The following is a 53,752-nucleotide window of genomic DNA, read 5'->3' as shown; positions in this document are numbered from 1 at the left end:
CCATGATGGACCCGCTGTGCCTTCAACTGTGAGTCGGAAGAAACCATTCTGCTTCTTCACTCTTTGGTCACACAATGAAAAAAGTAATCTGGAGCTTTGTGTAAGCACCTCTCACCTCCTGGGTACATCTAGCTGCCACGTTGGATGACCCTGGGCTGAGAAGGAAGCTGCCATTGGGTTAAGTCTGGCTAAGGACACAAGAGCTCCTGATAGAGGACTGCGCACAGAGACTGTGTGTTCCTCAGGCCCTTTACCATCTCATCTGGACAGCTGGACACACGGTGGCAGGGTGACACACACAGCCAATTGTGAGCTCCTAGAGTCGAATTACTCATTGTTTCCAGGCCAGAACCAGAGGTGGGGTTTTGTGCCCCTAAAGTCCTTCCCCAAAACAAAATCCACCAAGATTGTGCAGTAATCACGTAGAAAAATAAAAATCTTCCTGGCTGGACCAGGGGAATAGAAGTGCACATTTGTACACCAAATGAGAGGGCCGTTTTCTTTTTTTTTTTTTTTTTTTTTTAATTTGGATATTTTCTTTATTTACATTTCAAATGTTATCCCCTTTCCAGGTCTCCCCTTCTCCTTGCCTCTATGAGGGTGTGCCCCCATCCACCTACTCCCACTGTCCCACCCTGGAATTCCCCTACACTGGGACATTGAACATCCCCCTAGGACCAAGAGCCACTTAGAGGAGCATTTTCAATGATCTGATAGTGGAGCAGTTAAGAGCCATGCCCCTTTCTATGAATCTTCATTTGACTTTTAAGTTTCACAATCTCTATTCTGCACATGGAGAAATGGAGACACACTGTGCACTGTCCAAAGAAACTCGGGTAGGAGAAGATCCCGGACAGACCAACTACAGAGCAAATGCTCTCTTTCTGCACCGTTGCATGGAATCTGCTTCTAAACACAACAGAGGACAGAAGGGAGACAGGCTCAAGGTCCAAGCTAGCGCCAGGGTTCACGGAAGGAGCTATGTGAGCCAATGTCAGTCTCTGTTACTGAGATTTATCACCATCATCTCAAGGCAGAACCCGGCTTGTTCAGAACCCCAAAGCTGCAGGCTGAGTGGGACTCAAGGGGCTCCCATGTTATGCTTGTCTCTGCCATTCCAGTCAGTAACCTCAAGGTATTGTGTGTAGCTTTGGCTGTGTCACTGTAAGCCAAGGAGGTGATTTCTACAAGGAGTAGAGATTTCAGAATGCAACTAAAAGTTAAAAAGATTGTATCTCCAGTCACAGTGAACTGTCAAAGTTGAGGTCAAAGAGAAGAGAAGAGGAGAGGAGGGGAGGGGAGGGGAAGGGGAGGGAAGAGGGAAGAGGGAAGAGGGAAGAGGGAAGAGGGAAGAGGGAAGAGGGAAGAGGGAAGAGGGAAGAGGGAAGAGGGAAGAGGGAAGAGGGAAGAGGGAAGAGGGAAGAGGGAAGAGGGAAGAGGGAAGAGGGAAGAGGGAAGAGGGAAGAGGGAAGAGGGAAGAGGGAAGAGGGAAGAGGGAAGAAGAGGGAAGAGGGAAGAAGAGGGAAGAGGGAAGAGGGAAGAAGAGGGAAGAGGGAAGAAGAGGGAAGAGGGAAGAAGAGGGAAGAGGGAAGAAGAGGGAAGAGGGAAGAGGGAAGAGGGAAGAAGAGGGAAGAGGGAAGAGGGAAGAAGAGGGAAGAGGGAAGAAGAGGGAAGAGGGAAGAGGGAAGAAGAGGGAAGAGGGAAGAGGGAAGAAGAGGGAAGAGGGAAGAGGGAAGAAGAGGGAAGAGGGAAGAGGGAAGAGGGAAGAGGGAAGAGGGAAGAGGGAAGAGGGAAGAAGAGGGAAGAGGGAAGAAGAGGGAAGAGGGAAGAGGGAAGAAGAGGGAAGAGGGAAGAAGAGGGAAGAGGGAAGAAGAGGGAAGAGGGAAGAGGGAAGAAGAGGGAAGAGGGAAGAGGGAAGAGGGAAGAAGAGGGAAGAGGGAAGAGGGAGGAAGAGGGAAGAGGGAAGAGGGAGGAAGAGGGAAGAGGGAAGAGGGAAGAAGAGGGAAGAGGGAAGAAGAGGGAAGAGGGAAGAGGGAAGAAGAGGGAAGAGGGAAGAGGGAAGAAGAGGGAAGAGGGAAGAGGGAAGAAGAGGGAAGAGGGAAGAAGAGGGAAGAGGGAAGAGGGAAGAAGAGGGAAGAAGAGGGAAGAGGGAAGAGGGAAGAGGGAAGAGGGAAGAGGGAAGAGGGAAGAAGAGGGAAGAGGGAAGAAGAGGGAAGAGGGAAGAAGACGGGAGAGGGAAGAAGAGGGAAGAGGGAAGAGGGAGGAAGAGGGAAGAGGGAAGAAGAGGGAAGAGGGAAGAAGAGGGAAGAGGGAAGAAGAGGGAAGAGGGAAGAAGAGGGAAGAGGGAAGAGGGAAGAAGAGGGAAGAGGGAAGAGGGAAGAGGGAAGAGGGAAGAGGGAAGAGGGAAGAGGGAAGAGGGAAGAGGGAAGAGGGAAGAGGGAAGAGGGAAGAGGGAAGAGGGAAGAGGGAAGAGGGAAGAGGGAAGAGGGAAGAGGGAAGAGGGAAGAAGAGGGAAGAGGGAAGAGGGAAGAGGGAAGAGGGAAGAGGGAAGAGGGAAGAGGGAAGAGGGAAGAGGGAAGAGGGAAGAGGGAAGAGGGAAGGGAAGGGAAGGGAAGGGAAGGGAAGAGAAGAGAAGAGAAGAGAAGAGAAGAGAAGAGAAGAGAAGAGAAGAGAAGAGAAGAGAAAAGAGGGTTTGTCCCAGACCTGTCCATCAGCAGTTACCCTACTACACCTTCAGTAATACCAGAAAGAGTTGTCCCAGACCTGTCCATCAGCAGTTACCCTACTACACCTTCAGTAATACCGGAAAGAGAACGGTGAGAAAAGCTGCCATTGTTCAAAATGACTAAGAGAAAAGAAACAATGTTTCCACAGTAACCCTGAAAAATATTTTTCTTCCTGAAAGTATTTGAGCCAACTAGAACAAAAGGAAATGAAAGGAAACACAAAAGCTGATTTTAAAAAGTAGCTAAGAACCAGTGATACTATTATTTTCTACTCAAATGGCAGCCAAAGCTGCAGACTGCAAATCTATTCTGTTCAGAGCCAGCCAAGCTAGCGATAGCTTAACCTTATACCTGATCTGGAACCAGAGAAAGAAGCCTGGAACCTCAGTCTGATGATCTTTAGTTTTAAATCTAAGCCCTGTGACTCTTGAAATATTTTTTTTGTAAAAAGAAAAATGAACTAAAGTGATATTTTAAACTAAGCATTCTATATGTAGGCATGAGTCTTTTTCCTTTAAAAGAAAATGAAGATTGATTTCTATTTCATGTATGAATGTTTCACTTGCATGGATGCATTCATACCATGCTGCAGATGTCACAAAAAAGCATGTGCTTCCTGGAACTGGAATTACAGGGTCTTGTGAGCCACAGTGTGGGTGCTGGGAACAAAACTCAGAATCAGACAGCAGGTCTTGGGACAGAGACAGAGGCAGAGGAGGGCAGGAGTTGCTCTGAGATGCTAACTCAAATCTCACCCTGCACCAGTAGACCTCCTATGCCCTGATAGCTCAGCTATGACGTAACAATCTTAATCTGTCATCAGCACAAATCTGTATTAAATAGCTTCTATGGACTAACCCTCACAGCTCCTTCGCCACTTGTTTAAAAAACGACAGATCTCTCATGTAGACAAAGTATTCAAGAGGGATGGTGTGATATGAAACTCTCACTCAGTGGCTGTCAAGAGACATCCCATTTTAACACAATAATTGTACATCGCAGCATCATGAAAATAAATTTATTTAAGGCACATTTCCTTCCATGACAACGGCAAATCCCCACCACAGTGGAAGTGACTCATGAATAATAGGTGGTCACTCCCAGCTTAGGGCAACTCACTCATCATGTGTACAGTCCAGGGAAAGCTCACCTGAGGGGACAGCCAGATGCTCTTTCATCCCGCTGACTGTGCTAACAGACACTGTGTGTCATGCTTGCTGAAGAAGCAAGGTCACAGTACAGCCCGCTAGGATCTGAGTTCTTCTAGACATCTCTCTGTTAATGTTTGAGTGTGAGCCTTACATGGCTTATCAGTTCTCCAGATTCAAGTCTTAATTTGGTATTGAAGCCAAGTTTATTTCTGTGCAGACCAGGAGTTAACCAACGTCTTCAAATCCGAGGCTCACAATTTGAAACAAATCTTTTTCTGGCAATAAGCATACATTTTTACCTGGTTTTAAATAATGCTTACACACTCTGAAATGGGAATACATTTTTTTACAGCTCAACGCTATGATGTCACAAATGACCAGACTTCTGATTAATATTGTTGTCACACTGGCTTCATGTTAACTCCCAGGAGAGGCTTGCTCTTCACACTCCATGTCTATAAAAAGTAACTTGGGAATGTCATTTCCGGTCAGCAGCTCATGGACACACCTCCTTCTGGTTCCACCACTCAGTAGGACAATCTTTGAGTGAACTGCTGCTGCCTCTGGGATCTCTCTGTAGGGCCACAGCCTGAAAGGGTCTGGACTTGACCGGCATTAGCCAAGGGTTTTAATCAATGAGAATCAAGTGGTCATTGCTTCTTCTCCTGTAATAGAAAAGGGGATGAAGGAGAAAGTGAACATCAATTTAAGAATTTTTGTTTGGATAGTCTTATGTTGTTGATGCTGTTATTGCTGTTGTTTTAGACAGGATCTCATGTAGCTCAGGCTAGCTTCAATCTATGTAGCTGAGGATGACCTCGAATTCCTGATCCTTCTGCTTCCCCTCACAGAATACGTGCATCACTACACCTGAAATTTACAGCTCTTATTTTTTATTTTATTATTCAGATAGTGATGTTAGGGACCAAACTGAGGTCTTTCCCAGTCTAGACAACTGTTCTACTGCTGAGCTATATCCCACCTGGACTCCCCAAAATCCTTACAAAAAGACTAGAATGCTCTCTATTCTAGACACACCTAGCTTATGTGGGAAAAATGTGAGAAAGGAAGAAAACTGAGGACAGGAAATGTATGTACTTTTAGGCTTGGATCGAAGCTCTGGAAACAACCCATGAGCAGCCATTGTCTCTCAGGACCCTGCTCTAGCAGAGCTGATCAGTGGCTGCAAGGACCAGACACCATCCTTCATAGCAGAGAACGTTTGACAACTCTTGTCTGCCCAGCCAAGCCTTTCTCTGCAAAGAGCCCCATTCTGTCAGGCTGGGAAGAGGAATCAGGCCGGCAGGCTCACCCTGTGGGCATCAAGTGGTTTAGGAGAGGCATAGACTGCCTGGGTACACAGCTGAGGGTGTTTCTAGAGAGGTTTAACTGAGAAGGAAGCACTCCGGAAGGTGGGCAGCCCTGACTTGGCGTGAATGAACGCTGAACATCAGCCTTCATCAGCTTCTGCTTCTTCTCTGTGCCCAACACTACCAGCTGTCACACGCTCTGGCCACTGTGCGTTGCTTGCTCAGACCCTTCGTTACCGGAAACCCTTCGTTCCTTAAGCTGTTCATCATCAGGTATTTGTCACAACGGTCAGAAAAGCCATTAATATAATAACTACAGGATACCACAGCGGCCCTGAGAGACCTGTGATACTCTTCCCATGGCTTAGGAGGCAGTTGCCAATTAAGAAAATTAATTTCCCTTTACCCTGGCATCCATGGCAATAGTTCAATGCTCCGAGAGAATGAAATGCAATTCTGAAAACATCTCAGAAGACCTCATCTCGTGTTCACCAGACACGTGCCCACTCATCTCATTGCAAATCTCAAGATGTGGTGTGAAATGACAGACAGAAAGCTCGTCATGAGAACGAGCTTAAGCAGCTATGCTCTCCCATCTTCCTTTAGGAATCCGATTGGTGGGACCCTCAGAAAACATGGGCAAGGAAAACTTGGAAAATTCCCACCCCTGACGCAAGTGAAAACAAATCCGGGGACATTTGAGAAAACCATGCTGGTCCCAACACAGCCATGTAGCAGACTCTGGTCACTGAGAATCAAGTCATTTCTGTCAGAGTCCAAACAGCTAGCAATGAAGAACTATGTGATCTTGCTTTCAACCAAGACCCACTGTGGTGGTTTGAATGAGAATGGTCCCTGAAGGCTTATACATTTGAATACTTAGTCCCCAGCTGGTGGGACTATTTGGGAAGGATTAGGGGGTGTGGCTTGTTGGAGGTGTTTTCACTTGGAGTGGGCTTTGGGGTTTCAAAAGCATGTACATATTCCCAGTTAGCTGTCTCTCTGCCTTAGACTAGTGGATCAGAATGTAAGCACTCAGCTACTGCTCCAGTGTCATGTCTGCCTGCTGCCATGCTCCCTGCCATGATGGTCATGGGCTCACTCTCTGGAAAACCTCAATAAATTCATTTTTTTTGGTTGCTTTTATCTTGGTGCTTTGTCACAGCAATAGGAAGGTAAGAGGGACAGACACCAAAGGCTTCCTCTCCATCATGTCCTATCTGTTCCAGGAGCTGATTTGCTTCACATGCTGTGAGGGGAGACAATGCTTTTGATGAGCCTGGAGGTTCACCTCCAGAACACGCACTCTGACCTCTTCCTTTGGACCCTTAAGATCCAGCCTCCTGCTTCTGTTCACGGTTTATCTCCTCCTGAGGGTCTCATGAGGTCTGTAACTTAGAGTTTCAGTGACGTCATGGAGCATTCTACACAAACCTTGTTGTATAGAACATTGTTTTACAAGAAACTATTTCTCAAACAAATCTGTGTGGGAGGAAAGGAACAAACTCAACCGTTTCCCACCACAGGAAGATTTCAGAGAGCAGAGTTCAGTTGGGATGACTTTCCTCCCACCGCAGACACCACACTGACCTCCTCAGACAGCAGAAACAGGACAGCAAGGCCGAGGGCTCCTTCTGGTACCCATCTTTGCTACTGCTCCCCTTCAGGAACTTCTGCAGATCCGTTTCGGGAAACCCATTCTGCTGGTATTTCTTTTGGAAAAGCACACAATGCTGTGATTACTGAGCAATGGTTCCCTTTGTCAACAGAGCAAACCCACCTCTGTGAAATGCAACTCCCTCCCAAGGTACTAATTCAGATCTGAGGAGTACTAGGAACAATGCAGAATCAGTCTGTCAGTCTCAGAACAATCTGTCCGTCCCAGAACAGCTGGGGGGGGGGGAGGGCAGGGGAACTGAGAACAATGGAAGGGAAAGTTCTAGAAAACAAGCCAGGGGAGAGGGAGGAGAAGTGTGTTGAAAATAATAGAAAGAAATCGTCCAAACCAGAAAGCTAGAGTGCTGATCATGAGACCAGCAGTTGTCACTCCACACACACTGCCCACCTAGAATCTTTCAGGGGCATAATCCACATTCTCTGCTTGCACAAAAGATGACCAGAGAGTGGGACAGGCGGTAGATTTTCCCTAACAGACAAAACACTCCTAGCATCCAGTCATGTTTAGTAAGTATCCATCCCAATGTTCAGGTTTGCCCCATACAAGGACATGACCATGTCAAAGACACAAATGTTCATGGCAAGAGCCTGCAATGCTGTCCCTACACAACTTGCTACAAGGGCCAACCCCCACTCACACCCTGACTCTGATCGTAACACACTGACCACTGACCAGCTTTCTTCTGAGTTTGTATGAGAAGGGCTGAGCAGAGAAGGCAGTACCCAAGGACACCACCATGGCACTTGTCCTGAAGTAGTTTTCCTAACACATCCATCTGCAGTGGAGATACCAAATCCCAAGACTGTGAGCATCCTTGGAGCTGTGAAACATCAACCACACAAGCCCAGTCTGGAAAGGCATGGGGTGTACTGTGGCTTAGGAAAGCTGTCCTTTTTACCACCTTAATGAAGTAGGCACTGTAAGTATATAAGATATCATAGTTATTCCTCAGTGGTGAGGATGGCAATCACCTCACATCACTAGAATTTACCCTGAAACACATGTCCCAGCCAGCCATTCAGGCAGGAGCATCCGTGGACTCTGAGAACAGCAGTCAGGTGGTTGACTTCAACAGAATCAGCTCTTCCCCTTTCTCTCTTTTCCCTGACCTACCTCCGACCCATCCCAGGGTAACAAGTAAAATGTTTAAAGTGCTGTGCTGGCCAGTTTTATGTCAATTCAATGTAAGGGGGAGTTATCTGAAAGGAGGGGACCTCAACTGACAAAATGACTCTGTAAGGTCTAGCTGAAAGGCATTTTCTCAATTATGGATGGACAGGGGATTCCTAACCCATCGTGGCTGGTGCCATCCCTGGGCTGGTGGTCCTCAGTTCTATAATAAAGCAAGCTGAGTAAGCCACGATGAGCCAGCCAATAAGCAGCATCCCTCCATTGCCTCTGCCTCCAGGCTCCAGCCCTGTTTGAGTTCCTGCCCCGCTTCCTTTGGTGATGTACTGTGGTGTAGAAGTATAAGCTGAATAAACCCTTTCCTCCACAAGTTGCTTTGGTCAGGGTGTTTCATCACAGTAATAGAGACCCTTACTAAAACAAGGGTGTATTTAAATTAGTCATCAGAACAAAACAGGGTTTATTTTCTAAACATTTTAAAAATAAAATTCTACTTCAATAAGATTACAGCCTTTTCTTTTTTTTCTTTTTTTTCTTTTTTTTTTTTTTTGGTTTTTCGAGACAGGGTTTCTCTGTATAGCCTTGGCTGTCCTGGAACTCACTCGGTAGACCAGGCTAGCCTCGAACTCAGAAATCCGCCTGCCTCTGCCTCCCAAGTGCTGGGATTAAAGGCGTGCGCCACTACCACCCGGCGATTACAGCCTTTTCTCTTGCTCCAGTCCACATAAAGTTTATGATGCCTTTTGGCAGCAAATGTTGACCGTGGCTTACCTTAATGGTGTGGTAAGAATCGGTGATCAGCGCAATGAAAAGACTGAGGACCATGTATATAAATAGGCTGATAAAGGAATACAGGTAGAGCCGGCTGAACAGCCACACCAGGATGCTCTTCTGCTGGATCTGAGCAAACGTGGCAAACATGTCATCACCGTTGACCAGAGAAAACAGGCATTCAGCAACTATGTTCAGGTTTTCAAACTGCAAGGGGAAATGTAAAGGAACCCCTGAGGTTGAGCACCATAGCTGGGAGCTACACGGGGCTGTGGGAAGCTTCAGGGGAAAGCAGAGAACTGTGAGGAGCTATGGGGGAGCTGCAGAAAACAGCAGGGGGCAGCAGGGGCAGCAGGGGCAGCAGGGGCAGCAGGGGCAGCAGGGGCAGCAGGGGCAGCAGGGGCAGCAGGGAGCTGTGAGGTGCTTTGGGAGCTACAGGGAGCTTCTTTGTCATTGTGATGTCTCTGTGACAGTACTGTGATGTCTGTCTATACTACAGTCAGCAACAGTTGGAAATGGTTGAGACTCAACACAATATAAAAGGATTTTCCTAAAGGGCTAGGACATAGAATTCCCAACCATATGATGAAGATATTTCCAGGAATTTCCCACCTCCAAAGACAGGCCACAGCTAAGACAGAGAGCAAGGCTTGTGACAGAACTTGGGGTAGAACATACAAGCTCAATGACACTCCAAACTAGTTCTCAACAAGGGAGGAAAGGTTTTACTCAGTGACTATGAGAAATTGTGTTTCTGAGACATAGCAATAGCTGACAAGAGACATTTGTGGTGAATTGCACAGCGCCTCATTGAGACTTGGGCATACATCAGGTTCAATCCAGCTCACAAGCACACTTGAGTGACATCTCAGCCATGGGAGCAATGCGATTTGACACATACTTCTTTAAAAACTAAAAGCATGTAGGAGATTTCCTAGAACAGGATAGCCCAAGGGCAGATGCCAGTCAGAGGTGACATCAGGGGTCCAAGTGAGGCAGAGAGTCCTAGCCAGAAATAAAGAGACGCTGGAGAAAGTATATCTGCATGAAGACTAGGAGGGGTCATGTGATGGTGAATCTTGATTGTTGACTTAAACTGATCCAGAACTACCTAGGATCCTGCCATGGCCCTGGCAAGTGTCTGAGCCTAAGAGCCTCCCATACCCCTGGCAGGTGTGGGAGGAATTTCTAGTTAAACTTAGGTGGAAAGATCCACCCTCTATGTAGGTGGCAACATTTCCTGGGCTTACTAAAGTCCCAGGCTTAATAAAAAGGAGACAGTGGGGTGAGCAGCAGCACCCATCTCTGTCTGCTGCCTGACTGTGGATGTCATGTGACCACCTACCTCATGGTCTCACCACTGTGGCTTGCCCAGCATGGTGGAATGTACCTTCAAACTGGAAGCCAAGGCGAACCCTTCCTTTAGTTTCTTTAGTTACTTTGTCGCAGCCATGGGAAAAATCACTATTCATAGACTATCAATAGACATTTTAGACACAGTGTATCTGAGGTACCAGGTGGGAATTGGGATGGTAGGTCGTTCAGCTGAAGGTATGCCCATGGAGCTTAAGCACTGATCCAAGGCTAACACAGACTACCCCTAGAATCCACAGCCAGTCATCCCAGCTCTGAGGAGTTATCAAACTGCCTCCAATCTCACTGAAATAAACTGTATGCCATTAATAAACATGTCTCTGGAGCCAGGGGTTCAAGCAGTAGATGGATATGAAAAACTGCCGGGGTAATAGTGACTTAATAAACCAGAGTGTATGGTTTTCGGAAATACATGAAAGGAGTTACTGTAGAGTTTTCAATCTGTTCTGGCATTAGGGGGTCGGGATTTCTCTGTTCATTAATTGAGCACAGCCTTGTGTACATCCAAGGGCTTGATAAGCATGGGGAGAAGGGACCTGCTGTCATGTTACAGGCAACAAAATGAACCTCCCATCAACTTATCAGAAAAAGAGGGCTCTCCTTCCAAATTCCTTGATTCCTGTAACTGATTCCAACCTCCACCCAAAAGAAATATCTGCACGAACATGATCAGGTGCATTCAAGTTTATACTGGCACAGTCACCCAACTCTTTGGTCCTCCAAAGCCCGTGTAATTTATGATGTGAGCCACCCTCCCTCTTCCTTTCTGATGTCATTACAGAAACTTCTAGGAAAGCTTTTGGCATGCTAGTCTCTTTACTCTGCCTGCAATTCAAACTGAAACAAGCAAACAAACCAACCTAAATCTCACAAAGATAGCTTTAAAGCCATTTCTCTTGTGTATGGCCATAAAACTGAAAACGTAAGAACAAAAGTTCCAATAAGTCCTTCTTCATGTCGCCTCATGGTTGCTTCTTGTTGATATTAATATCTGTGCCTAGCTCTATCCACTGCACATTCCCTGGTAGAATCTGATCTCTTCCTTTCATGTATTCTTCCTTTCCCTCTGCATCAAAGTCAACATTCAAGAGCTAAATGAGGGTGTACTTGGGGATAGGATGCTCTGTCAGCTGCAGCCTTTGCTCTGTCATCAGCAAGAACTCTAGAGAATGTGGTAGCACTGTCTTTTAACTGCCCTGAGATGCATTTCTATACCCCAGTTGCAGAGCAAACATGACATCTTACTTGTCTTATCACTAGATGGATTAGGGCAGGATACAGGTAGAAGAATACCCAAACAGTGATCACTCTCAAGCCCTGCAATGTCAACTCTGCAGAGCTGGACTAAAGTCACTCTCTTTGGAGTCTTGCAGGAAGCATCCAGTTGGGCAGATCTCTTAGCAGTAAGTATTTGGACTGTTTAACAGTAAGATAGGAAGTTCCTGGCATGATTCCTACTGTCACCAGCTTAAGACAATAAAGTTGGCTTCTCCGGATGTCAGCGAAACTCTAACTGCATCATGGAGCTCAACGTAACCTGGTCAATCTCTTTCTTTCATTTCAAGGCCTCTAACACTTTGTGCTTCCTGTTTCAGAACTTCAGATAGCTCATTGGTCAGTACCCATCAAATCTATGCCTTAGCTTACTATGAGAACACACCCAGTATAGACACAATACCCATCTCAACATTAATGTAATTAAAACCATTATACCTCTCCCTCCTGTGTACAAATAAGACCTATTCTAGCCCACCAGATTACAGCAAAGACCTAATAAAGTTAACTACTGAATGCTGGGTCATTTTTCTACTATAATAATAAACTATAACCAAAATTGTTTTACTGGCCACATTCCAACACATGAGCATAAAAGAGACCAATGGGCAGGTGCTAAATTGTCTTCAGTTGGATAGCACATTGGGCAGCTCTTAGGCCCAGCAAGACCCCATCTCTAGCTGATTTTCTTCTCATGATTTTGAACAATTACCTGGCAAGGAAGGAGGATTTATCTTCCTTATAGATTTGTTTTGGGAGTGGGGGTGAGGTCAGATATACAATTTATCATGTCAGGGAGGCAGGGCAGTGGGGGTGTACAACAGCCACTTGCTTGTATCTCAGTGGGACAAGACTCAGAGTCAGGGCTCTCTCCTGAGTCTTCCCCGCCCCCTTTTTATTCATTCCAGACTCTGAGCTCTTATATGGTGCCATTCACACTCAGGATGAGTCCTCCCCCTCTGTTAGAACTTTCTGGAAATGCCCAAGTGTTTATGCCTAGGGGTGTGTTTCCGAGGTGATGCTCAGTCTAGACAGGTTGACGGTGCAGATTTGCCATCACACCTTGGAAGGCAGGCCAACTGGCTTGTACCAGCAAGCTCGCTGAGCACTTGACATATTGCAGGCAGCAGGGTGGGTACCAAAAACGTGAAGAGGAATGAACCACAGTCTCTGCCTTCTAGGAACTCGGTCCTGACAGCACTGTGTGCACAGACACTGCTAATAAGTAGCCAGCGAGTGATTCCATTAAAAAGTCCTGGTGGTCGTATGAAATCACAGAAGGAGACAAAACATTTATGTCACAAATGATGCTGAGTGAGTCAAAAGACCTATCGTGTAAATGCAGATACAGCCTGCAATCGCTTCTGTCAGAATGACTAAAAGTATGGTTTGAAGGCAGGTAGCAAGAATCTCTTACAATAGGTAAAATGTTTTAGCTGGCTCATGATTATTATGAATAAGCGAAGTGTCTGGGCAAGACCAGAAGCTTTGGAAATTTCACAGTGTTGCCCGTGGCCTCAGCAAAGTGCAATGACTTATCAGTGCCTCGTTCTTCTTATTTGTAAAATGGAGATAATACAAAACTATTATTCATGCATCATAGTAAAAAAAAAAAAAAAAAAAAGTTCCCTGGAGACAGGAAATGTAAAAGCCACATTAGAGAGGTGCTTAATAATTCAGAATGCGGTGTGGAAGACAGTCAGCCGTCTTTAGCTCTCTGTGCCTAGGCGTTTTTAAGGAGCATGGTGCCAAAGTCCATTAGTGCTAGAAACGGGCACCGATGTGACAGTTGGGTTCCTGGGGCTGAACCGCTGAAATCAGACGTGTAACAGGAAGGCAGGAAGCTAAAGTGTCTGCTGCTTTGACTCCAGTCAGTTGCATCAAATAAGAACTTTCCTGACACCTTCCCTTTAGAGTCTTCTGTTTGCTTGTTTGTTTTAAATGGTGAATGGCTTTCACACACAAGGTTACTGGGATTCTAAAAGTGCTGATGAAAGTCGGTCTCAATGCTGGTCAGCTGTTCTTGATATCAAAGCGTGATAACTGAGGCTGGGCAGGCTGGTGCGGCGCTGTGATTTACTGTCTGGGTGACCACAGAAAATGCCTTGGTATATCAAGGTTCTTATTCTCCATAAAGGATGGTAGCATCTCACTGGGAAGAGAAGATGGGGTACGATAGCTCTGACCTCAAAATGACCCCAAAGGCACATGTGTTAAAGGCTTGGTCTCCAAATTGTAGCACCACTTGGAGACCTTAGGAGATAGCACCTAGTGGGACTGCTGGGATATGCTTTCTTGGAAACCCAACCCTTTCTGTTTCCCTCTTTCCTTTTTGCTACTGTACAGCAAACAGGCCTTCTCTGTCATGTCCTGCCATGATGCACTGCCTGGTCACAGGCCCTAAGGCAATTGGCACCAATGGACCCTGCACTGAAGCCATGAGCTAAAATAAACCTTTCTTCCTTAAGAGTTGGTCTGCCAGGCATTTTATCCCAGTGATAGAAGACTAATGAGAGGAGGAACCGCAAGGGAGATAAAGAACTTGGACACCAAACAAACTTTTGCTTTTGCCTAACAAAAAGCAAAGAACAACAGCCATTCAGTAAACTTCAAACGGTATTAACTTCGAACCTTTCAGAATAATGATTGGGGACAGAACTGCAAAGAGCGTGTGACAAATGACATAGGACCACTTGTCCAGCTGTCTTGGGACCAATGGATTGATGAAAGCCTCATTAGGCCCAGTATTTATTCCACACGGTGCAACAGTGCCCTCTAGTGACAGAGAGGTGAAGCTGCTCCAGGCGCAGGAGGCAAGCAAGAGAAAGAAAAATGCAAATTCTCCTGGACTTGGTAAGACAGTGAGCTCTCTGTGTTAGAGTTATCATATCAAAGAGCAATCTTTACCCATGAGTCACCTTCAAAGAAGTGATGTAAGACAAGGGGATCAATAGAATCGTCAGGAGTTGCTGCTATGCTGGAGGCTGCCTCTTTGCTCATTGTATTGTTTTTCTAGAAAAAAAATCAGGACTCTTTTTAGACACATTAAATTCGACAGACAGGGAACACTGGTGTTCCACACTGGGGTTTGATTGGATAGGGACAGCAGGGAGGGTCTGAGCCGTGTGTATCACTCACTCTGTGAAAAGCTTACAAACCATGCATTTTGGTTAATGTCAAGGTCAGAAATTACGGTTGAGCTATTATGTTCTGTGCCTCATTTCTCCTTACTGTGTGTTTGGGGAGTGTGATGGGATTGTGTGTGACATGAGAGAGACTCTGGAAGGTTCCACACAGGTCTCTACTCCACAGACAGTAACAGTGACTGCTGTCCTTTTTCTGTTGTTCCAAGGACCCAGAGACGGGGGAAAAATGCTTTGAGGTACAATGACCCTTTCCCCTGTTTGCTTGAAATACAGCCTCACTCATTTCTTCTTGTGATGTTCTACCAATCAATTATATCATCGTTTTGAGACAAAGTTTCCTGGTCCCAGGCTAGCCCAGAATATAGCATTTAGCCCAGGCTGGCCTTGAACTCACAGCGCTTCTTCCTCAAAGCTCTCGGGATTGACCATAGGTTGACCATAGGTTTGACCATAAGCTTGACAGTCCTGGACTTAGGATGGTAGGGAAAGGAAATGTAGTTAGAAACTCTGCTAAGACACAGACCTGAGACTGCCAAATCCACCCTCAAGGATATGCAAGCCTGTCAAGACAGATGAAGTGTTCACTCGAGGCAGGGCCGTTACTCTGCTCTGTTGCTCTCAGCCAATATGGATGTAGACCCTAACACTTCACGCTAGAGTGACACTATCATAATTCCCTTACTTTTTTTTTTTTTTAGCTTCCTAACAGTGATCCCACAGGTAAACACTGTTCACTGCCAATCAGCTGACTGAATGTGTCAGCTCCTCAGCCAGGTTCAGACTACGATGAGAGGTATTTTTGTTCCACTATCCTAAAGTCAGTTCAATATCCTGAAAAGGAGCAGGCAGAGAAATAGAAAAAAAGAAGCTCTCTGGGTACAGACATCAAGGGTGTTCGCTGGAGAAGAGTTGGGGGAGGTAAGTGCTAGAGACCTAAGGTGAAGCGTCCCATGTGCCTGGGCTGCAGAAAGAATTGGTGCTACACACCTTCTCATGGTACGGTCCTAGGACAATCCAGCCACAGAACGTGTACCCCAGGTAGATCATGCCAGCGCAAGCGCAGAACCGCAGGACTTTGGGCAGTGAGGCCTGCATGGTTAAGATGAGCACCTGGAAGGCAAAGGTATAGACAGCTCTGAGGATGAGAAACAGCTGGCAGAACCAGGAGGAGGAGCCAGTGTCAACCACAATGGCACTTCCGAGAGCTTACATTGTACGTCTGAAAGTAACCCAGATATCTGATGACTCCAACCCAGACAAAGAGTGTCGACGTCCCGAGCAAGATGCTGCACAGGTCGTAGTTCGTGAGGTTCTGAGGAGGAAAAAGAAAATACAGCTGAGTAGAACACCCCAGTCCCCTTGGCTTGCTTACCTGTCTTTATTGGATGAGAAGGACTGACTGTCTCCTACCTATGCCTGTCACCCCAGCACATGGGAGGCTGAGACTACAGGATGAACATGCATTTCCAAGGCTAGCCTAGGCTACATAGTAAGTTCTAGGCAAGCCTGGATTACAGAGTGAGACCCTGTTTCAAAACAAAAATGAAGGAGAAGAAGGAGAAAGAGAAGGAGGAGAAAGATTAAGAAGAGTCAGGAGAAGAAATAAAAGAAGAGAAGAAAGAAAAGAAGAAAAAGAGGAGAAGGAGAAGAGGAAGAGGGGGAGAGGAGAAGAAAGAGGAGGGAGGATGAGGAGGGGTGGGGAAGGAAGAAGAGGAAAGCTTCAAATATTTGGTTTTTATTTTATTTTAGTATTTTGAAATAGGACTTGGATTTGTCACTGACCTAGGCATGAAAGGACCTGGTGTTTGTCAAAGAACAAGCAATATAATCCAGCGACTTTCAGAAGCAAACTCCAATGTGATTTACAGACATAGTTTCTGCTCTCAAGAGATTCTAGGCTTCATTGAAGAGACAAGCAACCATTTAATACAATGTGCCAAATTTGATGAGAGATACACTGGCCACTTGTCATCGTGGCCCTCCCAGGGGTATGACTCAGAGCTAAGCTGGACACACAGCACAGGCTGGAGAGAAGTCTATAGGCAGACAGACAGAATCTGAACACATCCCCAAGGCTAAGAGGTCTGGTGTGTGGAGTGGCAGCATTAGAGCCAGGATGGAAGCCAGAGATGAATAAGGGGGGTCCAGAGGCCATGATGAGATGGGGGTCACTTCATCCTAAGTAGATCCTGGAAGGCAGAAAGGATTGTAATAGCATGATGGGTACATACCACTGTATGGCTGGATCTGTGGGATATAAGGATAAAGTCAGAAACACAAACAAGAAGGCTGCTGAGGCGACCAGGCCAAAGAGGAAGTCAGCCGGAGGGAAGCCAAAGGTAGCTGGAATAGAGACAGGGAGACACTGTAGCCATGATGAGGGCAGCTTTGTAACACTGAGGTGGAACAGAGAAACGGTTGAGAGAGTCAGTTCATCTGCGAGAGCAAACCAATCAACATATGCAACTGGTCAGAACATGTAGACACTCAAGAACTGGAAATCCCTCGGCCACAGGGGCCCCACAGCATCTGAGATGCCGCCACACCTGCCAGCAGCTCCTCAGGTGTGTTTAGGAGAAATGTCTGCTCTGTGTACCAGCTGCTTCCTGTGCCTCTTGCACAAGTAAATAGATACATCAAAAAATAAATTAAATACAAAGCCCATCTTTCAGTCTTCACAAACTTAATTACTGTTCAAATGACAACGCCATAAATTCTTGGAGGAAGGCCACAGTGTGTCACCTTCCACAGCGCATTCTTCCTGGGGAAGAATGTGAAGCGGCCGCATGCAGTGGGTGAGAGAAAAGAGAAAACATGAGAAGCAGGTAAGTAGTCCCAGCAAGATTCCCTGTCTTACAGCACCTGAGGTCATCCGGGAGAATGTAAGACTCTAGATGTCACTCACCTTGGCTTTGATCTCCATCTTCAGTATGGATCCTATTATTGTCATGAGGTCGCTGATGGTGACCAGGACATACCATCCGTTGATGAACTCCCACTGGTCAGCATCACATACATGTTGCTTGTACTTCTCCAGGAAGAAGTTTAGAAATCTCTACCGTAAACATTTTTAAAAAGCATGTCTTACAAATCACACTGCTCTCCAGAGGCAGAAGACAAGAGCAAACAGTTTCAAGATGGCAGATCTACCTCACAGGGAGACACAGTGCTGCACACTGAGTCACGTTGTCTACTCCTGTGTAAGCCAGCATCTGAACATCTGCTAAATTAACCCAAACTCTAAGCACATATGCTGTCCCTCCAACAGCGCTAACCCAGAGTGTGTTCCAGATACTGCACATTATGCCCTTGTTTAAGCTGATCTACAGCAACCCCTTGAAGTAGGATCCTCTTGTGGTCCAGATGAGGGCACTGTATCCATGATGCTGCCCCTGAACTTGGCAGAGGGACCTCAACATTGGATTCAGAATATCCAGAGGGTTGGAAGGCAGATATGAAGTAGATGTTTACGAAGTGAAAGTCAAGGGTGTGGAGAGATGTCCGTTTAAGAGCACTGGTTGTTCTTCCAGACAACCTGGGTTCAATTCCCAGCACTCACAAGGCAGCTCACAACTGTCTGTCAGTTTCTAGAGATCTGATGCCCTCTCCTGGCCTCTGGGGGCACCGGATGCACATGGTGCACAGACACACATGCGTGAAAAACACTTATATACATAAAATGAAAATAAATAAATCTCAAAAAAATAATTTGAAACCAAAGTAGAAGTAGAGATCAAAGGAAATAGATCGTGGGCTCTGATCATATTTCAGTGTCTTCCTGTTTCCCCTCACCCCAGTGGCCACACAGTAATCTGAAGTCAATACATACTCCTGAGAAAACTCGCTTAAAGAGGCAAAAAGTTACAATGTAACTATTTTAAAAAATCAAACCTAATTATGTGAGTTTCATTATAACCCGTTTGCCTCCTCCTCAAAGTGAATTCTGACTTGAAGACAAAAGATGGGACCCATGCATGCTCTTAGGTTCATCCCTGAAATAAAATTTTTATTCTGGAAACTTCTAAACGCTTGAGAGATCACCACAAATATCTGTACTTGTTAGCTCAGTTTTAAGTAGAATGATTATCTGATTCTTGTGAAATGACTAAAACCTTCTCCTTTTTAAAAATAGGATTTGTGTATATATATGTATGTATGTGCACATACATGTGGAGGCCAGATGCAGAAGCCAGGTGTCGTCTTCAACCATTCTCCACCTTTGTCTGTCTGTTTGTTTGTTTGTTTTTAAACAATGTCTCTCACAGTGACGGTTTGTATATGCTCGGTCCAGTGAGTGGCACTATTAGAGAGTATGGCCCTGTTGGAGTAGGCGTGGCCCTGTGGGTGTGGACTATAAGACACTCATCCTAGCTACCTGGAAGTCAGTATTCTGCTAGCAGCCTCAAGATGAAGATGTAGAACTCTCAGCTCCTCCTGAACCATTCCTGCCTGGATGCTGCCATGTTCCTGCCTTGATGATAATGGACTGAACCTCTGAACCTGTAAGCCAGCCCCAATTAAATGTTGTTCTTTATAAGAGTTGCCTTGGTCATGGTAAAACCCTAACTAAGACACTCACTGAACCAGAGTTCACTGATTGTGCCAGACTGACTGGCTATTGTTTCCATCTCCCCAGAGCTGGGACTGCAGGCACATGCAGCCCTGTCTACCTCCTTTATGTGGGTGCTGGGACTCAAACTCAGATCCTCATGCTTGCATAGCAAACACATTATCAGCTGGCCCTTCACACTAGTCCCCATGGTCTCTTCATACTTCTTGTGCCTCAGGTGGTAAAGAAAAGCTGAGAAATGACAACATAGTCCAGTATCCATAGTTCTCTTGATTTGGACAAATGCAGGCTGTAGGCTGAGTGGAGGGAGAAAGGGAGAAGCCTCTCTTACCTTCCTCAGCCTCAGAGCAAGAACAATGGATCTTGTGCACAGGATAAGGGAGGCCAGGCAGATCATAATGACAAACACATCAAACACCAGGACATAGTGAGTGCTTCTCTGAACTGCAGAAAAAGGCAGAATGCAAATAAAGTTAAATATATCTTGCACAAATTGTGGAGAATAACCTTTTTAGCAAATGGCAGTCTGAAGGGAAATTCAAAGAAAAAACCCTATTCTCTTGTTAAAACAGTAACCATCAGAAGCAGTATCATACTGCACTCATTCAGATGTCCACAGACAAGCTAACACACCCTGGAGGGAAGGGCCACGCACTGACAAACTCGAGCAGTGTTAATCAATGCACTTAAGTTCTTTATAAATATTTACTGCAGAACAGAGTTCAACAGAATGCACTCCGGTTGGGCTCCATTTAGAAGAGGCCACTACGGCCTACGGCCTACGTTGCTTGACACAGTGACACAGACAATGAGATCCTTTTATTAAGAATATTCCACAAAATAGAAACAGAAGGAACACTACCCAATTCATTCTATAAAGCTACAATTACATTCATACCTAAACCTCACAAAGACCCAACGAAGAAACAGAACTTCAGACCAATCTCCCTTATAAATATTGCTGAAAAAATACTCAATAAAATTCTCACAAACTGAATCCAAGAACACATCAAAACAGTCATCCATCATGATCAAGTAGGCTTTATCCCAGGAATGCAGAGATGGTTAAATATTGGGAAATCCATCAACATAATCCACTACATAAACAAACTCAAAGAAAAAAAACACATGATCATCTCACTAGATGCTGAGAAAGCATTTGACAAAATTCAACATCCCTTCATGGTAAAAGTCTTAGAAAGATCAGGAATTCAAGGCCCATACCTAAACATAGTAAAAGCAATATACAGCAAGCCAGTAGCCAACATCAAACTAAATGGAGATAAACCTGAAACAATCCCACTAAGATCAGGGACTAGACAAGGCTGCCCACTCTCACCCTACCTATTCAATACAGTACTGGAAGTCCTAGCTAGAGCAATTAGACAACAAAAGGAAGACAAAGGGATACAAAAAGGAATGGAAGAAGTCAAACTTTCACCATTTGCAGATGATATGATAGTATACTTAAGTGACCCTAAAACTTCCACCAGAGAACTCCTAAACCTGATAAACAACTTCAGTAAAGTGGCTGGATATAAAATCAACACAAACAAATCGGTAGCCTTCCTCTACTCAAAGGATAAACAGGCTGAGAAAGAAATTAGGGAAATGACACCCTTCACAATATTCACAAATAATATAAAATACCTTGTTGTGAATCTAACCAAGCAAGTGAAAGATCTGTATGAAAATAACTTCAAGTCTCTGAAGAAAGAAATCAAAGAAGATCTCAGACGATGGAAAGATCTCCATGCTTGTGGATTGACAGGATTAATATAGTAAAAATGGCCATCTTGCCAAAAGCAATCTATTGATTCAGTGCAATCCCCATCAAAATTCCAAACCAATTCTTCATAGAGATAGAAAGAGCAATTTGCAAATTCATTTGGAATAACAAAAAAACCAGGATAGAGAGAACTATTTTCAACAATAAAAGAACTTCTGGGGGAATCACCATCCCTGGCCTCAAACTGTACTACAGAGCAGTAGTGATAAAAACTGCATGGTATTGGTACAGAGACAGGCAGGAAGATCAATGGAATAGAATTGAAGACCCAGAAATGAACCCACACACCTATGGTCACTTGATCTTTGACAAGGGAGCTAAAATCATCCAGTGGAAAAAGGTCAGCATTTTCAACAAGTGGTGCTGGCTCAACTGGAGGTCAGCATGTAGAAGAACACAAATCAATCCATTCTTATCCCCTTTTACAAAGCTCAAGTCCAAGTGGATAAAGGACCTTCACATAAAACCAGATACACTGAAACTAATAGAAGAGAAGGTGGGGAAGACCCTGGAATACCTAGGCACAGGGGAAAAGTTCCTGAACAGAGCATCAATGGCTTATGCTCTAAGATCAAGAATTGACAAATGGGACCTCATAAAATTGCAAAGCTTCTGTAAGACAAAGGACACTGTCAATAGGACAAAACAGCAACCAACATATTGGGAAAAGATCTTTACCAATCCTACATCTGATAGAGGGCTAATATCCAATATATACAAAGAACTCAAGAAATTAGACTCTAGACAACCAAATAACCTTATTTAAAATGGGGTACAGAGCTAAACAAACAATTCTCAACTGAGAAAACTCGAATGACTGAGAAGCACCTAAAGAAATGCTCAACATCCTTAGTCATCAGGGAAATGCAAATCAAAACAACACTGAGATTCCACCTCACACCAGTCAAAATGGCTAAGATAAAAAACTCAGGTGATAGTAGATGCTGGCGAGGATGCCGAGAAAGAGGAACACTCCTCCATTGTTGGTGGGATTGCAAGCTGGTACAACCACTCTGGAAGTCAGTCTGGCGGTTCCTCAGAAAATTGGACATAGCATTACCCAAGGATCCAGCTATACCACTCCTGGGCATATACCCAGAAGATGCTCCAACATATAACAAGGACATATGCTCCACTATGTTCCTAGCAGCCTTATTTATAATAGCCAGAAGCTGGAAAGAACATAGATGTCCTTCAACAGAGGAATGGATACAGAAAATGTGGTACATTTACACAATGGAGTATTACTCAGCTATTAAAAACGATGAATTTGAGAAATTCTTAGGTAAATGGATGGAACTAGAATATATCATCCTGAGTGAGATAACCCAGTCACAAAAGAACACACATGGTATTCACTCACTGGTAATTGGCTATTGGCCCAGAAGCTTGAAATAGCCAGGATTCAACTCACAGACCACACGAAGCTCATGAAGAAGGAAGACCAAGTGTAGGTGCTTCGGTCCTTCTTAGAAGGAGTAACAAAATACTCAAGGGAGCAAATATGGAGACAAAGTGTGGAACAGAAACTGAAGGAGGGGTCATCTGGAGACCATTCCACCTGGGTATCCATCCCAAGTTCAGTCACCAAAGGTAGACACTGATGTGGATGTCAGGAAGTGCATGCTGACAAGAGCCTGATATAGCTGTCTCCTTAGAGGTCTGCAAGAGTCTGACATATTCAGAGGCAGATGCTCACAGCTAACCATTGAACTGATCAAGGGTTCCCAATGGAGGAGTTAGAGAGAAGACTGAAGGAGCTGAAAGGGTTTGTGGCCCCATGAGGAGAGCAACAACACCAACCAACCAGAGCTCCCCAGGGTCTAAACCACCAGCCTGGGAACACACAGGAACGGACTCATGACTCTGGCTGTATATGTAGGGGAGGATGGTCTTGTCCAGCAAAGGTGGGAGAGGAGGTCCTTGGTCCCATGAAGGCTGTTGGAGCCTGGTGGGTTGGAGTGGTTTCTGCCTCACTGAATCTGTGTTGTGTACAGGTCATCAGTGTTCGGTAGGTCCCCTGAGCCCTCCTCCACCCTTGACTGACTGTCAACCTGCCCAGTCTCGTGCATTCCCGGTGAAGAAAGGCCTTTGACCTGCAGCTGCTGAGTCTGAGGCCAAAATGCATTTGAAATGGCCGTGGATTGCCTAGAAGACACCTCCCTCCACCGCCTTCTTCCCCCACTCCTCCTCTCTCTGCTTCTTGGTTGCAGATAAGGTGTGAGCCCTCAGCTTAGTTCTCCATGTCTGTGGTCTGCTGCCACGTCTGTCTGTCTGTCTGTCATGATGGACTCTCATCCTGTAAGCCCCAATAAACTCCTTCTTCTCTAGGTCACCTTGGTCATGGTGTTTTATTGCAGCAACAACAAAAAATGTAACTAACACAGTAACTTATGCTGAATGTGAAGTAGTGGGAATTCTCCTGCCTCAGCTTCCCAAGTGTTGGCAATATCTAGCAGCCATAAATACAGTGGAGTAACTTCTTACTCCACTGAAGTCGTTTTGCCAAACACTGGTTCAGAAATATGCCCTGCCACTCTGAGTAGGAAGAGTCCACACCCCACCCACTGCACCCTCCCAGATACCTGATGTGTATAAACACTCTACCACTGTCTGCCTATGGGACTCTGACTAAGGGCTATCCAAGCTTACTCTCCTCAGTCCTGCAATAAATAAACACCATTACACCCCATCAGCGGGAGCCCTGCACACTCATTCTTCTAAAGCCTCAGTGACTGGCTATAAACTACAGTATATAAATATAAGTCCTGGAGACCAGAAGCGCACTCGGAGAAGGCTCCTCAGGAAGCAGATGAGGTGCATCTGTGAACATGGACATTGCCTGTTTTTGCTTTGAGGAAATGTGGGTAATTGTGGGTAGTGCCAAGAGGAAGCAAGCAGCAGGCAGGAAGCTGGGTGGGCGAGTAGAAGAGAACACAGGAATACTTGGGAAACAGCGGCCAGTGACCACCAGATGTCGCCTCTGACCTCTCCCAGGCAGAACCTCTCAATCCACCACACAGCTTCAAATGGAAGAGGCGGCATAACCCATCTCCTAAACTGGTTTCTAAACCTCAGATTTTTAGTGATTTCACAACCCCCTGATTTATTTTAAATGCATGTTTTCCTGGTAATGATGAGTTTCTAAGACATGGCCTTAAGAAGCGCACATTTTAGGTCTGTGAGGCATGTGCTTCTCTCTGTTGGCCACACGGGGGGGTAAGAGCTCTTCTGTTCTGTGCCTCAGTGGTGGGGGATGCGTGGTGTGTATGTGTGTGGGATCATTGTCTGGGGAGCCCTGTGGCTCACTTCGATCCTCACAGTGACTATTGCAAATCACAGTTTATGTATCACAAAGGCTATCCGCCCCCCCCCCCCCCCGGACATAGCTTCAGCCTTTACTTGGACGTGAGGGCTACCTAGTTGGTGCTGTTCTTTGAGTATCTGCAGCAAAATAGAAAATCCATTTTATCTGAAACCCAGACTAGGTGCCTCCTTTAGAGGAATGACTGAAACCAAAGCTAGGAAAGGAAAAGAGAGCCTCGAGATCATCAGCCATTGTACAGCTGAAAAGGAATGAGCCACCATTGGAATAAAAACCACGTGACTCATATTTTGTCTTTCTGGTCATCTGGTCCAAGTGAGTTCATTTAAATGGAACTTGCCAGTTCGCCAAGCTCAGCATCCTTCAGAGACATTGCCCTGGTGACTAATAAACAAAACAGAATGCACAGATCTTATTATGCTTCTCGTTTGAGACAAGAATCCCTGTGTGGCTTAGGTTGGTCTTGAACTCAAAATCTCCCTGTTTCTTCCTGCATAGCTGAGAGTACAGGTCACGTGATGCCCATACCTAGCTCAATAAGGCTATTTAAGCATGTGGACCATCAGGTGACTGAGGAGATGTCCCCATGTTTATTCAGGCTGCACTCTGGAGTCTCCACTCTTCTTTGTCTAAGGCTTGGTTCAGAACATACCTCTTCCAAGAATCATGTCATGATTCCCACTCAGCCCTGGTCAAATTTATCATTTCCCTTCTTACTTATTCTCCCTTTCCTTCCATGCTTCCCCAGCTTCCCTACCCATAACTCACCAGAGATCTGGTCACAGATCTAAGGCTGCCCCTTCTCACTGATGACGTTTGCTCCCAGAATTTGGCACCAGCACCCTCGATAAATACAGCCATTGGTCTTGCTTTGCAGAGAAAAATTCTAAGGCAGAGAGGCCAAGCAATAGGCCCGAGCCTCCAGCCTTGGCACACAGAGGCATAATGCAAACCCAGGCCATCTGGCTGCAGAGGAGAATTGCGTAAACCACTGACTCACAAGAAGCAATAAACACTTGCTGACTTTGGACTACTCACACGGGACTAGCGTTTGAACTGTTTTTCTGCAACTTTTTTCCCACCATCTTCCATACCAATCCCGTGGGTTCTCTAAATCCCCCAAACCTCCTTTAACCCACAAACGACACACTGAATGGCACACTTACTAGACCCAGATATGTTCATGTTTTTACATTCTTCTATGTTGGCCTCGCTGTTGAGATAGATTTTGATTTTCCCACTGTGGGCTGTGTTGTCGAAGGTAATCTAGAGACAGAAACAAAGAGGTTATAGTCCATTGAGGCGTGGTGGGGTGGGAGTTGTCAGGTCAACAATACAGAGATCGTAGGGATGGAAACACTTCTGCATGTGGGTTCTGGCCCAGCTGCTGTTGCTGTGGTAAAACACTGGCCTTAAGCAGCTTGGGGAGGAAAGGGGTTATTTCATCTTATAATTCCAGGTCACACTCCATCCCTGAAAAAAAATCACAGCAGGAACTGGAGAACATGCCACAGAGGAAGTCTGCTTAGGTTTGCTTATAACCTTCTTTCAGCCTGCCCCCTGGTCCAGCCCAGGACCCATCATCCGGAGATAGAAGAGCCTCTCCTGCATCAATCAGTAGCCAAGAAAACGCCACACTGAGGTGCTCATTGGCCAGTCTGATCTGGGTAATTCTTCAGTGGACACACCCTCAGGACGCCATGGGTTGTGTCAGGCTGACAGCTGAAGGTAACTGGGAGAATTTGTGTATATATATATATATATATATACATATATATATATATATATATATATATATGATTAAAAACTATTGTGTAAAGGATGAAGGTTTTCTTCGGGTGCTGGATATTTGAACTCAGATCCAAGAATAGTGTTTTAGAGAGTTGGATAGGACTGGCTTCATCTTCACAGGAAACAGTCTCTAGATCAGGTACCGCACCATCACTGAAGCAGTTACAATACAGCAGTTTCTAACGTCTGTAGCTGAGGGGCTTATCCTCTTCTACAAAAGCCACAGGGAACAGAATGGAGGCTGACATCAAACAAAGACACTTGCCGTATTCTGAAAGAGGTAACAGTCCGGTACCTCTCGGGAATGAACTGCCTGTAGGTCAATTCCTTTGAGGGCAAAGGAGATATCAGCTTTCAGGAGCCTAAACAAAATACAGTAAAAGGTGTAACTGTCAATGTCACTATCCTAGTGTCCGTGGCCCCCACCCAGGCCTCCTCCTGGGTATTGAGACTTTATGCTGTGATTACCGATAAAAATCCAGCCTGAAGAAAGATGTCTGTGCCCAGTCCTCGGGTTCCTTGGTGAGCACCTGGAGGTCCAGGTGAATGCAGTCTAGAGCAACGGACAGACAGGGAATGGTCACTTCTGGCCAGAGTCTGATGCTGAAATGAGGGCAGCAGCCATGTGATGAGAAGCGGGACCCTAGGAATGTCTCAAAAGAGCTGCCGGAAAATATCAACTAATTACAATGTAGGGAACACAGTCACCCTTCAATAGAGAAGCTGGTGGGTGCCATGCTCACCCAGGGACCAGGTTAACATTGCTAGTCTCAAGAAGAAGCAGGCTTCAGGTGCCTCCTGCTATGATGCTCTGGGAAGGACATGTCACCTGTGCAATATTTCTTCCCTAACTGCAATAATGATTAAACAAAAATGCCCAGCAGAGACGTAGCACTCAGGAGAGTGTGGGTGGAAGCATTCAGGAGATGGAGGCAGGAGGAGCTCTGTGAGTTTAAGGTTAGCCTTGTCTTGGTTCACATAGCAAGTTCCAGGTCAGCCAGGACTACAGAGCCCACCCATAAAGATTAGCCTCTGAACTGTGTGGCCCTGTACCATAGCTTCACAGGGCAAGAGGGAGGAGGTCCAGAGATGAGCACTGGCAAGGCCATGGAGACCTGGTGGTGGAACTGTGTGAAGCCCAGGCTAAGGCTATATCTTCTATGCTGTCTCTAGTGTGGAGAGGTCAGGACGGGGAAAGCTGGTTTCTAATGGGTTCTCTGGAGCTCTATGCTCTTATACTATCAACTCCTCACTTGCTTTGGTAATACTTGAAGTATAATGGGCTTAATAAAAATATGCTATCCTGGGTCAAATGCAGGGCACAGAACTGAAAAGACAATTCCACGAAACAGTGTGCTACAGGCAATGCGCTATGGCCACATATGTTCTCTTTGATCCTCAATGCAGGCAGTATATGTTATATGTTATATGTGAAGCCATGTTATATGTGTAGAACCCAGAGCAGGGAGGTCAAGAAACTTTGCTATGGTTGCACAATTATTTGCTGTCTATCAAGATTTAGACCCACCCTCTCTTGACTCTGCATCCTGAGTTATGCCAAGACTGACCCTTCTTCTTGATTTTAGACTCCTCTTCTTGCCTACATTAGCAGAAGCTTGCTAGTGAGGTAAATATGTGTGGGTTGCTCTTACACACTGGAGGAAGCTCCTGAGCTTTTCCTTGAACTACTGAGAGAGTAATCCTTCCGTGTGCTCAATGCCGACGACAGCCTATGCAGCCAGATCACTTGGTGGGCTAGCCTCAGGTCTAATTCACAGATAATTAAGTGTGAATTGATAAACAAAAACCGAACTCAACGTAATATACACAAGCAGTTTTGCAAGTTGAGCTGCAGGGTGAGCTCCAGCCCACTGGGTGACTGGCCAGATGGGCAGTTGTCTGCATTTGAACACTGAAGGATGATTTAATATGTAGCAAAGGAAATGTCAAATTTGTGAGCAGCTAAGATAGGACAGCATCTCCTTAACCGCAATCACATCCCAAGGGAGCCAAATGTAACCATGTTTACACCATCTGGAGACGGTGCATAAAATCAACCCACATTTACCTCATCAGCAGGCTTTCTCTAATATACGTAAGAAAATTAAGTATCAGATATTAAAAATCATCATACCTTTTAATACACTGTCAGATTTTTTTAATGGTTTTTTTCAAGACAGGGTTTCTCTGTGTAGCCCTGACTGTCCTGGAACTCACTTTATAGACCAGGCTGGCCTCAAACTCAGAAATCCTCCTGCCTCTGCCTCCCAAGTGCTGGAATTAAAGGCATGTGCCACCACCGCCCGGCACACTGACAGATTCTTTTGATGAGGTCATTAATAAGGTCAGAGAACACAATGAATATAGTTAGGTAATCTCTCTTCAGGTCAAATTCATGGTCAACCTCTCTCCATTTACTCTAAAATATTCCATATGCTTTTAGAAAGGAACTAAATGATGTCACCACTAGGGAACAAATAAAACCTGCTTCTCAATCCTGACCATCTGTCCTGACCATTTATACTGACTTTGGCTTGTAAGTAACCCCAACCAACTCATTGGTTCACTAAACTGGTGAGTGGAGTCAGTTCTCTGGTCTGTCATTGGTGCCCTATCTGTGACAAATATACACTCATTCACATCTCCCTGGGAAAAAGCCACACAACTACCACACCCATCCCAGGTGAGCAAAGCTGCAAGGCATGAAGACCAGGAGCGTTTCAGTGGTGGTGAATCCCCTCCCCAAGATGGGCTCTAATAGCAACCTGGAAGCTAGACACTGCACAGGCCAATATGACCTAGTGTCTACCTTCAGGATCCAGAGCACAGGACACATTTGTTCACACATGGGTTCTGAACACCCAAGTCAAGGAAACAGGTAAAATCTCTATCCTGTGACGGGTCCTCTTGTGTTATCAAAGCACCTCAAGATCAGAATCAGAAATATGGCTGAACAGACCGTGTAAGGCCATCATTTAACTAAAGCCCACCCCGCCCCCAGGACCCCTCCTCCTGGTTCGCCAGGTGCTTGAAAGACAAGTTGGGTTTGGCTTTGGCAATCCCACAGCAGGAAACAGTAAGTGCCTTGGGTTTGTTAACCGAATAGCAAACCTTCAAAGTGTTAAGGCACACACTGTGTGCTCACATATCCTTTTACATATTTAACAGGATGGCACAAGGGCACTCTACATGGTTAGCTGGGAAGTTTTTGTAAAGTAATCTCCTAAGAATAGTAATTATAAACCATGATTCACCTTTGAAACATGTGTATTTTAGACACAGTAGAGCAGGTATGATCACAGCCGTGGTTCACACATGGGAAGTGGAAGCAGAAGGATCCGTGGCTAAGAGCACTTACTGCAGAATTTTAAAATGTGCCAAAGTGATACAACAAAGAGAAACAGTGTTCCCTTCCCATCACCGGGAGCATGGTTTCCTGAGCCAAGGCCTTTGGAGGCAGCTGAGAAAATGGCAGTCTGTTTCAGGGGAGCCTGTCCCACCGAGCTCCACTGAGTTGCTAGCACATAGGGGCTATTTTGCTCATCACAGAAAATGACAAAGTCACATGATGAAACGGTCGCTGCTGTTACCTGTCTCAATGTCACTGTCAATGCTCAGGGTCTCATTAGAAGAAAACATGGCCCCTGTCTTGTAATGCTGCTTACAGAATCTCAAGCCAGTTCTATTGTCTCCACTTTCTCCATAACCAAGGGTCGCCAGGGAAATGTTCTTTAGATGACGATACTGTTTTTAAAAACACAGTTAAATTATAGTTAAATAAACACAACGTTTCCTTAAAGCCACAAGTCGTATTGTATGAAATGTGCTTCTAGATGCTTCTATTGCTTATGCAATGCTTTTTGGGAGCAGTGTTCGGCTCCACACAGCACAAAGGCATGTTCTTCAGTTGAACAGGGACTCATAGAACTCTACATCAAACCAATATCCTGCGGGACAACGTCAACTTTCTCCCAGCCAAAACCATGGGCTCACTCCTCTCTCAGACTTTATCTCAGACATGGTCCCTTGGCTCTACCTGTAAAGCCCAACTGGCCTCCAGGCAGTTCCCAGAGCCTGGAGACATTCTACCTCTGGTCAGTTAGTTCCCTCTTCCTGGAACTCCATCTCTATCTGCTCCATTCATGCCTTCAAATCTTGGTCAGATGTCACAACTACCATGAGGTGGTAACTTAGCTTCTCCTATGTGAGACTCCCTCACTGAGCTCATGAAATTTGCTAACAAATACCACAACTTCACTTTGTACCTAATCATTATAACACAATTAATTATATGCCAGTTAATGCAATAAAAGCCAGTGAAAATTCAAAACTGCAGGAAACTGCAGACATCCTTCTCATACCAGAAGTACCCCCATCTCCTTCCTTGCTTCACTGAGGACTTGAAATATCCACATGTCACAGATCACACGAACATGACTAATACTCTTATATTAACACAGTTCTGCTGCTGGATGCCTTCACTAATAGGGCCTCACTAGATTCCATCTTCATTGCTATGACTTTACTAAGAAATATTTACTATGTTACAGAAATGTTGCAAAAACTACTAATAGTTTCAAGAATATTTAAAAAAAAATAAAAAGAAGAAGCAAAGCATGGTGGAACAGGCCTTTAACTCAAGAGGCAAAAGCAAGTGGATCTCTATGTTTTTGAGTCTAGCCTGGTTATACATAGCAAGTTCCAGGCATCCAGGGTGACATGAGACCCCGCCTCAATAAAGTAAAACCTTATCAACTTGGCTAACAATTAAAAATTTTAGTCTTACAACAATTCCAAGGCCCTGTGACTTCTCCCATGGCCTTCACATGATGTGTTCACCAATCTTAAACTATTACAACACAGTCTTCACCCAATTTTAACCAAGGTACTTCTACATGAAAGGACTCCCACCCTACCCAAGGCACCACTGAAAATGGTCAAAGGAATTTTTTCCTTATCACTGCCAGCAAGAAACTCAGCTGTGCTTAGTAGCATGTTTTTGGTACTCTGAAGTTAAGGAGCCAGCCTTCAATATTATACATATTATTTCTCTTCATTTATCTAGCTTTCTCTTCTAGATAGGCTAGGATTTCATCTGTTCTATTCAATGCTACATCATCAATGTGTAGTACTTGCTAAATACCAGAATCACAAATATTTATTGAATTCATGAAAGGGGGGACACTACCTCTAAATATTTTCTTCAGGTCTACCAACCTCACACTGTATCAAACCTCATGTTCTTCATATTTAGCTAGGATTATTAATGTTATGATGTTACATTTCAAATTACCACAGTCTTTCAGATTTGGTTTCAAATCTGATTTTATAATCTCTTAACTCTGTGTTCTAAGATAATTTCCCTCAAAGTAGTGGTTCTATATCAATACACTAAAAAGATTAAAACCTAAAGAAAAAACAATTTAAATGGACAAGTTCTACTATTAGTGGCTGAAAAACAGTAAAGGTCTCGGCAGGCTATGTAAAATTTATGAGACAATAGTATTTGTTGGTTTGCTAAGATGACACGGCCACGTATCTATATAGTGTTTAAAGTAGGTCATTTAAAACACTTGCCTGCTTTATAGCAAAAAAGATGCTCTCATAGGCGTCCTCCTGAGTGTATATGCTGCAGCTGTAGTCGTCTTCATCAGCTCCAGAAAATCCTTTCAAAAACAAATGCTTGAACGCAACAGTGTTATCTTCTTTGAAGGCCACCACCAACTGGTTACTTAAGCCAAACCAAACAAGCTACAAAAGAAAACAGGAATGTGGCTTTTACCATTTACCAGGGAAAGAAAATGGCTTCTGATTTTCATCAATTCTCACCTCTAAGCATCCAAAGGAAAAAAAAATATCTATCCCTTAATTAACACACATAGAGCAACAATGTCAAAAACAGGAGCCACAGGAGAGAACCACCTCATGTCGCTACAGTAGCTCTCAGTATAAGACTGCGCTAGGACTCAGAAAACACTGCAAAGCCTGGTGCTTGGACATGCTCAGGATCTTGAGCTGAAGAAGCAGCCTTAAAGCCTCTCCCGGCTCTCTTTGGAAAGACAGAATTGTCACATGCTTTGCTGTCTCATCTGTCAGGGAAAAGCAAATAACTCTAGAAAGGACAGTTGACACCACACCCAGGACTTTGCTCCAGGATGCCTTCTACCCTTCAGGATGTTCGCTCCTTATAAATCACTTACAGCTAGACATAGTGGCCACTCCTCTTATACCAGCATTCAGGAGACAAAGGCAGAAGGATTGCTGTGAGTTCAAGGCCAGCCCAGTTATACAATGATACCCTGTTTCAACATCCCCTTCCCAAAATTGTCTATTTACTCACATAAAGTTAAAGACACAAACGTTCTCTTCACCAGGAACAAAAGTTTTGCTCTTAGACTCCATAAATGGGAAAAGCAGCTAGGACCAAAGCTTTATAAGAAACCAGGAGCTTACATACAACATTCATGTGCCCATGCACATAAACACGATCCCCCTTCACACACATAGTGCACTTATGCACATACCTGTAATGCATGTCTTCACCCCTGCACTCTGTCACACAGAGCACACACACACACACACATACACACACATACATATATATGTATGTGTATATATATGTATATATATATATATATATATATATATATGTGTGTGTGTGTGTGTGTGTGTGTGTGTGTGTGTGTGTATATAGTGTGCATTTTCACTTAACTCCCCTCATTACACTGGACTCCAACAGGAAGTGGGATTTTCCCTCTCTTTTTTCGTAGCACTACCGAATCAGAAAGAGAGTGGATTCCCAACTGTCACCATCAAACAGAGCTGAGTGATAAAACTCCATTGTACATGTGCACAACCTGAAGTTGGGCCATAGACTCAGGCAGGCACATCTAGAAAGCCTCTGAGGGTCTGAACACATCTGCCTGACACTAAGGCCTGTTCATTCTCTCGCCCTCTTTGCCACACTGTGCCAAATGCTTCCTGCTGACTCTAGACACAGGGAAATTTGACGGTCCCTTCCCACGCTCATGGTGAAGCAGAAAGATGACAAAGTGTATGGATGGAAAATGGACAAGCTGATCGAGAGAGGGGCATACACTTGGTTGATATTTAAAGCCATGACCTCATTTAAACTTAAAGCCATCAACATGATGCTGGGATGGTGGCATTGTGACCTCTGCCTGGAACCTCCCCATCTGGGGTGGAGAACAGGAAAAGTTCCTGATTCTCTTGTCCCTGGAACAAACCAACATCTTCATCAGGCCAGTGTCACCAGCGAAAGGCTAAAACTGCCAATACTTCTGTAAGGAGAGATGGTCCTGAGGGGGAAATGGCACAATAGTCTCAGGCCTTGACAAAACCAAGCTTACCTGTGTGGCAGGAAGGAGGAGGGATGGTGTCGGTTAAATGACTTTATTTTCCAAAAGGAAATAACAGCAAGAAAATGATCCCCATGCCACTAACTAGATCTCAAGATTTGCTGAGAACGAGAATCAAAACACACACACACACACACACACACACACACACACACACACACACACACACGGTGCTTGTTAAATGTAGTCTGGCAAATGTAGTCATTGTAAAATCAATGTAGGAGAAAACATACTGTGCCCAGTAAAAGCAAGATCACAGTCTGATGGTGTGAGCGATGTGATGGAAAAATTGAAACTCAGAGGAGAACGCAGGTGCTGCCCTGAGATCATACATTGATGCAGAACACAGCATCAGCCTTTTTTTTTTTTCCCCTAAAAGATTCCTGCTCTGAAACCCCAGCTAAATGCCTCTCCTCTTTTCAGAAGTCACTGACATAGGAAGTCTTCCTACCTGTGAGCCTGGGACCTATATCCAGAAGAAGACAGCAGGAGAGAAAAGGAGTACATTCTCCCCGGCTCAGATCCCAGCTCTCCAGGGCACTAATGCAAGGGCTGAAAGCAAATGAGTGAACCCTTAGTCCCGGTTTCTTCACCCATGAAAAGGGGATTCTAGTTGAACCCATTTCACAGGGTTGCAGAGAGAGTAAACCGAGTAAGCACACATAAAACCTCCTTATGTCTGGTAGCAGCAAACACTAACCTGTGAACTATCAGTAGTGTGTCTCCAACTCAATGCCCTGCAAATGACATGTTTCTTTTGTGGTTTAAATTGGAGAGAAGAACGGATGGAAATGGCTCAATGGCTAGGTGTCTTTGCTGCTTTTGCAGAGGACCAGAGTTTGGTTCGAAGCACCCACACTGGGCAACTCAACCAGGTTTAATGCCAGCTTCAGGAGATCTGATGCCTTCTCTGGTCTACACATGTACTGTGCCCACATGTGTATATTCACAGACACTTAAATAAAAATTAAAACAAATTTAAATCAGAAGTAAGAGACTATGCTAGAGGAAGAACTGTGAGCCTGGGAAAAAACTTGAGGAGGTAACATTTGAAGAGGCAGTCAACGGGATACAGTAGTGCCAGGACTAAAAAAATTAAGTTAAAGATAGCAATTTTTTTTACACCCATGTGAACTACAATTTTAGTGACAGTACTAAATTAAACATCAAAATTGAAGCAACTTTAAAAAAAACTGGTAAATAATGAACTAAATCATTTCTTCATCTTTTAAGGAATAATAACAAAGAAGACCCTAATTTATAGGTCACCAAGACTAAAATATGAAAGCCAAGAATGGGAACGTGTAAGACACTCATCCTCCTTACCACGCCCTGATGCTGGTCTTGCTTCTTCTGAAATGACTGCTTTCCTTTCTTCATTTTTTTTAAAAAAATATTTCCATCTTGTTTTATTCAATTAGTGTATATGAGTGGTTTGCCTGAATGTATGTCTGTGCCCAACATGGGTGCCTGGTACCTACAGAATCCGGAAGAGAGCATCAGATTCCCTAGGTCTGGAGTAATAGATGGTTGTGAGCCACCAAGTGTGTGCTGGGAATTGAACTCGGGTCTCTGGAAGAGCAGCCAGTGCTCTGAATCTCTAAGCCATCTCTGCAGCCTCATGACTTACTTTTCTTAAAGCTGGATAAGTTGGAACAGCATGTCTATAACTCAAAGAGCCCCCCCCCCCCCCAGGAACTCCAGAGCAAAGCTGCAATTGCACTTACTGAAGACGCTCCCTTGTATCCAGAGGGAGGAGGCATCCTTTAAATCCTTTATATTAATATTCCAGAAAAAATCATCCTTACACTTTACATAATCTTTTACAACAGTAGATTATGTACCAATGGACCCAAAGACCCCAAGTCACTACTGTTTGGTTTTGCTTTTGTTTATCCAGACATGTGTATTTCCAATGTAACCACCTGCAGAGAAGCTGCCACAGATGAGTTCAACGCCACAGCCCAACAGCTAAATGACTCTAATGACCATTCCCACCCTGCAGATAAACTGTTCTGCAGTGTGACCTTACGTCAAAGTCCAAACGTAAAGGTCATGCATTCCTGAGAGCACCCAGTGCTTAGCATTTACTTGGGCACAATGCTACCAGTAAAAGAAAAATTTATCATGTTCTATGTCTGAAGACTTTCAAAGACATTTTAAATAAGGGCTGATGGATTTCTGAGGACACCTTGACACCTGTGAACCTCACATGGGTTAGGAGTGAGGGGATTTAGAAACTCCCTTCTGTATGGACCTTCTCTTATCTGGGTTTTATAGCTGCTGTGGAGATGTGGCTTCTTGATCACTTATCAGAACCAGGTCATCTGGGTTGAACTTCCACCTGGCCTCTGCCCTCTGGAAGCAGCCTGGTTTTACTTTGATGAACTTCGGTGGTATGAGTCTTGCAGACCAACAAGCAAGCACAGGATACTTGGAGGGGATGTGATCTTGGGGGATGAAAAAGTAAATGCTGTGAGGTACCTGTGTGGTTACCATGACTATCTTCAAAATCTGCAAGCCCAGTTTCCATGGGACTTGGCGTCTGGCTCGGTATTTCTCACAGGGACTCATGAAGTAGAACTTCAGGTCTTCCCTCAGACACTCTTCCTTCACCTCAGAATCAAGAGAAGCCATTGCAGATCTGTCAGAAAAGACAGGTTTTCAATACTCGGAAACAGCCTGCTTCTCACAGAACTCCCGGCCTGAACCTCCTGTTCATACACTTCGCCCGGTTGTTTTCACAGACACAGAACTCTTAGACCAGTGAAGCTCTTGTCCCTAGAAATCCAAGAGGCTCCACTCCTTTGCCATGTGCCTTTGCACATAACTATCAGGTTCACTCAAAATGCCTATTAGCAGAATTCCAAGTGTTGCCTGCCACTTCCTGCATCTTGATCTACAATGCTTCCGCTTCCTAAGGAGTTAGAAGAAAGTGTGTGAGTGAAAGAGAGACTAAGACTCTGGAAATGTGAGAGTTTCTCTATGTGAGTGTGTGTTATACCGATACAAACACGATGGGAAGCTGCCAGGAACTTTGGGTTCAAAGTGACTGGCGTTTGATTGTCACTGAACTATTGAAAAATTAAGAAACTTTGTTCTATAACTCCCGGAAACGTTATATCCTCCATTTATGAATCGGTATCAGTGATTACAAGACTCCAGAAGAGATGGATAAGAGTGTGACACATTACATAGACGCATGCAATTGTCAAAGAATAAATATTTACTTTGAGGATATAAACGGCTCAAGGAAATTAGAACAACAGCTCTCTGTTCATGCCCAGCCAGATTTTGATCAACTTGCTTGTCAACTCCGGACTCCTGCTGGACACGTGATCCACCGAGGCCAGAGGCAACCAATGAGACGTAGCCAAATAACTGAGACCATAACTGATGAGACACATGGTGATTTCTTTTTTTTAATGACGTCTCCGAAATGAGGAATACAAAGTATGCTGGGAGTATAGAAATTATTGATGCTTCTATTTTATGTTGCCTAAAACCTAAAAACATGAATTTTATTAATAGCAGAGCATAGGACCGGTATAGCACCGATTGATCTAAACTATACATACAGCATAATAGAATAAGGCATAGATTTAACAGTGGTATGTAATCAGCATGGTCACAATGGGACTATTGTGATAAATGGTTACTGTTGGGACAAAGTCAACAAGGATCAGAGATCATAGATGAAAAGCATGGGCTGTGGTGTTCATAGGGGGAGTCTCACCACCACAGGGGGAGGAGCTCCCAGAGGCTGGATTCACCACCACAGGGGGAGGAGCTTCCAGAGCTCGACTCACCACCACAGACGGGAGGGGCTTCCAGAGGCTGGAGCTAGTCCAGAAAGTCAGAGGAGCCAGAAAAAATGTCACTAGCATGCATGCCTTCTTCCAAATGTCTCAGAAGCTATCCATCTCAAGCTTGAGTCTTGGAGTCTTGCGCCCCTTAAAGTAGGGGAGTGTCTTAAGTGTCTTAAGATGCCATTGGACAGGAAAATTGTTCAAGTAATGGATTTCTTGGGAAGCTTTTGGAACTGGGGTTATTCTCATAAATCTTCCTATAGAGACTATTTAAACAGCATGCAGTATGTCTTATGATCTGTGTTATCTACCTTGACTAAGAACTTTAAAAGAAGCTCAGAAAGGCATGATGGGGCAGGATGTAAACATCATGGTGTGCGAGGGAAGCCAAAGAACAACTTAATGGAGCCAGTTCTCGCCTTCCACCTTTATGTGGGATTGAACCAGGTTTCCACAGCAACTGCCTTTACCCACTAAGCCATCTTGCGGGTCCTGTTTTTCTGCTTCTAATTTGATAATTTTGCTTTGCTTTTTGTCTGTTTGTTTTTTTCTTTGGATTTTGCTTCTAAGATGGACGCACTAGGTTAGCTAGAATCCTCCTGGCAGAAATGAAGAAAGAAGGAAGAAGAAGGAAAACAGGAAGGAAAGATGGAGGGGAAAAGAAAAACGAATGGAGAAAGAAGATGAGGGAGAAAGGTCGAGAAAACACGCCCCGTGTGAAATCCATGCTGCTTGAAGGTGGGTAGAGAAATGCCTGTAAAGACCCCACTGACCACTGTCTAACAGCAGAGAGGTCCTGGGCATCTTGCTGGATGTCTAGACTAATACCAAATGCCACACATACACTCTGCGACTTTGGAGTGCTTTAATAAAAGGGGACCAAGAAACTAGGGCTCAGGACTTCCCAAAGCACTTCTGTCTCTAGAAGTAGACTGAGAAACCAGTCCAAGGGCTGCCCTGCAGACCAGAGTAAAAAGGAAATGAAAAAGCCAGCCCAACCCCAGACATGCTAGCGGTAAACTGGACCAGTGGGACTCACACCTAGGTGACTAGGGTACTTCAAAGAGTTGCCTGAGTCTGGAGGTTTCAAACTAGAGCTGCCCTTTGTGTCCTGGGATACACAGAGAATGAGCCTCCAGGGACTTAGGGCAAGTTAACATGTAACTTGTAGGCTATGACCAGCGCTTCTTTAAACACACCCAGACCAGTGGTAGTCAGGTAACAAAAAAGCTTAGAACGCAGCAGAAACTGAGTGTGCACCACTGTGTGCATCAGAACAGGACATCTTGGAAAAGAGCCTTGTTGAGGCTGGAGAGGTGGCTCAGTGGTTAATGTCACTGACTGCTCCTCCTGAGGATACAAATTCAGTCCCAAGCGTCTATATGGTGCTAACAACTGCCTGTCTTCAGCTCTAGGGGATCGGAGCCAATGCCCTCTCTTACCCTCTGCAGACTCTGCACACATATGGTGCACAGAATTATGTCCAACACTCATACACACAAAAAATAAAATGAAAAGAAAAAGAAAGTAGTCTTGTTTGCTATACAACATGGGTAAAATATCTGTAAGATGAACTTAAATAAACAAAATAACATTTTAAAATGAGAAATCAGCTACTAAATGAGTCTCGTTTCAAAAGATACAGCTGGACGTTGTGACTCATGTCTATAATCTCAGCACTCCACAAGCTGAGACAAGAGGATTTGAAGGACGTCTAGGCCAACCTGAGCTATATAGTGAGTCTCAGGCCAGTCTGAGCTCTATCTCAAGAAAGAACTTACATATGTGTTTGCTTTCAACCTGCTACAGGCAGCCCGTTAGTTGGCCTTCCTGACTGAATGAACACTAACTCTGTGGGCTGGTGCTTGGACAGAACATGGAGCTGAGTAGGGTCCTTGAAGGTCACATGCGTAAGCTCCATCAGGAGAGACTTGTGCACACATCGTAATTAAGCAGTTGAGAGAGGGCTGCAGCACAGCGTACCCATGATTCCAGGCACAACGTTCTGACTTTAAGGTGAGGGGTACAGACAGCAAGGAGAACCCCATTTTGGTCATAATATATAGGTGTCAATGCTACAAGGGCACCTGACTGGGAAGGTGGAGGGACCCACTTACAAGAATGTGTCATCTTCCCTAAGCCTGAGAACAACATCTTCATAAAGGAGTTTTAGAACCCCAAGAAAATGCCTGTGAGTGATAATTTCAGTCAGCCACCATCACATTAGCTCTGTGAAGGTTTGAATATGCTTGACCCATGGGAAGTGGCACTGTTGGTAAGTGTGGCCATCTTGGAGTAGGTGTGGCCTTGTTGGAGGAAGTGAATTACTGTGGGGAGCAGGGGTAGCAGGGGAGGGCTTTGCCATCTCCTAGTACTCAATCTCTGCCTAGTGCAGAAGAGAATCTCCTCCTGGCTGCCTTATCATCAAGATGTAAAATGCTTGGTTCCTCCAGCACCATGTCTGCCTGCATGCTGCCTTGCTTTCTGACACAATAATAATGGACTGAACCTCTGAAACTGTAAGCCAGCTCCAATTAAATGTTTGCCTTTATAAGACTTGCTATGGTCATGGTGTCTCCACACAGCAATGAAACCCCTGACTAAGACAAGCGCTAAATGATCCATCCTTATGCTTTATACCCTTTTCATTTAATAAATGTGAAAAGATGTTCTGGATCCTTAGAATCTTGACATATGGAGAAGCCTTCACATACAGAGAGAGAGAGAGAGAGAGAGAGAGAGAGAGAGAGAGAGAGAGAGAGAGAGACTGTGTAAGAAATTCTGAACCCAAGCTTGTTTTTGCATAAAGAGCAGTAGAAACACAAAGCATTTGGTCAAGTGAACATCTGGAGAGCCAGCTTCTGCTGGAGACATTTCTGTGCCTTCTAGAGCTCAGGCCACTGAAGATATGGATGGCAGAAGTTCAATTAAGACTTGTCAGGAGCAAAACTTGATGTACATCCTGTAACAGCAGCTGCAGGAGACATCCAGCAATGTCTGCTCCTGATGATTACTTCGCAACCCTAGCTACTCAGTGTTCAAGAAAGGTAGCTAGTATTACCATTATCCCAAGACCCTTTAGTAAGAAGCCGGGGAGCTAGGGAGATATAGCTCAGTTAGTAAAGTGCTTGCCTTGTAAGAAGGAACTGAATCATGAAAGTGCCAGCTGTGGTTTGCATGCAGTCATCTCATTTCTAGGGAAGCACACAGAGAGGCATCCACAAGACATATAAGACATAGAACTAACTCTCTCTCTCTCTCTCTCTCTCTCTCTCTCTCTCTCTCTCTCTCTCTGTCTCTCTCTCTCTCTCTCTCTCTCTCTCTCACACACACAAATATAGAGGTATACACACACACACACACACACACACACACACGCACACGCACACGCACACGCACACGCACACGCACAGAAGCCTCAGGCAAAGCCAGAAAAAAAAAGAGCAAAAGCAACAAGGTTTTTGAAGAACCAAGATAATAAAAAGTAGCAAAGTCTGAAAGTGAAACTCACCAAGATTTTTCTGAACTACAGTGATCTTCCAGACCGGTGGCTTAACAAACCCAGCTGTTACGATGTTTCTAATAGTGGGAAGGATTACTGGGAAGAAAAACATATTTAACTCTCCAGAAAAGCTTCCCCTCCCCAAAGCCATGCAATCTGCAGAATACAGCAAAGCACCAGTGGGGTGAGACCAGTTGATTGGATGATGAAAATACAGAAGAAAATGTTAGTTGACATAATAAATGATCAAGATACGATAGCTTCTTAAAATACACTTCACTCAGATTTAAAATATCTAGAGGAATTTTGGAGAAAGGTAAATGATATTTGGGTTCAAAAATTCTAGTATCTTAAAGGAAAAGTTTAAACATGTAAATTATTAAAATTTTCCTGAATGTTTGTCTTCCCTCTTCTCTTCCCAGTTTGTAGTTTTGCTTGGCTGCCTAATAGGTGAAGGTATTGTAAAGACATCAGTACACAGCGTGTTGCTATAGCAACAACAAAGGATTGCAAAGCAAAGAGACAGAAAAACTAAAGATCCTTAGGACAGAGAGTTCTAGACAGGAAAGAGAAATCAGGCAGTACCTTAGGACAAAATCATTCGTTCATTTGACACGTGCATTCGCAGCACCCTCTGATGGGGAACGCCAGCTGAGGGACAAGAACAAGAGGCCTGAAAACTGCATTCACTACTTCACAAGCACAAACTCAGTGAGAATGCAGGAGAAATCTCACCACAGACAGTGACAATCAGCAACAGGCTCAGAAAAAGACAAACTTCTCACGTCAGGGGAGGGGAGAACAGCTCTGACACTAAGCAGGAATCCGTGCAGATCTACAGACAACGTCTCATCAGCTGTAGTAGCAGCCATGCACTGATACTGCGAGAAACAGATCAAACTATCACAGCGTTTATAAAGTATTAGTCCAACCAAGCCAAAGGAAATGCATGATTCGCACTGTGTGTACACACATGCTTGTATATTCATGTGAGTGTGCACATATCCATGTACACAGGGAAGCCAGAGGTTGACATCAGTTGTCTCCCATACAACGACTCCGATGTGATGATGACAATGACGATGATGATGACGATGACAATGATGAAATAGCTCTCTCCCCAAATGTGGAGCTCACACATTAGACTAGACTGGCTGGCCAGAGAGTCCTAAGGATCTTCCTGTACTCCTCAGCACCAGGATCACAGGCAGGCCACCACACCCCTGGCTTTAATCTTCCTCTTCTTCTTCTTCTTCTTCTTCTTCTTCTTCTTCTTCTTCTTCTTCTTCTTATTCTTCTTCTTCTTCTTCTTCTTCTTCTTCTTCTTCCTCCTACTTCTCCTCCTCCTCCTCTTCTTCCTCTTCTTCTTCTTCTTCTTCTTCTTCTTCTTCTTCTTCTTTTTACGTAGATTCTAAAGATGGTACTCATGCCTGTATAACAAGCACTTACTAAGTCATATTCCTATCCCCTGAGACTTTATAACTTACTAAATAACACGGTTGAAGACCAAGTCACCAAGGTGCGGGCAAGACAGTATCCATATGCATCAAAACTAGAAATGGACTAGAATAGAAACTCGGTCAGACTGTGGGTTAAAAACTAAGTGCTAGAGAATGCGGGTGTAGAAGTCTGAGGCTGGCCCGGGCTTGGGGAGAAGGAGGAAGAAGGCCACAGCTGTTCTGACTAATAAGAATGTCTACCCTTCCGTAAGCAATTGAGACCATGCGATGGTTGGGCCGAGGGCCATCCTATGACTAAAGTCAATTCTAGGTTTATCAAACCAAGTATGTGGAGGCCCGAAGTTTTGAAAAATGATGACCAGTGATGTTTATCCACATTGAGATCACAACCTGAAGTTTCACCGCAGGAATAAGACCAAGGTTCTTGACCCTTGCTTCTGAAGCAACCATATACCAGGTACAACAATGGCATCTTGCCGGCAAACATACAGCCACTCCAGGCTGCTCTTGTTCTGAACTTCCTCTTGGGCGACTGTTACTCTGCCTGACACAAGGGACAGGATGATTCTATGACTGACCTGCTTGAGAAGTGGCCTGTACTTATTTCCTCATGCTACCAAGGAGACAAGTTAGGTAGTCTGAGCCTAGTACTGGCGCCAATACGAAAACTGATTTTTACCGAGACTCGTCTGGTTTTTTTTTTTTTCTCTTGATACCCAGTTAGTATTTCTTAAGGACTGATGGCCTATAGAATGGTCAGGGATGGAGGGCAAATGTTAAGTTCTCATATGCCTTCATTGGAAATATATGATATGAAATCTGTACAAAATACCTAAATGCATAAATTCAGGAGACTTTCCATGCTCTTGTGTGATCAAAATGAGAAGAAAGGAGACCACAGGTCACATAATCTAGAATAACCCAGGAGAAAGACAGAGAGGCAGAGTGCCTGTGAGGAGTTCATTGATGTGGGAAAACCTGCTCTAAATGTGGGTGCCTATAACGCGCGCCTCCCGTGTCCTCCCTCACCCGCGGGAGAGAAACACGAGAGGCAGAATTTGGGTAGTTACTGCAAAACGAGGCTTTACTCTGTAACACAGACCAGGAAAACGCGGAAGGACGCGGAAGGACTGAGACACGGAAGGGGCCTAGCTTAAATACAGCCTAGAGTGACGTATTCACTTCTGATTGGCTGTTCACTCACCACCCAATATTATGCCTCGGGATTGGCCAGTGACTTTGGCGCACCTTTTGCCTTTTGCAACTGCGAAGTCAGTTGTTTACAAGTGGGAGGACAGGATGTCCATGCCATCTTGGAATGGCAAATCACTGCGGCTCCCAACAGGTGCCACTTCCTGGGCTGAGGGCTGAACAAAATAGAGAAAGTGAGGTGAACGCCATCATTCATCTCTGTTTCCTCACCGTGCCATATGGCCGGCATCCTCACATTCCCGCTGCCTTGACTTCCCCGCTGTGATGCACTGTAACCTACAACCATGAGCCAAAACAAACCCACCTTTCCTGAAGCTGCTTCTCCACAGTAAAGTAGAACCCACAAAACTGGTTCCTGCTCTCTTGCTCCATAAAACTCAGAGTAAACACCCTGCAGATCTCCCAGCAACCTGGGGTTGGTGTCTAAGCAGCACCTGACATGTGCCCTGCCTTGTGGCACAGCCCTTCCCACAACTTCTGGAGCATTTCATTTTTTTCCCCCACATCACCAGGCTACCTCAGTCTCCTTGCTGTTCCTCTTCTTCCTGACTTGTAAATGGCAGGGCACAGTCCAGTGGCTCTTCTGATGCCTGTTCTTTACTCTAGAGAGCGTCTCCAGTCCTGTGCCTTCAACACTATGCACTTGGTGGGGCTTCCCCTACCTCCACCACCTCTCTCCCTCTCTCCCTCCCCCACTGCTCTCTCTTCTTCCCCCACCTCTCCTCTCTCTCTCTCTCTCTCTCTCTCTCTCTCTCTCATTTTCTTACCCATTCCTTTCTGGAAATTCCACCCACGTGTCTAGAAGAATTCCGAACCTATCCTTCTGCTTCCTCAGTGCAGCCACTTGTGACACTCATTGTGGCAGTTCTGTGGTTCCTTGCCAGCTCCACAGGAGAGCCACTGGGGCCCTAGGCCCTGGACATGGCCTAATTGGCATGAGGTATGAAGTGGGCGCCAAGATGTCAGCTGAGATGATACCACTGAGACGCATCACTCTGGGTCTGGGCTTCCTCTGCTCTGCTCTGCTCCTACCGCCCCTCCCTGCTCTAAGCCCTTCTCTCTCACCAGATGAGACAGGGCGCTGGCTCCCCAGGGCCCCACAAATCATCTACAGGAGAACACTTCAGACTGACTCAGTCACCTTTAAAGTGATGACAACCCATTTTGTTTACTTTCCAGCTGCACCCCCCTCCGGGACTTTCTCCTCTTCTTAGAACTAGTATGGACCCTCCTACCACTTCCTGGCCTTGCTCACAAGACTCCAGCCCACTTCTCCCCATGCTCCGCTCTGCTTCCTCACTGCACCCTAGAGTTGCTCCTGGCTCTGGAACAGTCCCCTGACCCTGAGGGTTCAAACTTACTATTTCTGAGCTCGTTGAGTATCTGGGTTCTTCTTGCCCTTTCTCAGCTCACATGTCACTTTTTTAGACTGGCATTTGGGTTTTTTCTTGCAGGACTGGGGACTGGACCTTGAACCTTACACACAGTAAACAGGAGCTCTCCCACTAGGCTGTAATTGAAACCCTCTTTTTACTTTTTATTTCTACACAGGGTCTCACTAAGTTGCCCACCCTAGCCTTAAACTCACACTGTTACCGGGCCGGTCTTGAACTATCTCTCTTCCTGTCTCAGCCTCCCAAATGGCCGAGATTATGGCTACAGAGCCTTTGTTACTGTGCCCACGTAACTACATGTGGCCTTTCTATTTCTATATCTCTATCCTCCTCCAGCTCAATGTCTCCTCAAGCCCTGCTCCACTGTATCTGCCAACACACATCAGACTACCTGACACACAGTAGGTATTCAATGACTATCACTTGGAAGAAATGAAATGAATCAATGCATGAGGCAACCACTCTGGCTATATAAACTTTTCCTCAGTGAGTGTCCTTGAAAATCAAATCACAGCAACAGTAATATTAATAACATAACAACAGAAAGTCAAAAATGTTAGAACGAACTGAGTGAAATAACAAGGTCGCACTTAGCCAGTATGTTAGAAGGTTCTAGGTAGTTTAGGTGCCTGATTTGCCGGTAGAGATGCTACTTTATTTTATTCACTGATCCTGATTTTTTTTTTTTTTTTTATAGAATCAACGTGATAAATTATTTCTACCATGGCCTGTTCTTTGGGCCAAAGAGTCCTTCCAGAAATAGGGGGAAATTAGATGCATTAAAAAATAAAATAAGTGAACCGGCGGTGGTGGCGCAGCAGCTAAGGCGCCCACCTGCAGAGGGCGAGGGGCTCTCTGCCCGTTCGAATCCCGCTCTGTCCCATTTGTCTCCGCCCGAGTCTCATGGGCAATAAATAAATAAATAAATAAATAAATAAATAAATAAAATCAATAAATGACCGTGTGTGTGATATATATGATAAAGTGCTTGCTGAGGAAATGGGACAGTGTTCAGATTCCCAGAAGCGTGGAAAAGCCAGGCAGGTATGAGAAGCATCTGTAATCCCAGCTTTCTGGGAGCACAAGTAGGGGATTCAGGGCATAAGCTGGCTGGCTGGCTGGCTGACTAGACAAATGAAACTGAGCTGGTCAAATTTTAATGAGAGACTCTGTCTCAATAAGTAAAAATTATAGAGCAGCTGAGGAAGATACCTGATGTCCATGGCAGGATTACACACCCATGTGTATCCTCTTACATGCAAAGGTACACACACACACACACACAGAGAGAGAGAGAGAGAGAGAGAGAGAGAGGGAGAGGGAGAGGGAGAGGGAGAGAGAGAGAGAGAGAGAGAGAGAGAGAGAGAGAGAGAGAGAGAGTCAAAAGGCAAACTCAGAGAAGGTCTGCACAATATTGAAGAAGCCCAACCTTTACTGCTGTTAGTAACTAATAGGTACTGGGTTATTAATAGCCCAAACTAGTAATAGGAAAAAGACAGCCCAGACTGAAGAGATGGCTCAGCCATTATAGAAGAAGCTAGGCTCACAAGCAAAAAATATGAGAAAAAGACAGTTCAATACAGCTACAGGCAAAGGGTCTGAAAAGCAGGTGGGCATTTGCTCCCTAAAATCCTGTAGTAATTGGGTTGTCAGAAATCCAACCTAATCCTTATTTATCAAAGACTGGGGACGCTCTATTGGAAGAAATGTGAGTCTGAAAAACCACTGTATTCAGTATCTATGAGCAACTGTATGATCAAGGAACCAAGGTTTTATGGATTTTTCTGCAAATTTTAAAATAGCTATCTATTAAGATTATAAAAAATACTCATTGTAATCAGACTTGTGACTGTATATAAACCCGAAAATGCCTGTTACATTGTTACAATTTTAAAATTATAAGACAAATATAGTATAATATTCTTTTTTAAGGTAAGTCTTTATGTTTGTATTTCAACATTTTTTAAAAATATCTAGAGCTAGGAAACAAACTCTGAAAAAGCAGTGCATATCCAGGCAATGTCTGTGAAGTGTTTCCTAGGTGATTTTAATTTTCTCCATGTTTTCTTTATTTTCTTCTGTGTTGGTGATTAACATGAGAATTATTTAGTTACTGTTGCAAGTTTAAATAAAGGCATCTGATATATATATATCAGGGAACTAGGTTCTGCCTTGCCTGGATTTCATGGGAATTGAGTAAGGACAGAGTCGGGGAAGGTAAGTCTAAAAGGACAAAACAGGGTACCCACAACAGTGGCCATGTGGGCCTCAGGATGAGTGTCAGATGGCCGGTCCAGCAGATGAAGACTTTGGCTCCCTCCTGAGATATCCCAGCCAATTGCACTGTTTCTTATTATGATCTAATTTCCTTGTGAATTACATGGGTTCCTAGTCTTCTAAGAGAAGTTAACTGTGGTTCAAGCCAAAGAGGTTATTAAAAACAAAACAACAACAACAACAAAGTAAACTCTGGTTCCTTTCTCAGTATATTTCTGAAAAAGATGAACCATGCGGTCACTCTGATTCCAGGAAGAGCCCCAGAGGAAGACTGAAGGGCTTCTCGGTACTGTTAGTGCTCTCACAAAAGATGAGACTTTTCAGGAATTTCCCTGAAGATAGCTGTGTCACTGACTTCCTGTGAAGCCATCCCCTGCCCTCCCGGTTGCCTAAGACTATCGGGAATCAGAAGTAGAGCCACACATGTTCAAAGTGCTTACTCTCAACAACCCGCACTGGCTCCCTAGGGCCCACAGGAAGAGAGAGCTGCCTCTTGTCAGCTACAGGCTCTGAGAGCTGAGCAGCCTAGGGTGCTGCAATGGTGGTGTGCCCTGACTGTCCTTCTCTTTCCTCAGTTTCCCAAGAGTAGCTGATTCCAGTGCCAGCTGACAGCTGTCTTGCAGAATTAGTTACAAATAAGTGTCAGGATGCCTAGTTTACCTTAATTGGCAACAAACTGTCACAATGCTGTGCTCCTGAGTCTCCTGTAATTCCCTTTTAAATGCCCATCATTTAAACCACAGACCTTCAAGAATTAAGACATCAACAACAATGTTCCAGAATTTTTGGCCTTACAAGTTACTACCTGGCAGAAAATTTTAGCTGAAATCATGAAGATTTATTTCAAAGAAAGAAAAAATAAATAAATACAACTTTTGAAAGAGAAGAGGTGAAGCCAACCATCTGGGAGGAAAGGAATTGGACCCCCTGTGCCTACAAAGCAGGCTCTCCCCCTGGGGCAGAAAGAGCAGGTATGGGGCTCAAAACAGAACAGATGTTCTTCAGTAGAAGGGTCCAAAAAGACTCCCCAAAGAGGGAAATGCAAATAGCTGCAGAAGCAAATGGCCACACATCTACACGTGCTCCGTGCTGAACAGAGTGCTCCATGCCAAACAGAGTGCTCCATGCCAAAGTGCTCCATGCCAAATAAAGTGCTCCGTGCTGAACAGAGTGCTGTGTTCTGCTTTAGTTAGTGGGGGGGGGGGGGGGGGCTGCAGCAGTGGCTCTGAGGTTAGAAGTGCTTGCTGCTATCCCACAGGCCCTGAGGATGGGTTCTGACATTCCCTTCAGACAGCTCACAACTATGTCCCAAGTGGCCTCTATGGGCACTTACATGCACAGCATACACACACACACACACACACACACACACACACACACACCGCTAGACACAAATAAAAATAAATAATTTTTTTTTTAAAAAAAAAAGCTTTTGGAAATAAGGCTGCTTTTCTCCATATGGAACACGAGGTGCTCTGAGGGGTCATTTCACACTTCAGAAGTGATATTCAGACCTTAAACACAGCCAAGCCCCAGTTGAAGAGAGCGGCTCACTTTAGTTCTTGGGGCCAAATTGGTTTTCTTTGGCGACTGTTTTTACTCCCAAACCATAACCACAAGAAGCCACCTGGTTGTTGGTGGTGATTTTCTTTTCCACTAGGTTTCAAACACAGTCTCACTTTGGGTTTCATGTCACTGGCAGGGGAGCCACTGAGCAGAGAGGTTGGCTCTCAGTCCAGTCATCCCTGGCTTTCGGTTCTGTTCAAACTGTGTCCCACATTCTCTGGCTTTGTTGACCGACTTCGGCGTTCTTACATTATTTTTTAAATAAAAATCATCCTCCCTAAGAGAGGAGAATGTGAAAGTCTCCATACAGGAGGTCACATAAAGGGTGCCTGTTTTTAGACTGATCCTGGTCATAGAACCTGGCTTAGGTAAGGTTTGCTGAATGAGAGAGGGGGTGGGGGAGGTGAAGCACTGAATATCTCCTAGAATTTACAGAGGAAGATGAGCAGAAGTCCTAGCAGAATTCAGACTCTACACGGAAAACCCATGAAGCCTCCTCAGATGTGTGCTGTTGGGAGCATCACAAACACCGTGAACAGCTCTGACAGTGCAAACTTTGAGCTCATTTCCAGCGAGGGCTGCGTGCTTGGTCCCTTGTACATAAAATATCAGAATCTGCATCCGTGGGCAGTTCCCCCATCTCTGCAGCACCTCTCTTCCATCCTCTCTTCCCACCAGTCCTGGACAGCCAGGCACTGTGGTATATGTCACATCTACAAGCCTCCAAAAGCTGTTCCCATGCATGTGCAAGTCTGTGTCCTTTAGCAATGCACACTCTGGATGACACAAAATACATTTAAAAAATCATTTAAGCTCCAAATGAAAAACAAAAAATCAAATAAAAATAAAACTGAAGGTTATGTATCACACCTCACATGAATACAGCCATTCTCCAAGCCAGAAGAGAGTTGAACGCATAACCCAGAGGCATTTGCTCCTTTTTGAGGACCGTACATTCAAGGATAAAACAGAAGGTGCCATGTGGCCTATTAAAAATAACCTTCTCTACTTTCAGAGATGACATTAGGCATTTTGGTGGGTCATTCACGACTGGTCACAGTTCTCAAAGTTGCTCCGATGTTTTCTTTTTATGGATTCGTGTGTTTTTGTCTATGTGCATGCAAGTGCACACGTGTTGTGCATGTGGGGACAACTGTGGGAGTCATCCTCAGGAACAACACAGATCTCCTTTGAGACAGGGTTTCTCACTGGCCTGGAGCTCTGAAATTAGGGCTGACTGGCTGGCCAGTGAACCTTGGGGGCCCTCCTCACTCCTGCCCGTTCTGCATTAGGATTACAGGCGCCAAGAATTTTTACCTGGCTACAGCGTTCCTTGAGCTTGCAAGAAAAACCCCTTTCCAGCCCCACCAACATGATTTTATAGTTCACAGCTGGACTTTTGAAGGTCTGAGAAATCTATGCCACCCTACAGAAGATCATCCACTCCGGTAGTCATCATAGACTAATTTCCCTACGATTCCGTTTTCCTAGCCTTGCCGGCCTTGAGAGCACCCTGCTGAGAAGGCAGAGGCCGCTCCCTGCTACCTTAGAAAAACTTTAACAGCCCACCAGTATTTGTTTTAAGAGCAGCAAGCAGGAGCCAAAGGCCACTTTGTCCTCACCTCCCCCGGCTCAACATTCAAACTCAGGAGAGGCCGCTTGGCAGAGCCACCTGGCTTAACTGAACGTCTTTTCATAGAGCTGGGGAAACCAGGGTTGACCACACTGCAACCCTCCCACCCAAGAAAAGGTTGGTTTGTTCCGGAAAGGAAAAAAAATCAGCCTATTTTTAACTAAGTGCAAGCAGTTAGCTTCAGTCTGCCCGAGGTAGCAAGAACTAGAACTCTCCGGTAGGGTCAACCATAATCTTTTCAGAGTCCTATCGCCAGGAAAGAAAAACAAACAAACAAACAAACAAAACTCATGAAAACATCGATCTCTCTGTTTCTCCTGATCTCTTGCCTGGAAAAACCGTCCGTTGTAGGGCCAGCTCTCCTTCTTCAGAACTTTCCAGGGCTCCGGGGACTGGAGGAGCTAGAAAGTGGGTCTATTGCTCACCCATTTCCCGCCTTGAGGAAAAAGCGATCCCCAAATGGAAGCCTTAGGGGACCAAAGTCTCTTACCCTTCCAGCCAGCACTCTGATCTCAGCCCAGGACTTTAGGGAAAGGCGGCAGGGTGCGTCCTGGTAGCTACGCGTGGCGCTGTCCTCCCGCCACGCCCCCGCGTCCCCACCCGCGGCCGCTGACTTCCTTCAGCGCTGAGCAACCCAGGGCGCTGTCACGAAGGACTTTTTCTACGTGGCCGCGAGCCGGGGCGCGAGGCAGAATGGGGGCCAGGTGTGAGCGCAGGGACACCTCGGCGGGAGATACTCCGGAAGGAGGTGACGCTGGAATCCAGAAGGCGACCAGGCGTGGTGCCCTGGGAGAGTACCCACCTGTGGGGGGGACCCCAAGCCGTGTCCGGAGCGCGGTTCCACGCGGACAGGTCCAGCGTCTCCTGGCCTTCGGCCATGGCGCGACCCTAGATTCCCCCAGTCCCCACGGTCCGACACCCAGCTCCGCCTGAGGGTGTCTGCGAGAGGCAGGTGGAGTGGACGCCCTTATAAAGGGAAGTCGCCCAGAGAGCCTGCTATGAGACCGCCTGTCGTCCACCCCGCCCTCCCCACTCCCGCCCTACCCCCCCCCCCCACCTCTCTGTTTGACTCCTTCAAATGTTCACTGCTCAATATGTGGCCCACACTGGCATCAGAGCAATCCTCCTACTTCAGTCTTCAGGATTACAAGAAGCACATGCTACCAGTGCTGGGCTTTTGGACAAGTCAGGTGCTGGTACTGAGATCTACCGGATGCAAAAATTGCAGCCCTCCCTCTAGGCATCAACAAGTTCGTGAAGATAGGTTTCTTCATTAAGGAGTCTCTATTCTGATAACTCCCTGACAAGTAGGTAGGATGCCAGGTCAAGCAAGAGGAAAGCAAAGCCCCAGGGCACTTGAGTCAGCTTTCTGCAGTCAGTCTGCTTGACCCCTGACTAGCCCAGGGCAGCCCACCCCAGCAGCCTCTGCACCCTTCCCCCTTGTTGCCTGGACGTAGGAGCTTCTAGACAATGGGTCGCCATGACCCTGGCTACAGTACACTACCTGAAGTTAGCAGGGCATTTTGGACAGACCTGGCCCAGAGGCTCCTGTCTTCATCTTGCAGTGGCACTGACCAAACCCCTAAATTTTCAGACTATGTACATTAGTAAGTGTTCAGAAGGCCCCCAGGTTTAGCTAGGACAAAAGACAGTTTGTAGAGGGTTGTGTAGAAAGAGTTGGACAGAGCTTTATCGACCCTTTTTATAAGGTTTTTGGTTTTATGTTTTTTGAGACAACCTCATATAACTAAGTGAGACTGGCCTCCAACTTGCTATGCAGCTGAGGCTGTCCTTGAACTTCTGATCCTGCTGCCTGCACCTCACAAGTGCTGCTGGTGTTGAGTCATATTCTGCCCCCACCCCACCCCCACCCCTCAAAATCTACTCTTTTTTAAAAGTCACTTTCCAAATACTACTAGGTAAAAAAAGAGGTTTTTTTTGTTGTTGTTGTTGTAGTTGTTGTTGTTATTGTTTTGCTTGTTTTGGGTTTTGTTTTTTCCGAATTTCTCTTAGTAGACACGCTCACTGGGTATTGAAAGTCTGTCTGAAAAGTCACAATGACCACAATACCTTCATGCTCAGGATTCTGTACACCACCCCCACTCAAAATGGTTAAATGGGGCCAGCAAGATAGTTGAGGAAGAAAAGGTGCTCATAGCCAGTCCTGAGTTTGACACCCAGAATCACGGGGTGGACAGAGAGAATCCACTCCAGCAAGTCATCCTCTGGTCTCTCCAAGCCATCAGTGATGCCTTGTGTGGGGTCCCACTTCCCACCACAAAATAAAGGTTTGGCACACACACACATACAGAGAGAGAGAGAGAGAGAGAGAGAGAGAGAGAGAGAGAGAGAGAGAGAGAGAGGTTCAGAGACCTTTGTTACTATTCCCAAGTCATGTAAGCAGCAACCAGCAGACACAATGTTTCTATTTAGGTTTTTGACGTTCCAAAACCTTTCTTCTTACTACATCCACCCACTGACAAGACCCGTCATTAAAACAGTTGCTGGTGTCCAGTAATTTTCTTCAACGCAAGTGTTTCTCTAAACAGGTTCCCACCTGTTACAATCAAGAAATAGTCTCACAGGTGGAGAAAACATGCATTTCCTAGAAAGTTGTAAAAGATACATTTATCTAGGTATGACATCCTGTCATTTCTAGGACGTTTTAATAAAACCCTTCTGTCCCCTCTCCCAAGGTATCCCCTGAGCAGTCTGTGCAGAAGTATCTAATATCCAATACAAAGTATAGTGAGATCCTATATACAAAAGCTATACTAAAGTGGACTCAACAAGATATATATAAAAAGATAATAATCAAAAAGAGGTCACCTAAAAGAGGGGGACACTGGAGGGGTTGGAGAAGCAACAAAAAAGAGGGAAGTAATGTTTTTATATTTTAACTAAAATTTTAAAATAAAATTTAAAGATATATTTATCTAAATGGCTATAACAAATGAAGCTTGTATCATGAATAAGTATAAAAGTATCTATTTAAAAATAAGGTTGGGTATGGTGCACTATACCTATGCCTATAGTCCTGGCATTTGGAAAGGCTGAGACAGGAAGATCACAGTGATTTGGAGAAGAGCTTGGATCACAAAGTAAGTACAGGCCACCCTGACCTGCACAACAGCACACAGTCTCAAATTTTAATAAAAAATAAACGTAAGGAATATAACCAGAAAGCAAATTCTTTTTTTAAGGGCAATTTTATTTTATTTTTAGTTACATGTATAATACCTGTGTGTCTGCGTGCGAGAATGCATACCTGAGTGCAGGTGCCTACATAGCCCAGGAGGAGATGTTAGATCCTTTGGAGCAAGAGTTGCAGGGGCTTTTGAGCTCTTCTAATGTGGGTGCAGGGAACAGAACTCAATCATCTCTCCAGCCCTGAAAACTCTCAGAGAGTACCAGAGAGGAGAAACGTCCTAAAGGAGGGCCCTGGGTCTTGATCCTCACAAGTACCCACTGACTTCCAGGCTGCTT

The 53,752-nt window shown here is 45.0% G+C and overlaps 1 protein-coding gene across 7 annotated transcripts; it reads right to left on the bottom strand.

Annotated features, from left to right (window-relative positions):
* Positions 1–3,736: 3,736 nt before the first annotated feature.
* Positions 3,737–51,218, bottom strand: Mcoln2 (mucolipin TRP cation channel 2). 7 transcript variants are annotated; one of them, XM_076933337.1, is made up of 15 exons: positions 51,069–51,218; positions 35,898–36,057; positions 31,612–31,785; positions 29,625–29,778; positions 26,503–26,587; positions 26,300–26,396; positions 25,410–25,509; positions 19,461–19,573; positions 17,465–17,614; positions 15,770–15,871; positions 15,547–15,669; positions 14,321–14,425; positions 8,765–8,971; positions 6,778–6,899; positions 3,737–4,542 (listed from the first exon to the last, which is right to left on the bottom strand). In XM_076933337.1, exons 1-15 carry the CDS (start codon positions 51,143–51,145, stop codon positions 4,506–4,508), a joined length of 1,806 nt encoding a protein of 601 aa, XP_076789452.1. In that variant the 5' UTR covers positions 51,146–51,218; the 3' UTR covers positions 3,737–4,505. The 7 variants fall into 7 exon arrangements, 5 of the variants coding, with proteins under 5 accessions (XP_076789452.1, XP_076789453.1, XP_076789454.1 ...); XM_076933338.1 differs by lacking the exon at positions 51,069–51,218 and adding an exon at positions 50,757–50,873; XM_076933339.1 differs by lacking the exon at positions 51,069–51,218 and adding an exon at positions 43,433–43,455.
* Positions 51,219–53,752: the final 2,534 nt, after the last annotated feature.

Source organism: Arvicanthis niloticus, chromosome 4 (genome assembly GCF_011762505.2).
Source record: "Arvicanthis niloticus isolate mArvNil1 chromosome 4, mArvNil1.pat.X, whole genome shotgun sequence".
Lineage (NCBI taxonomy): Eukaryota > Metazoa > Chordata > Mammalia > Rodentia > Muridae > Arvicanthis > Arvicanthis niloticus.
The sequence above is the reverse complement of the archived record's forward strand: the minus strand, read 5'-3'. Positions and strand labels throughout refer to the sequence as shown.

Excerpts from the sequence above, each read along its gene's own strand:
- Mcoln2 (XM_076933337.1), bottom strand. The coding sequence starts at position 51,145 with ATGGCCGAAGGCCAGGAGACGCTGGACCTGTCCGCGTGGAACCGCGCT. Across the intron at positions 14,426-15,546 it reads TAGGACCGTACCATGAGAAG|AAAAACAATACAATGAGCAA; the intron begins GTGTGTAGCACC and ends TTTTTTTTCTAG. Across the intron at positions 8,972-14,320 it reads TCTTTGAAGGTGACTCATGG|TTTGAAAACCTGAACATAGT; the intron begins GTAAAGATTGCT and ends TTCCCCTTGCAG.